This window comes from Microchirus variegatus (assembly GCF_963457635.1).
Source record: "Microchirus variegatus genome assembly, chromosome: 23".
Classification (NCBI taxonomy): Eukaryota; Metazoa; Chordata; class Actinopteri; order Pleuronectiformes; family Soleidae; genus Microchirus; species Microchirus variegatus.
In genome coordinates this window covers 17501760-17573848 of record NC_139824.1, presented here as the reverse complement: position 1 = coordinate 17573848, position 72089 = coordinate 17501760, and the positions used below count along the sequence as shown (strand labels likewise).

At 40.2% G+C, this 72089-nt stretch overlaps 1 protein-coding gene across 1 annotated transcript; it reads left to right on the top strand.

Moving 5' to 3' along the window:
* Positions 1–42818: 42818 nt before the first annotated feature.
* On the top strand, positions 42819–52494 carry rab11fip4b (RAB11 family interacting protein 4 (class II) b; the record flags this gene model as incomplete). Its single annotated transcript, XM_083909278.1, has 12 exons — positions 42819–43021; positions 43181–43366; positions 44767–44901; positions 46368–46403; positions 47124–47223; positions 47369–47472; positions 47559–47699; positions 48487–48568; positions 49013–49150; positions 49266–49427; positions 51340–51483; positions 52378–52494. The coding sequence occupies 12 exons, from the start codon at positions 42819–42821 to the stop codon at positions 52492–52494; spliced, it is 1548 nt and encodes a 515-aa protein (XP_083765404.1).
* Between the last annotated feature and the right edge of the window lie 19595 nt (positions 52495–72089).

The window sequence follows — 72089 nt, the reverse complement described above, 5'->3', positions numbered from 1 at the left end:
TCAAAAAAAAAATTTGGACGACATAGTATATAGTATGACTTTAATGTCAAATTTTGGACCAAACATTTTTTCTTTTAATTTTTTTTTAATTTTGGTCGATATAGTGTAGTATGAGGTTTTTGTCAAATTTTGGAGCAAACATTTTGGTCAAATTTTTTTTTTCAAATTCTGGTCGACATAGTATAGTATGATGTTTTTGTCAATTTTGGACCAAATTTTTTTTCAAATTTTCTTTTCAATTTTGGTCGACATAGTATAGTATGACTTAAATGTCAAATTTTGGACCCAATTTTTTTTTTTATTTTGGTCGATATAGTATAGTATGATGTGTTTGTCAAATTTTGGACAAAAATTTTTTTTTTAATTTTTTTTTTCAAAATTTGGTCGACATAGTATAGTATGATGTTTTTGTCAAATTTTGGACCAAATTTTTTTTCAATTTTTTTTTTCAAATTTTGGTCGACATAGTATAGTATGATGTTTTTGTCAAAAAAAAAATTCAATTTTTTTTTTCAAATTTTCTTTTCAATTTTGGTCGACATAGTATAGTATGACTTAAATGTCAAATTTTGGACCAACATTTTTTTTTTATTTTGGTCGATATAGTATAGTATGATGTTTTTGTCCAATTTTGGACAAAAAAAATTTTTTTAATTTTTTTTTTCAAATTTTGGTCGACATAGTATAGTATGATGTTTTTGTCAAATTTTGGACCAAATTTTTTTTCAATTTTTTTTTTCAAATTTTGGTCGACATAGTATAGTATGATGTTTTTGTCCAATTTTGGACAAAAAAAATTTTTTTAATTTTTTTTTTCAAATTTTGGTCGACATAGTATAGTATGATGTTTTTGTCAAATTTTGGACCAAATTTTTTTTCAATTTTTTTTTTCAAATTTTGGTCGACATAGTATAGTATGATGTTTTTGTCAAAAAAAAAAATTTTGGAGCAAAAATTTTGGTCACATTTTTTTTTTCAAATTTTCTTTTCAATTTTGGTCGACATAGTATAGTATGACTTAAATGTCAAATTTTGGACCAAAATTTTTTTTTTATTTTGGTCGATATAGTATAGTATGATGTTTTTGTCAAATTTTGGAGCAAAAATTTGTTTTTTAATTTTTTTTTGCAAATGTTGGTCGACATAGTATAGTATGATGTTTTTGTCAAATTTTGGACCAAATTTCTTTTCAATTTTTTTTTTTAAATTTTCTTTTCAATTTTGTGTGGTCACATTTTTTTTTCAAATTTTGGCCGACATAGTATAGTATGATGTTTTTGTCAAATTTTGGACAAAAATTTGTTTTTTAATTTTTTTTTGCAAATGTTGGTCGACATAGTATAGTATGATGTTTTTGTCAAATTTTGGACCAAATTTTTTTTGGTCCAATTTTTTTTTTTAATTTTGGTCGACAGTATAGTATGACATTTTTGTCAAGTTTTGGACCAAAAATTACAACAACAACAAAAAAAAAATAGAAAAAGTTTTCCAGGCCTTTTTGCTCTGGGGCTCCACCTGCAGATATTTTATGGTACTGAAACCAGTAGTTCTTTGTAGATGTCATTCATGAAGTAGATATTTGTAATTGTGTTGATTTATAAAGTGGAAATTCGGGTCCTCAGTATGCGGAAAGTACAAGAATGTGTGTGTGTGTGTGTGTGTATGTGAGGGGGTGCGATCCCGCTTTAGTGACCTTCCAATCTCCTGTGAATAATTCATCAGCTCGTTCTGAGTGGACTCAGCAGCACAGTGCTGTTGTTGTTATTATTATGGAGGAGCTGCAGCCGCGTAATTGTTCAAAAATAATTATTAATAAATTGACAACAAGGCCTTGGCAGTTAAAGCGATGCATCACATTATACGGAAATGAGAAATGAGAACTCCCTGCAAGAGTCTGAGAATACGAACGATAAAGCACTTTTTAAACTCACACAGTTTAGGATTAGGATTAGTGCAGATTCAGAGTCTTGACTGTTTAACTCTGGGTTGCAGGTGTGCATGTTTGATTGATGCTGATTGGTCCTGCACAGAAGGTCTGATCATCTCCAGCTGCTGCAGTGCACTTCCTCGAACCTCTCACGGCTTTAGCAGACGTTTAAAATGTTGCTTGTTTTTTAAATAAACCTTTTTAAAATGGTTTGTTTAGTTTGTTCCTCTGGAGTTGGGAAGAGTCTCAACACAGGCCTGCACGGTCGCGACAGGTCGCACCAAAGAAAAGGTACAGTTTAAGTTACTTTTTTACTCCCCATTTACTCTTATTATCAGCCTGATTTATGCCACAGGTTTCACACGAGGACACTGACCCACAGAGGTGAACCATTAATTGTCAAATCACCTGAGGCTAGTGTGTCTTAAATTATGTGAAATATTATCAACAGTGGGGATAATCGCTTGAAATCCATTACTCGTCCTAAATCTTTAGGTTAAAGATGACACCTGCTCACTACTTTTTAAGCTTTTTCTTTCAAACGTATTCCATTATTCATGATTTTCTTCCCCCTTTAACCTCTGTGCACTACTGGCAGCTGGTTGTAGCCCGTTCTGCTATGTTTTATTTTGTCTGTGAGGTGGGAAAAACAAATGGATATCTGAGTTAAATAGAGTTAAATTTGTTCCACTGATATTTGTATGTGTGCAAATTGTGATCCACGCGTATTTCTTGATTTGTACGCGTGTTTTGAGATCCACAAATAAAAAAAAATCCAGTTTGTAACTTGTATATTGATTTTTTTTTACAAATAAGGATGTAATTTGTAAATAACGTGACTTTGTAAAAATGAAATTTGCATTTGTGAATTGTGATTTCGCATTTGTGGATTTGAGGAACGCGCGTTCTGGCGATCCGCAAATGCGAAATCACAATTCACAAAAGCGAGGAGCGCGCGTTCTGGCGATCCGCAAATGCGAAATCACAATTCACAAAAGCGAGGAATGCGTGTTCTGGCGATCCACAAATGCGAAATCACAATTCACAAAAGCGAGAAAATGCGAAATCACAATGCGAAATCACAATTCACAAACGCGAGGAATTCTGGCGATCCACAAATGCGAAATCACAATTCACAAAAGCGAGAAAATGCGAAATCACAATGCGAAATCACAATTCACAAACGTGAGGAATTCTGGCGATCCACAAATGCAAAATCACAATTCACAAAAGCGAGTAAATGCGAAATCACAATGCGAAATCACAATTCACAAACGTGAGGAATTCTGGCGATCCACAAATGCGAAATCACAATTCACAAAAGCGAGAAAATGCGAAATCACAATGCGAAATCACAATTCACAAACGCGTGGAATTCTGGCGATCCACAAATGCGAAATCACAATTCACAAAAGCGAGAAAATGCGAAATCACAATGCGAAATCATAATTCACAAACGTGAGGAATTCTGGCGATCCACAAATGCGAAATCACAATTCACAAAAGCGAGTAAATGCGAAATCACAATTCACAAAAGCGAGGAATGCGCGTTCTGGCGATCCGCAAATGCGAAAATCACAATTCACAAATGCAAATTTCATTTTTACGAAGTCACGTTATTTACAACATCTTTATTTGTAAAACATCAATATACAAGTTACAAATTGGATTTTTTTATTTGTATTTCAAGAAATACGCGTGGATCACAGTTTGCGCACGTACAAATATCAGTGGAACAAATTTAACTCCATACTTTTGCTCTAATCTGGACTAATCTAAATTTTAAAAAAGTTCCTTTTCATATCAAACGACCAGAAACCCTCAGGTAATGGAGTCACAGCAGGGAGGTGCACGGCGTTCAAAGGGCAATAATCGGGCGTGGGCGGCGTCATTTATGATGAACATGACTCATAATTCGGTGCATTCAGACTCACAGAAACACATGGCTCTGCCTTTGTGCTGAGAGGACAAACTGTGGTGCCTCCTCCATTCATCAGCGAGGCGTCTGCATCACTGTGAACGCATCTGACTGATGCTATTATCTGACCTGAATATCTCCACGTCCACGTCCACGTGAGATCACATGGGAAGAGCAAACTGTGACTCATGCGGTTATGGCTGAATCGTCCTGTGTGCGACACTGAAACTCATCCTAAAGACTTTTCTCTCCACGAACAAGGAAGTAAAACCATCCCCTGTGCAAGTGTGTGTGTGTGTGTGTGTGTGTGTGTGTGTGTGCTGCTGTAGTATCGAGGCCATTAAAAACGTAATAAAAACCCTGTGCTGATACAGACAGTTATCTGCTGCACGACCTGCCTCTGCTGCATTATTGTCCATCATAAAAAATAAATAAAATACACACGGTGTGTGTATCACACATGTGAGACCACTCACTTTAATTTTGAAATGAAATTAAAAACTGGCGATGAAATAAAATGAATAAATACTATATAGTAATATAATAATTATTTGTAGCTGCTGTTACTTTTGCTCGCGCTCAGCAGTAACTTTTGTTCCACTGAACAAACTGCACTGTCATTAAAAAGTAGGCGATCTTTGTCCTTTGACGCTCGGATTAAATAAAGATTTGCCCTCGTGATAATATTTAGGAGAACTTTCCTGTTGCCTTGGCTGCAAATTATTTGTCCAAATAGTACTATTACTAACAAGAGAAGCAGTATATAATAATATTTTTGTTATTTTTTTTAAATGTTCCTTTTTTAATGTCAGGGATTGGCTCCATGTGCAGGATAAAGTCAAATTTAAATGTGTACAAGCGATTTTTGTACAATTTATAATTCTAAAGAACATATAATAAGTTATGTGCATGTTTTTAATGCATGTTGTTGTTTGTAAGTGCAGTGTAAAGAACTGTGTCATCACTGCAAAAGTTATATAAATAAACTTTAATAAAGAACAATTGAACAGAAATAATTCACTTTTCAAAGTTAATGTTACTCCACCTGCTGGTGAAGATGGTGTATTGCAGGCTTTTATTCAGCCTGAAGTGAGAAATGCATCAGCACGGACCAATTATTAATAACACTGTTGTCACTATTGCTGTTGCTGCTATTATTATTATTATTATTATTATTATAATATTAATCTGGATTTATTTATTTTTCCACTCGCTTATTTACAAGACACATCAGACACATATGATGTCCTGTCACATTTGAAACAGGAACTTGGGAAATAGCACTTCCTGTCCTGCTGTGTCACTCCTGCAGTGGTGTCGCAGTCACCTGATGAGCTACGATTAAAACAATCACACACACACACACACACACACACACATCAGAGAAAGAGATGTGAGGAAAGAAAGAGAGAGAGAACAAACATAACAAACATCTTCAGTAGCCTGGTGTTGTGAAGGAGGAGTGTGTGGAGGTCATCTCTGTTCCCCCTCTGGGCCAATCCTGCAGATAAATAAACACACACACACACACGACCTATATTTAACAATGTCAGCGTGGCATTTTTCCTGTAACACAGTAGCCTCTCTGATTCAATCCTATCCAACTTTATTTGTTAAGCACGTTAAAACAAAACCACAGTGGACCAAAGATGCTAATTAAGGTTCCTGAGTGACCTTTGACCCATTTTGACTGACACAACTATGTGTTTACATATTTCATATTTGATTCTGTCAGCGCTTTAATTTGTAAAGGTTTGCATTTTAATTAAAAACAGTTAATGTATGATAAATAATATATTATTATTATTATTATTTAATACAAAAGTAACCAAGTAACTTTGTACTTTTGTTAAGCAAAACCACAGTGGACCAAAGATGCTAATTAAGTCCCTGAGTGACCTTTGACCCATTAGACATAGACGTAGTATGTGTTTATATTTTACTTTGTCAGCACTTCAATTTGTAAAGATTTGCCTGTAATAAAAACAGTTAATGTATAATAAATAATATATTAAATATATATAAATATATATACAAGTAACTAAGTAACTTTTAAACAAGCTACTTTGTTACTTTTGTTAAGCACTTTAAGACAAACCACAGTGGACCAAATATGCTAATTAAGTCCATGAGTGACCTTTGACCCATTAGACTTAGACGTAGTATGCGTTTATATTTTACTTTGTCAGCACTTCAATTTGTAAAGATTTGCCTGTAATAAAAAACAGTTAATGTATAATAAATAATATATGAAATATATATGAAAGTAACTAAGTAACTAACTAACTTTTAAACAAGCCACTTTGTTACTTTTCTTAAGCACAACAAAACCACAGTGGACCAAAGATGCTAATTAAGGTTCCTGAGTGACCTTTGACCCATTTTGACTGACTCAACTGTGTTTACATATTTTATATTTTATATTTTATTTTGTCAGCACTTTAATTTGAAATAATAAATAAATAATGTAATAATAATAAATTATAAATTATGTAGTAATGTATTTAACAAGCTACTTTTTTTTCTCACTTAGTATGTGTTCATAGTTTATATTTTTATATTTTTGTCAGCACTTTTAATTTGTAAAAGTTTGCCTTTTGAATTAAAAACAGTTAATGTATAATAAATAATATATTATTATTATTTTTATTATTATTATTATTATTTTAAACAAACTACTTTTTTTACTTTACCTTGAGTACATTTTCAGACCAGTACTTAAATTTTATAATTTATCATTATATTATTTAGTTATTAGCCTGTCGTGATTAAAGCACCCCTCTGTAAATGCTGTGGATTCACATTTGAACCCGGTCAGTTTACAGTGCAGAGAGAGTTCAAACTCACAAAAACAATCACCACAAATGCAACAACTGCACTAATGAGGGAGCATGTGTGAGTTTGAGTTGTGCATGAATGAATGCATGTGTGTGTGTGTGTGTGTGTGTTTACAGCAGAGGCATCAAGAGAGTTCGCAGTTGTTTTGTCACAAAGAATCCAAAGGAAAAAGATTGAGATGGCAAAAAAATACCAAAAATACAAGAAAGGAAAGAGAATGTCAGAGAGCTGCAGGCGGGAAAAAATCAAACAACGATACAGCTAATAATTTATCAAAGAACTGCAGCGTGGAGGTCCAGGCTTTGATGAATATTTACCTGAGAGCTGAAGCTTGAACGACGGAGTGTGAGGTCTGTAACGAGAAGAAGAAGAAGAAGAAAAAGAAAAAGACAGCAACAGTCAGCCGGGGTGTTTCCGTCTTTCATTACATGGGAAAACAAAAAAGTTTGCAGACATTTTTTTTCCCAGAAGAAAGAAGAGAAATGTGAACTAAAAGGAACCGAAATTTGGTTGAATTTAAGAGGAAGGAGGAGAAAGCGAGACTCTGAGAATTAAAAACCTCACCGACAACATGATCCTTAGCGTGGACCTGAGTCCAGAACTGTGCGTCCTGTCTGAAAAACATCACGTCGTCATGTCAAACAAGCAGAAATCAAGAACTTAAAGGTGCATTATGTAATAAATCATAAAATCCTCCTAATATGTCACAGAGACTCAGGAATAATGTTCATATAACAAACTGAACTCACCAACAACAACAGTACAGACAAAATATTTGCATTAAAAGTCAGCTCACTGTCAAAGTGCATCAGGGCAAATGGATCATTTCCTGGATTTCAAAAATTCATAAAAAATATTCCTTTAGAGGTTTGCAAAAAATTTCAACGGATCCTTGTTCAGGGCAATGGAGTCAATTATGATGGTAAATTTCAAGTCATTCCAAGATACTTTTTTTTTTTTTGAGACTAAAGTCAGCTCACTTTCAAAGTACATCAGGGAAAATGGATAATTTCCTGAATTTCAAAAACTCATTAAAATTATTCCTTAAGACATTTGCAAATATTTTCAACAGATCCTTGTTCAGGGCGATGCCGACTATTATGATGGTGAATTTCAAGTCATTCCGAGATACTTTTTGTTTTTGAGAAGAATCTCAGCTCACTGTCAAAGTGCATCAGAGCAAATGGATCATTTCATGAATTTCACTCATATTATGATGGTAAATTTCAAGCCATCTACCGCCGTCTACCAATCATTGCAGTCAGTAGAGTCTCAGCTGCCGAGCAACCACGGGTTGCCAGTTACGTCAGAAAACCTAAAAGACCTCTGTATTTTGAATTTGAGTGTAGTAACTGTTTTTGGCCACATTCTTACATATGGCACCTTTAAGAAATAAGGTAAATGCATCATGTTAAACTATATTATTAGTATAATATTAGCAGTGGAATTAATGGAAATATACAAACGTTCTCTCTCTAAACTGACTGTAAAGGTCTCTAACATATCATAATTACACAGTGCCATCTAATTAAATTAAATATATATTCTGTATAGAACAAATATAGTAATAATGTAATGACTCATTATGACAGAATACCTGTTCTTCTTTTGTTCAGCTGCTGCTTTTACTGCACACAGATTGAGGGAAAAGACAGAAGAGAGAGTGGAAATGATGAGTTTCACACAGGAAGACATCGGTGACGCTGTGAAATGTACCAGAGAAAAAGCAAAAGATTCAATTTGATTTAGATTTTTTTCGAAATACCTTTCCTGTGTGTCACCACAACCGCCAGAGCCACAGAGCAGAGGAATAAAACCACAGCGGAGAAGCAGCCGAGCACCAGAGGCCAGTCCACGCCTGGCAAACCTGCACACACACCAAACACCACAGTATTATCACAGGTTTGGTCTTATTCTCGTACACACTGTCCATTTTATTTGGCTTTTACTTAACTTTATTTATAATTAACAATTAAGGGTCAAATGTTAACCCTTGGTAAATTGCTGTGGGAATAATACACAACTCAACCCAAAGTAAAAGTACCAGTACTTTGATGAAATATTACTCGAGTAGAAGTAAAAAGTAGTTCATTTGAAATGTACTTTAAGTCAAAGTTACTTGGTTACTTTGCGTAGGGGTGTGAGGGTATAGTAGAAATATGACGAGGGGTCAGAAATCCAAAACTATTTTGGAAATCCTGATTTTAAATTGTACTTTAAAAAAAATAAAAATAAATACACAAGAAAGTATTAAATACAGTAACTTGAGTAAATGTATTTCGTTACTTTCCACCTCTGACAACTCCTTATATGGACATCCAGAGTGCGTGTATGTGCGGTTACAGGTCACATATTCAGGCTTTAAAAAAACATGTTTTTCCCCGTATTTTTGTGTGTTGTTGAGTCAAAGTTATGATTAATTTTATCTTGCATTTTTAGTAGTGACATAAGTAGCAATAATTGTGCAGAAATCACAAAATAGACAGGTTTTTCTTTTGTTTTTGTTCATAAAAATGAGCCAAGTGAACTTTGAACTGTGACTTCAACAATTTAAGTACTTTTTTGCTCAGGTGTGTAAATTGCTGTGGGAATAATACACAACTCCTTATATGGACATCCAGGGTGTTTGTGTTTATAGGTCACATATTCAGGCTTTAAAAAAACATGTTTTTTGTGTGTTGTTGAGTCAAAGTTATGATTCATTTTATATTGCATTTTTAGTGATATAAAGTAGCAATAATTGTGCAGAAATCACAAAATAGACGCGTTTTTCTTTTGTTTTTGTTCATAAAAAACGAACCATGTGAACTGTGACTTAAACAATTTAAGTACTTTTTTGCTCAGGTGCGTTTATGTAGTTGGTGAAAATGAAAGAAAAATGACGTATTGCTTAGATTATGCTGGTAAAGAAAGCATATAAGACACTCTATATTGCACATTATTATAACTTCTTTGTATACGTTTAAACATAGTAATGTAAAAAGTGTTCTAAGAGTCAAATATTGATGACCAGTGAAACAAAACGATGCTGTTCATGTACCTGATGCTGGAGGAGGAGGAGGAGGAGAACCTTCTGAAATAAAAGTAAGGAAGAAACCAGTCACATGTTTGCATCATATTGCACTGAAAAACGTCTTCTTACACACACACACACACACACACGTCTGTACCTCTGGTGACGGCGAGAGGTCGGCTGTGCTCTGATCTGCTCCATGTCTTCTCCAGAAACACACTGTACCGACACTGGTACAGAACCACGGCGGCGTCCTGCACCGGCACGGGGAACGTGGCCTGATGCTGGGTGATCTTGGCGCGCACCGTGTCGATGGGGAGCTCGGTGTCGGCCAGGCAGAGGGAGAAGACGGCGCCCGGGTACGCTGCAGAACCCACGCAGAGCAGATGCCAAACGTCCGTCTGCTGGTAGAGAACCAGAGTGGGCCGTGGAGGCGTGTCTGAGAACCAGAGAACAAAAGTACTTTTTTAATATTGATTTGTTTCTGTAAAGAGGGAGGAATAAGTAGCTGAAAAGAATTGTGTAATTAATTGATAAGGAACAGAAGAGCTGTTCTGCAAAAAGTCACAATTTTCACAGTTTTCATTTGTGAACGAGCAGATTCAGAGATGATGAAAGTATGAAATTGTGGCCTGAGGAGCAGAACTGACACAATGCACTTGAAGAACTGACATCAAATGTTTCTTGACATATAATACCCACATATGCATATGGTAATTAATCCATCATGTTATTATATAATTCCAAATCGGTGTAGCTTGTGCAAACTGTGCATGATATTATAATGAAAATCAATCAACAATCTGCTCAGTTTTAATTTGCTTTGCAGGAAAAAACAACCCAAAAAAACGTCTTAGGTCAATATTAGTTTAGATAATGTAAAGATTCATTTGATCAATTAAGATTACGATAATAGACAAATACTTGAAGTAAATGTATAAAGAGAGAGAAATCCTCAGCAACTGCAAATGTAGTTTTCAATATGGTAAAAAAAAGGGAAATCTTAATATCAAACACTCTCACCTTTGACTGGAGGTGGGAAAAGGGGTGGAGACTGAGTGGGGACAGCTGCTGGGGAGAAAATGACAAAGTTTTCTTTTTAAAACTTTTGTTTCCATCCATCTTCTACAGCTTTATCCTCCACATCTTAATTATTAGGTTTTTATCACTCCACTTCCTGTTTTTAAATTGTTATACTGCTTTAGGATCACTACTTTTACTATGGATATAGATATAGATATAATATGTATCTATATCTATATATCTTTACTGTTATTATCTTTCATTTTGTTATTGTCTACATGTTATAGTGTATGTTTTTATTTAGTAATGTAAAGCACTTTGATGGAAAGTGCAATACCAATAAATGTATTATTATAATAATCAGTCCTTGAATTATTTTGTATTAATTTACATATACATTTTGGTAGGTGAAAATATATTCTCTTATTTGGATTTTTACTATTATTGTTTTTTATTAGTATTAATACTATTATTGCTGTCATTATTATTGATATGGATATAATTTTTTACTTTTATTCATCTTATTATAATAAAAACAATAATAATAACTTTATTTATAAAGCACTTTTCATACATTAAAAATGTAGCACAAAGTGTTTTACATATTTAAAAACAGCCCACCCCAACGCGCACACACACATACATACACACACACATATCTTATCTCTCTTTACTACCAATAAAGAGGAAAATAAACGTTTGGCTAATGTTAGCACGCCGATATAGAACGTAAGTCTTGTCGTTCTTATATATTTCTTTATGCAGAAATGTCACATATCGTATCTTTAATGACGTTCTCATAATTTTACTGAATGTAATAAAAAAAAAAGGGGGAAACAAAGGTTTACCACTGTAACTGTCAGTAAACGCTGTGTTTGATGTGTGAGTGTGTGTGTGTGGTTTCTATATGAAGCGCAGGATGTAACGACTGCCACACACACACACACACACACACCTACACACACACACAGGGCTGAGGACAATAAGCGACCACAGAGAGCACCTGTGTGCAGCAGCAGTCGTCTCTGGGGGTTAGTCAGAGGCGGATGGGAGTTGTTTATTATTCTAAACCACATGTTGAACCGTCAGCGAGCGCAGATTTTTAGATTTTTGAGTTTAAAACGTGCAATTCACCTTTTGGTCGCGTCGTCTCTTTGTCCTGTTTGTTTTTCCTCTTTGTTATGAAATTATGAAAATAATATTTCACCACGGCGGCAGCAGCATGAGTCAGTGAGAGTGAGTCAACGTATACTATCACTATGGAGGGAAAATAACAGCAAAACACACAAACCTTTTTGGTGTTCCAGAGGCAAATATGGACTAAATGCACTGAAGAGGCCTTCGCTGTCCTTGTAGAGGCAGCAGTACAGTTCTTTTAAATTACTTTCTTTCACCTCCACCGTGAAGTGAACTTCCTCAGCGCCGGACTGCACCTCCCGAGAGTTGACCTGAATCAAAAAAATCGAATAAAATCACACGATCCCCAGTGATAACCCAACACATACTCAAATAAATACATTAATAGGTACATAAATACCTTATCTGTGAACCTGTACAACATGAACAGAACCCCATTGTAGCCCCGTGGGACCTGACAAGTCAAGACCACCGAGGCCCCTGACCTCGAGGAGATGCCCAGAGAAGGTGCTGGGAGAGTGGGAGAGGAAGTGGAAGAAGAAGAAGAAGAAGAAGAAGAAGAAGAAGAAAGTCTTCCTGGACAGAAGACAAAAAAAAAAAAGTTACACTGAATAAAGCTGACAACATAATATACAAACGCTGTCGCTCATTCTTCATTCGCTTACCCCAGAGCTGTAGAAAGGTGAGCAGGAGAAAGTAAATCCAGAGCGACGTTCGTCGTCTTACAACCTGCATCTTTGACAAAAGGAGAAGAAGTGGCTGAAGTATGAAAACTCCACCAGAGCATGCACTGCTCGCTCTCTCTCTCTCTCTCTCTCTCTTCCTCTCTCTCTGTTTTCTTAATATGACATCCTCTTAAAGACAGAACGATGGAGGAAGTCAAACCTGTAAACACATTTCCTTTTTTGGGGGCCACTTGGCTGGATGTAGGCTAAAGTATGATGAGGATAAATAGCAGCGTGGCTGCGGCGTCGCTCTAAACCGTGTATACACAAATATTTAAATCAGGACAGAGAATGTGAGCGGGAATCACGTTTTATTGCCTTTAAAAAATTCACGTTATGAATGATTATAGAGAGAGAGGCTGTGCATGGACTGACAGACACTGGTGATGGTGTGAGAGGTGATGATTATGTTGACTTGACCTTTGCACTGGAGACTTGGGATGAAAGTGGAAAATGGAAAAAAAAAAAAACGTCTTAAATTTGCAATGATTTGATTGGAATCATTGTGCATGGAAACAGAAACGTTGTCCTGTCACATTAGTGCAATTCTAGGACTTTGTTTACAACAATGCAATAAAAACAGCGAGGTTTTCACACTTTTAAAAAGTTCACACTTGAAAACTGAGTGAAAAACAAAGTTTAGATTGAATGGAACTTGGGTCACTGTACATTATAAGTGTAATCTATCTATCTATCTATCTATCTATCTATCTATCTATCTATCTATCTATCTATCTATCTATCTATCTATCTATCTATCTATCTATCTATCTATCTATCTATCTATCTATCTATCTATCTATCTATCTATCTATCTATCTATCTATCTATCTATCTATCTATCTATCTATCTATCTATCTAATCTGGGCTCAACGTCTTTACCGTAAACAAACGCGCACTGACAATACAGGAGCTAGCTAGCTAGTTCACGATCACGCAAACGCCGGACCCGGGCTCCACCGTCGGTTCGGGACACAAAACCCACCCACAAAAACAGATTTAAAACTAATTCTAAATCGTTAAGGACATGGACGAAGGCTGGAGACTCGAGTCGGAGGTGTTTGACGTTCGTTACCCGGACTCGGATGGTTTTATCCGCCCCGAACATCGGATGCAGCCCGGGGAAGAGGAACAGGTGAGAGGGCGTGTTAGCTTAGTAACGGCTAATGTTAGCTAATTTACGGCTAATGTTAGCTTATTAACGGCCAATGATTGCTTATTAACGGCTCGGTTTCTAACAATTAGACTTCTTTTTAAATAACGTCTCAGTTTTAATGAGTAAATGTGCAGATTGCTGTCGAATGACAGCGTGAAACTCGACTTTACCACCGTCTTTTAGCACTGTGTGCTAATGTTTGTCAGTGTGGGAGGGAGACTACATTTAGCATTTAGCTGGTGGGATATTAGTGAGTGGTTTTCATATAGCATGTGTCAATAGCAGTGAATTGAGTGGGATTGGGATTAAATCAGTGGAATATTGGAAGCTATTTATTGTTTTGGTGTACATAGACGTTGCAGTATGACCCAAATTAAAGTTTTTCAGTGTTTAGCATAAAGCAAAAACACACTTTTGTTACCTAGCAACACATCCAAGTCCCCACCCCCTGACCTGTGTAGTTAATTTAAGTGCAGCAGAACTGTGAGCTATATATACACATATATTATATTTTAATTGCAGGTGTTTTTGTGGTGATATGACATTTGATCTCAAGCCGGTTACAAACAATTACCCAAAAGATTTAACAAACAGAATCCAGTGTAAGGGGATGACAGCTGACATAAAGTGACATTAAACACATGAGCAGAGAGCTGTAAATCAACATAAACAGGATTAGAAGAACTAGATTGATAAATCGTCTCGTGTCATCGCTGACAAATCATCAGCTGCTATATTGGCTTATTGTCAAAAAACATTAGAAAGACGATAAATGGTGATTAATAAGTCATAAAACCACCAAAACTTTGTCCCTGATGTATCAAATAATGATAGATGTTGCATATCAGATATAGCATAAGAGACTGTCCCTAATATTTTGCATTTGGAGGGCAGGAGTTTGACATCTGTGACACTGTAGTGATGCAGCTGCAGCCTCCTGCATCCCATAAATGGGACAGAGAGAGTGTATTTCAGAATAATATAAGGGCATCAACAAGAGTTTGAACACATTTCCTCATTTGAAAAATAATGTATATATTGAATAAAATGAAGGCCATTCAAATGTGTAATTGGCAAAATGTGGCTGGAGCAAGCCAAGATTAAGTTGCACCGAATATCGCAAAACTTGGTGGGAACTTGTGATAGCCCAAGATGAAGAAAAAAGTAAATTGGTACCATGGCCTCAACGCAACAGGAAGTCAGCCATTTTTAATTTGGTGTCCATCTTGGCGATTTGTTATTATTATTATTATTATTAGGGCCATTGCAAAGTATATTTTTGTATGTTAGATGTCTTTGTTCACGTGTCACATAGGACGTCCCTGTGTCCTCCGTGTCCCGCCGCATGTCGGCGCGTAGATGAGCACTGTCGCTGATTGGCTCCCCTGTGTTACGCTGCTCACCAGCAGAAACACTGATTGGCTCCTGAGGGACGCATTTTTTTTTTTTTTTGACTGACCTTGGAAATCGATCCAGCGCAATTTGTAACTGAACTGCCAAACATTTCGCCACGCGCTGTCACTGGATTTGTTCTTTTGTTATCACGAAATTAATCTATCTATGTTAGATAAACAACCTTGTTTCCAAAAGGGTTTGCAGTTGTTTTGTCGATGAATGACGTGAAGCAGTTTCTGCTGCATGTGTCACCCTCTAATGTCTTTGTCTCGTGAACAAATTCCTACTGGCTGTTCGGTGTCAACCTGACCTACTAACGAACACTCGCTGCTGACACATTCCCACTTGTACAGTCACATGCACGGCGCACACACTCCCATAATCCTTCAGTTTTCTCATCCCGACCTCTTTTTCCCTGCCCTTCATTTCTTCTTTAAAAAATATCCAGGACAATACATCTAGTCTGTCTATGGTATTAAACCGGCCGAACGAGCTCAGCTATACACATTTTGCCAAATAAAAACCTTGAACAAAGACCTTTGGTGACCTAATTTAAACTACACGTGACCCAAGTGAAGTGTTGTTTTCACCTGTAAAAATCCATCCTTTGGTTGTTTCTATCACCAGCTTTTGCTGAAAATGAGTGTTATTAAAATTTAAATGGCTGTGCATAGCTTGCAAAGAGAATAATGCATTATTCAGCCATCGTTCTCAGTGGCTGCAGCCCACTGCAGTGATGATGTGATAGTGAGTGAGGGTGTTCATGTACTTTGCTGCTTTTATTCTACACGTGTGATGTGTTACACTGACTTTACTATAGTTGGACGATGCCGTGTTTACATGCAGTGTAAATGCAATGTTTAGTCCAGTAAGTAAAGTCCAGGTATTTCTGCAAAGGATAGTCGAAGGATATATATTTGGTGACCTCCTGCATGTCGTTAAAGTTTATTTTAATATATTACAAATGTTATTTGCACCTTGCATTAACAAAGCATGTATGTTGTGTGCTCTGCTCGTCTTCATGTTTACGTCTTACTTTCCCGCAGGTGAAGAGTTCGGCCAAATGTTTGGAACCCGACGCTCATCGACGAATCAACTTCAATGACTTCTGCTGTGGAGTCCTCACCACGAAAGGTTAGACCGAGCACAACAATCTGTGCTTTCTATTTCTCTACTGTGTTGAGTAGTAGTTGAGCTTTACCTGGCTTTAAAAATAAATAAATAACGAGGAAGAAACAAAAAGGTAATCGTTCAGAAGAGAACGTAACAAACAGAATCTTAGACAGATGAAGATGAGTCATCTCGATGTATTGATTTCTTTCTTTCTTTGCAGGTTATGTTGGGATGCCTAAAAAGAATAGTGAGGCACAGATTATTATTAAATGGCTGCATGAAATGTCAAAGAGTTGCCACCAGGTGAGTGTGTTTACCCTCTTTTTTATAAACTATTATTATAAATATTATAAATAAATTATGCCTTAATAACTAATAAGTTATAGTTTAACAGTTTACTGCATAATAACATAAACGTAATAAAATAGGATATACACACCACATGTACTTCAGTGTTCTGTCCACTTGGTGGCAGTATTTAGCTGCAGATGGTTGCTAAGTGTGATTCACCTGCAGAAACATACAGTTTAATTCTCTGTTTAGATCCATATAAACAGTTGGATTTGTGTTTCTCAGTATTTTATTTGATCTTTTAAAAACAGTTAAATAAAATAATCATTAAAACATAATTTGTTGTTTATGTGACATCCAGGTTCATTGAGATAATTTGTTCTATTATTATTATAATAAAACTTTTAAAGAAAATTCAAAAGAAGGAGATTGTTTGAGTCCTGTGTCTCAGTGTGACCCAGATTTGATTCGTTCTTGACACGACACTGTCACTCCCTCCACGTTTAATATGACTGGTATCTGCACAGCAAGAGAAACAATAATTAAATAATTATTGCAGAGCTTTGTGTGTGGAACAGTAAAAGACTCTCTCCTTTGTCTTTAACTTCTGATGTTGTTTATTTGTCGTCTCATGACCCTCATGTTGTTTGTTACCTTGATGGCACGGGTGTAGCAAAACTACGACTGTGTCGGCCCAGGGTAACATTTCATTGTCGCGAACGGAGAAGTGCTTTTAAATATTCACACTGTGTGAAATGCAATACTTTGCTGCGTAGTGACAGACAACATAGAACGACAAGTCTTCTCCTTTTTTATTTTAAAATGCTGTTTCATTCGTGACGGTGTGATTAGAGTCTGACCTGTTGTATCATCCAAGAAGAGGTTTTTATCCATAAGATTTATTCTTGACTGTGTATTATTTTCCACACAGTGAAGTGTCAGGTAAGGTTTGATTTGCAGTTGTCTGGTATGGCTTTGGTTTTGTGGTTTTTGAATAGAAACTTATTTCATCCATGTGGTTTCTTTTTGACCTTGGGAAAGTTTTGGAATGAAATCAGTAAATAGACGGGATGGAAACGAGTGCGCACATCACCTATTCTGTGATTTTATATATAGTTCTTTGAAAACCAAGCCCACTTTATTGCAATATTCTGCATTAATGTAGAAGTATTTCCTCTCAGAATAGATAAAGAATCCTTATATACCCCTTAAACTGAAGCTGCTGCCCGTGAGAATAACGTCTAAAACGTCTTTTTGAAGGTACGACTACAAAGATTAGGTAGGTGTACATCTTTTATGCAGAACACATAGACGTATACGTCAGTTGCTCCGTTTGCCGCTCAGACATGAGAACGAGTTGCTCTGCCTTTATACATAATTGATTTGTTGTAGGCTGTGGCTGAGTCATTTCTGCTGATCTCTTGGTTTTGTTGAATGTGGGTTAAAAACTCTTCTTCAGCTCTTCACCGTCGCTGCCGTTTCCTGCAGCGTATCTCGCGGTGGTGTTTCTGCCTCCTCTTGTGTTGGTGGCGATTAAGTGAAAATAATAACAGCTAATTTAACCTTCACCCACTGATGGCAACGTGTCTTTATCCCATTTTCGCTTTAGCGGCGGCGTCTCTGTGTTTCTGCTGTTGGCTGCAGAATGTGAGCGATGCATTTTTAATGTAATATAAAATAAAATATAGGAATTTATTTATGATCCATAGATGCCCGGTTATTTCTGGGCCGTGGTGTGTGTGTGTGCAGTTGTGGGAAAGAAGTTAAAGAAGTTGTGTTGCCATAGCACTGAGAGAGGGAGGGAGGATTCCCAGAGCTCCCCAGGGAAGGTGTGTGAGAGAGAGTGTGTCTGTGTGTGTGGGACACAGAGAGAGAGAGTGTGTGTGTGTGTGTGTGTGTGTGTGTGTGTGTGTGTGTGTGTAAGTGTGTGTGGGACAGAGAGAGAGGGAGTTTGAGAAATGCCTCATTATTCCAAGAGATGTGGTCGAGGATTTATTAGCTTCCTTTCTCCTGCTGCTTGGGTTTACACACACACACGCACACACACACACACACACACACACACACACACACACACACACACACACACACACACACACACACACACACACACACACACACACACACACACGGGGAAAGACTCGGCACAGGTGCTGAAATGGGTTTTGGCATGTAGGAAAAAATAGATTAAGCACATGCACTAAGCACCTGGAATATTTGTGTGTGTGTGTGTGTGTGTGTGTGTGTGTGTGTGTGCGTGTGCGTGTGCGTGTGTGTTGTACATGCATGTGTTCATTTATTTTTGGTGAGAATACCTAACCTGATAATAACAACGAACACACTTTATTAATATAATGTATTCATTTATTTCATTCAGACACTGTTAACACGTCCACTCCCTCAGACAAAGATTATATGGTTTTATTTGTCGCATTAGATTCAATTTTGCAGTTATACATGCACTGTTCACTGGTCTTTTACCACCGTTTCATATCTCCTCTCATTCCCTGAGTGCTTACAGCGAACAACACACCACGTAAACCTCAACAGAGTCTGACCCTGAAAATAATATGTGGAAACTGCGCTGACCCAGATTTGCCTCACCACTGCAGCGCCGACGTACTGTTCAATCAATAATTTACACCTCCTCGTTTGTCTTCTCGTGGAATAGACGACGGCGTCGTCGTTCTCCTCCTGAGGATTTCCAGCAGGTCAGAGGACTCTCGGGAGTTCTCGGCCTCTTCCAAACTTTGTCTGCACTTTCGCCTCCGCGTGTGTTTTCTTCATCTTCTGCTTGTTTTTGTTTGATCTCTGTGATCTCGCATGCACTCAGACTTGAAACGACTTCATCGTCTGTGTTTTATTTTTGTTCATTTCATATGCTCTTTAAACTACGAGAGGCCACATTCACCGTCTTGCTGCTTGTCTGTGTTTTACCTCTCACTTTATTCCATTTTTGCTTCTCTTGATTCCCTCTTTTGTCGTACGTCTCCTCCCACGTTAGCTCTTCAGATAAACACAGTGAGGAGGTGATGTCTCTGCTGGTCTCCGCAGTCATCTCATGGTCTCATTAGAGGCAGAGACATGGAGGGGAAACTGCAGCAGCATCAGTGAAAAATAGAATGACGATGTTTACTGTTTCTCTTTGTTTGTGCACAGTTAGCAGGTCAGTGTAGTTTCAGTACAGACAGAAACATGAGCACTTCCCCTTAATCACTACATACAAGCCTTCCTCAGAGATCTGTGTCGGTTCTAAGTGAAGTTTGTTTAAAGGTCAGCCTCCGTTTGTCTGTATTGGGATTATATATTGTTCATGCATCATGCATCGAGTCTGTGTTGTCCTTCATAATTACCATAATGAGGTCTCGTCTCATGCAGAAGTTAAGTAACCCACACCCAAAGACGCTCTGAATAAGTCATAATCTGTGGCCATGCAGGGTTTTTCATTATCAACGCTCTCCTGTGGAGAATAACGACACACGTAAATGTTTTTACGGTTTTCTCTGTGAAGGAAAAGCAAAAATCATGCATTTGAATCGCCTGTAAAACGATGTTTGGCAGTATAGTGTGCACATTATCTCTATACTGTATATCTCTATATTATTACCTCTATACATTATACATTATCATGTGTCTTACTAACAGTAACTGGGACACGAGGAATGGAAATGTTCGTGTGTGTCCTCCTGGCACTCAATGAAAAATCATCTCTCTGCATTAAGCCCACCCTCCACTAGGAAAACTCCCATTCCACTTATTTATTTGTTGTCGCAAATTCCGGCAAAAGCTGCTTTTATCATTCAGTTAAGGTGGATATGTTTCCGATCCTTTCTTTTTCCTGATCTGAAAGCCACACGGTGACCTCTCCGGCCGCACAGTCGACTGACGGCCTCGCTGACGGCTGTGGAAACACTGTTGATGAGATGCGACGGCATCATTTTTTTAATAAGCTGTCTTTTTAGATTTCACAATTGTCGCGCGATTAGACGACAGTGTAGTGTTTTGCGACGCGTGCCGTATCTTCGTGACGTCTGCTCGCGAAGATTGCGATGGTTAAAAATAAACCCAGTAGTTCATGAATGTGGACTTTCCAAAATGTGGATCCACTAAAATATGGAACAAAGTAACCAGGAAATATTCACATTTAAGAAGCTAAAACATTCAGACATTTTGTTTTAATTCTTTAAAAAAAACAGTCCGACCGATCATATATCAAAAGCAATTAATTGAGTAATTGTTTCAGCCCTAATATTGTAGAGTTTTACTTAAGATAAACATCAATATAATGCCTTGTTAATAATGATATCCTAGTAAATGGTCACCCCTGTATTGTGCTGTGTTTCCTACCTAGATTCCTGTCATGTATAGTCTTTACTGCACATCTTTCAAAGAGTTTCTGTAGATCAAGGGAACTCTTTTCTTCTGTCAGAATTACAGATCAGTGCGTATTGATCTATGCAGAGCTGCAGTGGAGGAGAAGTTTTTTATTTTAACATGTGCATTCACTTGTGAAATCATTGAGTTTGTCGTCTAATTGCAGTCAAATGAGTTTGATTTGGCTGCTGAGTTTTGGACAGATTGCTGCTTCGACTGCCAAACTACAGTGTCGTAGAAAGAGGATCCTTACGGTTAATATTGGTCATTTATTTATGCAAGCACATGGGAACGCTGTCGTAAATCTGCCAGTAATATAAGACGGATGCCGTGGATGGAAGTCAAGTCGTACATAAAATATGACGAGGACAGAATACGCCATTAGGGAAAACGATGATGCAAGGAAAACAAAGTAAATAAAGGAGGGAGAAGAAGAAGAAGAAGAAGAGGCAGTTGGAGCGATGTGTGATGGATTGAATGGATGTGAGGGAATGAGAGGCTGGAAAGCATGAAGAGCAGCAGATGGTGCGCAGACAGAAGAGATGAAAGGGAAACGAGAAGAGTAAAAAATGCCAAAATAAAACGGTACAAAGAGAGTAGGTTGAACAGCAAAGTCAGATAAACTTAAGTTGCTCCTTTTATCTCCTTTGAGACGTCCGTGGAAACGGGAGGGAATGATAGTCAGTGGAATCCTAAAAATACAAGGCTTCAATGCAGTTCATTTGAGATTATATTATATTAGAAAGTCCTTATTTTCCGCTTGATGTTTTTCCCAATACAAATGTTGTTGTTTGGTTGTTTTCATGGTGTTTTCAAAGCATGTGCAGGTGCAGCCTGATTGTTCCATTGCTCAGTAAATGTGCTGGTACGTACCTCACCTTAAGCAGCTCCCAGGTTCAGAACTATGAACACATTGATGGTGGCTGTGCTGTCTGCAAACAATACTCCGTCTGTACTTTCTAGAGTGTGAAAAGAAAACTTATCGTCAATGCAGCTTTGTGTTGTGAAAGAAGTGCGGTCATTTTCAGTCATCGATCAACAAAGCTCTCAGACGTCTTGGGAAACACCCCGGAGGAAATCAGTCACGTACTGTGGAGAGACTGAACTCTATTCAGTCGATCGTATCGATAGGAAAATACAGCAGAAGTGTCTGCTTTAAATGGGTCAACAACGCTTGTTGTTGCATTGTTTTCTCTCTATATATCTGCCCTAGTTCTTTCACTGAAGGCTTAAAAATACTGAGAGCAGACTGAGGGACTTTATTGTGGTCACTTTTGTCTTGGATACGTCAGATTTTCTCTCAAACAAGAGGGAAATTGTACTGGAAATGGCTGGTGTTGATCTGGAAGAGGATAAGCATTTCTGCCTCACCATTTTTGGCAGTGTGTGTTCTTGTGTGGCTTAGTGGGTTAAGTTCAGTTTTCAAAGACTGTCATACTTCAGCGTTATTATCCCTAACTATTCACCCGTAACCAGTTCATGCCTAACCTTCTCTAAACTTCTGCACACGGTCAAAGTCAAAGAGGAAAAAAACGCTCAGACTGGAATAGAGACGAGAACCCAGCAGAGACGTAGTCAAAGACAGTCAAGGACGCGCCGCCACCAAGCCAACATGATTATCCTGTAACTATCCCGCTATAGGGGAGGACTGCTAATGAAAATCACTCATCCATGCCAAGATTTCCCCTCTCTGCTTTTTTCTCTCTATCTTTCCCTCATGCACACACCATTTTCTCTCATAATCTGAGTGTGCAGCAGTGGCTGTAACTCACAATATGCTCGTTTATTCGGCTCTCGGTAACGACTTATTCTTGAGACACGTCGTGTTTTTACGTTCAATATCCTTATATCTCTATTGTGCTTCTTTCTTTTCTTTGGCTCCGTTTCTCAGATTCTCTTACTGCACTTTGTAAAGCGTTAGCACATTAGCACGTGGTACCAATTCTCTTTGCACTCTCTGAGAAATGATGCTGCTCAATGGCATTTGATTAGTTCAGCCAATCCAATGATTACCTTTTTTTGTCTTCTGTGTTATGCAGAGAAGGAATGCAGTGTTTTAGAGAGGAAAATAGAATAGAATTTTGCATTATGTCACATTTCAGAGAGGAAGCACGCGTTGCGGTTTCTGGAAGTTAGCGTGACCTTTGTGTCTCTATTTTTTTTTTAGATACGTAGGAGTTTCAGAGTGTGAGGACAGAGGTCACCTCCTGCCAGGAGTGCATCTGTGTGCAGAGCATTAAAATGAGCGTATATATACGTATATACCTGCACTGATTTCATTTTGCATCATGGAGGCTGATGTACACTGTGTAATGTGAAGACCTGGGTCTCCATTTTCACTTTGATTTGCAGAAGTCGTTTTTTTTCACCTTTTTATCTCATCTCTGTGCAGAAACACCGTTTTTTTTCGTTTTTTGGAAGCACCTGTACTTTCCACACAGCTCTTCTCTGTGCACTCTTATCATGTTTTGCCAGGTGCGTGCGAGGAGACGAGAGGACGGACAGCTCTCAAAAACATCACAAGAGAATTCAACCCTTTTAAGCTTAGTGTGCGTTAGCTGCGTTTTTTTTTTTGCAATCCACGTATAATTATGTGCTGAAAGTAACATTTAAACTTTGCACTGAGAAAATCAATGTGCTGCCATGTTTTTTAAAAATATTTTTGAAGCCTTGGAGCAGGTGGATAGAGTAGTCGAGGGTGTAGAGTGTGGCCAAAAACGTGATTTTGGAACAGTGGTCGTCTTCTGCAGCTTTCCGCTCTTGAGCGCTGCCAGCTGTTTGATCGGGCCAAGCTGAAGGCAGCACTTCAGAGGATTGAATGTTCATGTTTTTTGCTTCAGTGTGTGCTACTGAACTGAACTCTATCTGTCTCTTTAGTTGTGGATGCACAGGAACTTTCTTTAGCTCTCATAGGGTTAACGTGTGTATATTTGTGCTTGTGCAGCCGCTCTTGTCTTCTCTTGTAATGATGACACACTTTACTTCTCATTCTGTCAGGGCACTTGTGTCCTTGACCTCGCTGAAAAACAGAACTAAGTGCAAAACAAACCACGCGTATAGTTGTCCCCTCCTCCACAGTCAGTGTTCAGCATAATACAGATAAGTACTAAGTATTACAGCAAATGATTTTCAAACATATTTCCTCAAATATACATTAATTAAATTGTATTGTCCACGAAGTGAAAATGTGTCTTTGGTTCCCCCACGGCAAACATACAGACAAAAACAGTAAAAAACCAGACATTAAAACACAATACACATAAATGACGGAAGGGATTTCATATGGCCTACAAAGCAATGAGTACGATATTATAAATTAGATGCATAAAATAAATAAAAGTGAGTACAGCTGTCGCAAATAACCTGCATACTGAAATTCATGATCTACGTCTTGTCTGTTTTCTTTCATTTAAAAGTGTCACAGCATTTGGGACAAAGGATTTCTTAAAAATGTTTTTACTTGTACAAATGTAAAACATGGATTTTCAGTCATATTTCCTCAAATATACATTGATTAAATAGCAAACCGCACACCTTGGTATTAATGCCCTGTTGGGTTTCTTTAGAACTGAAAGAACTAGATTTTTGGCCAATTAATTATTTGATCTAATCAAATAATTGCAGTGTCTCTCAATTTGGATATTGCACTTGGATGTAATTTGATAATTCTGCAATTAATTGTGCAGCCATCACATCCACCGTCTACCACTTTATCCTCCACGAGTGTCACGGGGCCCTACTTTGAATTCATCAGGGTCAGGAGCAGGGAAAACGGTCTTTAATGTGTCCTCATTGCACTCGCACGCGTAAAAGAATGTCGCGACATGCATTCACTGACCACCAAAAAAAACCTTTTCTTATTTCTAAGCCTTAATTTGCCGTCTCTCTCCTCTCCGTCGCTGTCCGCCGTTATCTCCCCTCACCACACCACTCCGTCTTGATTTCCACAGACGTTATCTTCTGCTTTTCAAACGGATGAATTGCTTGCAGCAGCACTTACTGCCCCGATAATGTCCTTCTCTGTGCAGCCCCCAAAATCTGAGCCAGCGTTTCCATGCAGCGTTGTTGCTCAAGACTCTTCACCGTCCTTGTTACTGTTCCTCCGCTGCTGTCTTTCTCATCTGCAGTCAGTGGTTTATTTAGGCGGTGGCTGTTTGAATCATTGATTTTTCTCCTCTCATTCCCACTCTCTCTCATTGCAGCTTTTTGTTTGTCTGAGGCCCAGTTTTTCTTCTTCTCCTCTTTGTCCCGACACTCAATCGGTTCATCCCTCCATTTCTTCCCTCTTTCTACCCCACCCCCCCACCCTCCCTCCTGTTTGTTTAATTAGGTCGCTGATTGTCCTGTGATGTGTGTGGCCTGCATATAAAAGCTGTCACAGGAGCTCAGTTCTGGTTCACTGCCCTCCTCCTTTGCACCCTTTCTCTAGCTCTTGTGCCGCCGAAGAGCCGGTGACGTCGTGGGACGTTTAAAAACGTGATCGTGTAAATGAACGCAATGCTTTGCAACTCCAGTGTTTGTGTATCAGTGAATACATAACTAACACAACACAGAAATGTTACTGTCCTACACCACTATAAAAAAAGAGAGTTTTAACTTTTCTGAAGTTTCCAGATTGTTGCATAGGGTCACACATACACTACTGGTCAAAAGTTTTAGAAAAGTTTTAGAACACCCCAGTCGTTTTAGAACGACTCGACGGCGTGCAAAACTCCTGCGCGATGAACCGAAGATTTCACACTTTGATTCCTCGGTCCATAACTCCTTTTCCAGACTTCAGTAGTCCATTGGCGGTGTTTCGTGGCCCAGGCGAGCCTCTTCTTCTTATTCTGACGTCTTAGCAATGGCGTTCTTTTCTGCAACTCGACCGTTCAAACCTGCAACTCTAAGTCTTCTCTTCACAGTTGAAACTGAACTTGCTTACTACGACCAGCTGCTTGAAGCTCTTGTCCTCTGAGCCGCCTATCACGACAGCTGTTGACTCTCAGAACCTTGTCTTGTGATTCTTTGGGTCTAGAGCTGAAACGATTAATCGATGAATCGATTATTAATCGATGAATCGATTATTAATCGATTACTAAATTAATCGCCAACTATTTTGATAAACGATAATCGGTTTGAAGCTTTTTTCATGATTAAAAACAAGATTTCTGATTGTTTTTGCTTCTTAAATGTGAATATTTTCTTGGTTTCTTTGCTTCATATAACAAAGAAATCATTAAAACTGAATAATTTTGGTTTGTGGACAAAACAAGACTTTCGAGAACATCGTCATTATCAGCTTTGACAAACACTGATCAACGTTTTTTAACATTTTCTGACATTTTATGACCAAACGATTCATCGATTAATCGAGAAAATAATCGACAGATTAATCGATTACGAAAATAATCGTTAGTTGCAGCTCTATTTGGGTCTGCCAGACCTCTTCCTGTCAGACTTTCTCCCAGTTTCTGAGTGCCTTTTGATGGTGAAGGAAACTGTTCTCACTGACACCTTGACTTTCTTCTTTTTGCTTTTTTTTTTAACCTCTAGCAGTTCACTACTTACCTTTGTACCATTTCAAACTATTCATTGGACTTGAATGGCTTCAATTTCAATAAAACTAGAAAAAATTGGGGGGTTCTTAAACTCTTGACCGGTTGTGTACGTTGCTTCAGAGTTGCTTCAGTGAGTGATCTAGAGAGGAAGGCTTTGTTTCAACAGGTGTTTCAGTAAAATAGTGTCACAACACCATGACACAAAGAAGCGCACACAACACAGTAAACCGCAGTTTGCTCGTAAACGAGAACTGCGAGTAAAGGAGTCGTTTTTCTTCCAAACGTTACCAAAGCTGTGTGTTGTTTTCTTTAAACCATTAACAAGTTAACAAAGAGTACTGACAGAGAAAAGAAAAGCTATTATTGTGTCAGGATCACTGTTTGAATAGAGCACTTATGTTCTATGCTCCTGGTCACTACCTCTTTTCATGGTCGACTGTTTTCTCACCTGTCTGTGAGGATAATTAGTCGTCCGCTGTAACCTTTCAATAGAGGAAGATAAACATTGTGATTTAAATGTTGAACATCCTCTGCTGAAGCTGTGTGTTGGGTTTAACTTTCCGTCACACCTCCTTCCTCTTCCAATCGACAGACACACTTGTCTTTATTCTCCTCTTCCTCACCCCTCCATTGATCCCTCTGTCCTCTGCTGTCCCGACGGTCTGGTGTAGTGATTTGATCGATGGGCGTTCCTTTGACGCGTCAATCGATAGGCTTTGATCTGCTGTCAGTCAGATGTTAGCCAGGCTAACTGCTCAGCTGACGACGACAATGTTCAGTGCTGCTTCAGTGTCTCTGTTTTTTGTTTTTTTTAATGAAGACCTTTTTTTAGAAGGGGAAGTTGGTCTGCGTTAGCTGGAACAAAATAAACACTAGCTTTCACACACAGTACTGCATTGAGTGACACATAATGGTGATAATACCTGTTTGGATAAGCTGCTTTTGTACTTTTGACACCATCGTGTTCCTTTATAGACATGTTTTATTTTAATATGGATGGCAACATACGCCCAAATTTAACATTTCACTATTCTGACCTTTCCATTAAAATGACTATTAGTGTGACCAATGTCCTTTCACATTCTCTTAAAGTGATAGTTCGGAATTTTGGACATAAGACCTATTTTCCAACTCAGCCGGTGTGATGGAGACGTCTGGAGACGTTTTCAAGAAATTTCATTCAGTTCTTATAGTTGCCGAGTTCGCTGGTGCTATGGCTAGCGCAAGTCAATGATACAAGTTAGCATGGCATTAAAAACACTCATACCGACTCCACAGTGCACCCGAGGCAAATCGATTGTAACGGCAGACTATCGATGTACATATCTGTGTTGATAGAATGTTTGAAATAAAACCAACCTTGCAATTTGAAGGATTTATGTCTCAGCAGCAGCAGCAGCGCGTCATACTTCCGGCAGCGGCGGACTGATTCCGCTGCCGGAAGTATAGTGCTGAGAAAGTAGTCCCTCAAAAATCCATGCGATGCGACGTTAGTTTTGTTTCAAATATTATTCTATCAACACAGATATGTACATTGATAGTCTGCCGTTACAATCGATTTGCCTCGGGTGCACTGTGGAGTCGCTATGAGTGTTTTTAATGCCATGCTAACTTGTATCATTGACTTGCGCTAGCCATAGCATCAGCGAACTCGGCAACTAGAAGAACTGAATGAAATTTTTTGAAAACGTCTCCAGACGTCTCAATCACACCGGCCGAGTTGGAAAATAGATCCTTATGTTCAAAATTCCGAACTATCCCTATAAGGTTTAATTTGCCCCAGATATTTATTATTATTATTGCCACTTGTACTTTAGAGCGTCCTCTCTCCACACGTGACACTGTCCTGACATTCTTATCCATTGTGTTCTCCCGTACACCGATGCAATCTAACCATGGGAGCAGTAATCGAAACCTATACAGCTCTCCCCCTGCAGGCTCGACTAACCCACTGACCTGTTTTCACTCAATATCGCTGCCACACTGGCACAGAACAGATAGATTTGTCACACTTCCTGAACTTGTGTGCCGTGAAGAACTTCCTACCTAAAATAGTCTTTGGTTACTTGGTATGTTGCTACTTTATATTTACTGTAAACATCATGGACGATGTCTGTTGTCGTGATGATATTTTCCAGGTGTGTGAATCGTTCTGTTACCGTGCTCTCTGATGTGTCTGGCTGTCTGCATCGAGTGGTTCACAATTGTTCGCGTGGATTAAGCACAATAATACGCGAGAGGAAGTTCATGCAGCGCTATTGTTTGTGCTTTTTGTTTGGCAAAAAGGAAGAACTTTGGCAGAATGTGAACTATTGTAGCACGACAGGTGTAGCACTGTACTCGATCTATGAGTATACTCTTAGAAATAAGGGTTCCAAAGGGTCCTTCTACAAGGGCTGAGGTTCTACCTGGAACCATTTGCTTCTGAAAAACCCTTTCTCCAAGGGTTCTTGGTAACACTAATGGTTCCAGTAAGAACCATTTTGATCCAGAGAACCCTTTAAAACCCCTTTCCTGAATAGAGGGTTTTAAAAGGGTTCTTGGTTGAACCCTCCAAAAGGGTTCCAGGTGGAATCTTTCTACCTGGTTCCACCTGCAAGCTGGTTCTACCTGGAGCCAAAAGGGGTTCTCCTATGAGGACAAGCCGAAGAACCTTATATGGTTCTACTTAGCACTTTTATTTCTAAGAGTGTAGGAGAACTATTTTTGGCTCCAGGTAGAAAAGGGTTTATCTGCAGCAAATGGTTCCAGGTAGAACCTAAGCCCTTGTAGAAGGACCCTTTTGGAACCCTTATTTCTAAGAGTGTATAAGGACAAGCCGAAGAACCTTGTATGGTTCTACTTGGCACTTTTATTTCTAGAGTGTATCTAGAAACACCAGGGTTTTTGCCATTTACCTTGCTCTGTCCACACAGGCTTCCCTCTGCTCTCCTTCTTCCTCTCTCCATCTCCACCCCCACCCTCCTGCTCTCCTTTCTATCATTTGCTGTGCTGCAGTGCGAACTCCAGCAGCTGCTCGAGATTCCCCCACAGAGCTACTTCAGCTCAACTGTGTAAGACTTGTGTGTTTTTTTTTTTGTTTTTTTTTAATACAGTGTGGAGTGAATAATAGTGCATGTGCGCGAAGGTGTGTATGCATTTGCCTCGAGCTGCGGTGCAGAACGTTGAAATATAAAGGTTCACACAATTAGTTCACACAATGCTGATTAAGCCTAGCTGCTCCACATGACTTTTTTGTCTTTTTTATATCTGCTGACTATATTATAACAGCAGACGGCACAAGTGAGGCAACTTCATACTGCAGTATTACGGCTGAAAACGCCATAAAAAATAGAAGAAGGGCATTCCACCGCTAACAATACACCTGGATGTTCAATAGGATTTAGAAAATGAACGAAAATGTGTTCTTTGGAAACACACTTTGCTTTGTCTTTCTTTGCCAATCACAGCTGCTGCTGTTTCCTTCACCATGCAGCTCCAATTAAGTTTCCTGGATGCAGTAGCGATTAAGTTAAAAGACAGATATACACATAGTAGTACAGTAGCTCTTTCTCACTGTGTGTGTGTGTGCATGCGTGTGTGTGTGTGCGTGCAGGAGCAGGGGAGACTAAAGTAGGTCATGGACTGCAGGGTCTTAGACACAACACAGTGTTTTGGTAATTACTCAAAACTCCACAGGGGGTCGTAGAGGCTCCACACTGAAGCCTCAAGTGTCCATTTATTTGTGTGACGGTGATTTTTCCATCATCTCTCTTTCGTCAACACCGCACCTACCTCCTATTTATGCGTCACTGTAGTGTCATCATCCCTCCACTAAGAATAGCACCAATTTAACGGCGTTGACACCGTGTGAAAGGCCGTAACTCTGTCTTTCCTGCCGTCCGAACGGAGGCAGGTAGACATGAATAGAATTGTAAATGGCTTGTGTGAAAAGGAGGCAGAGGGGCCAGCCCTCCAACAAATTGCACATAAACAAATAGCCACAGGCCATTGGCTGAGCCACTGACAACGTCTCTGAGAAATGACGGAGAAAGAAAGCGAGAAGGATCGAGGGGGAAAGTGCATTCCATTCCGCATAATTAGGTTTTATTTTGCTTCCTGATCTTGGATCACATCTCTCGCCTCCTCTTCATCACTTACACCTCCTCTTCACTTCATCGTGATAAGATTCCGTACAGCATTAGTTTTAGTTTTATATATACTAGTATTATTATAACATAGAATTTGTATTATATTGTAATGTATTATGTTTTGAAACATGTATTAATGTATTTGTCCATAGCATGGGGAATGGGTCCATCAAATGTAGGCTAGAAAATAGTATGATAATTAAAATAAAATTGCTCAATCAGGCAAAATAATACTTCCTTCCTGATTATTTTAATATATTAAATAATATCTATAACATTATGCTTTGTCAATATATAGTCGTCATTTCAGTTATTGAGTCGTGTAACGACATCAGAGTTGATACTCGAGGCTCGTTCTGTCATTGTGAGACAATTGGATTTAAAGGCGCCATATGTCAGAATGTGTCCAAAAACGGTTACTACATTCAAATTCAAAATACTGAGGTCTTTTAGGTTTCGTTTTCTGACGTAACTGGCAACCCGTGGTTGCTCGGCAGCTGAGACTCTACTGACTGCAATGATTGGTAGACGGCGGTAGGTGGCGCCACATGACGTCAAAACGTGATTTCAAAACATAAACATGATTTGCAGTCTGCAAAATATATTTTTTAACGCAAATATTTTGTCTGTACTGTTGTTGTTGGTGAGTTCAGTTTGTTATATGAACATTATTCCTGAGTCTCTGTGACATATTAGGAGGATTTTTACGGCCAGTTGCTTTAGATTTATTACATAATGCACCTTTAATGCACAATTGAGGACCGTAGAGACTGAATTGGTGTTGTGATTAAAGTGGTAATCTCTCTTTTTTTTTCTTTTTTTTTATCTAAAATAAAGCAAACTAACTTTTAATCTCTTGACAGTTTCATCATTACATAATTGCCACCTCCCGTAGTCTCTGCTCTCTGCCCTGTGTGTTGTCTTTTTTGACCATTTCTTGGGGAATCTGCTGCATCACTGAAGACAAAACTGTTTCAGTTTCAGGGACAACAGTCACCTCCCTCCCTCCCTCCACACAGCACACACTGGCCTCTTCTCCGGCAGACAGAGGCGGGGCGGAGCGTCACATGCAAATATAGCCTGAGTAGGCGGCAGCTGAGGGCAGAGTGTGCAGCAATGTGAGGACTCTTGCTAAAAGCCACACCCACAGAAGCCAGTTGCTAGGCGACCGCAGAAAGGCAGAGGGAGGGGAGTGGAGGGGAGTGGAGGGGGGGGGGGGAGGCGGTGCCATGAATTCAACAACTGTTGCCCTGATCTGGTTCTCTGTCACTGTGTGAATACGGAGTCAGCCGGCACAACCAGAGAGCAGTCGGAGACGGAGAGTGTGAGGTGCAGAGGTCTGTGTGTGTGTGTGTGAGAGTGTGTGTGTGACACAGAAAAGAGAGAGAGGCAGTGTAGGTGGAGGCAGGCAGCTGGTGCAGTGTTGTTGAAGTGGTGCTCCACTGCTCACAGAGCCTCTCTTTGGACTATACAGCCAACACAGACTCAGCCTTTGGACTGTCCGGACGCTTCCTCCTCCTCCACCACAACACCTGTGTGTGTGTGTGTGTGAGGACTTTGGTGAGGTTTGGGCCGGTGGAAGAAGGAGGTGAGGAGGGGGAGCCGCTGCTGCTGCTGCTGACCATGGACTCCCCTCTCTAGTTAACGGGGTAAGTAGTCACCGGACTGCAGCCAGTCTGCTGTAATGGGACGGGGGGGTCGTGAAAGAGAACAAAACGGCGTGTTTTGGCTATTTAACGGGAATGGTAAAGGGGGTGGGGGGGGTGAGTCCACTGAGCTTATTTGAATGTGCGGTTGCATCCAGTTGACCCTGCCCTCACTCGCTTCCGATCGATCATGGTCCTCGTTACTTTCTTTCATCTCTCGTTTTTATCACTTTTTCTTTGCTCTTTTTTAGCGTAATCAGATTAATTGTAAAGCAGCGGGTCACTGCAGGAGAGAGAGGGAGAATGGGGAGTGTAATCAAAACAAGAGTGCAGGCAATAGGGAAGTCGTTCATTGACCATAAAGGTACTGATTACGTGAGACGACAGGACACGGGGGGGGGGGGGGGGGGTATGGCTTTGGTGTCTGCAAGTTACTTCTCTATTCTGGCTGTATTTCTGCATTTGTAGTGTTGTTGTAGTGTTGCATGTAACTCATACAGTGCACATAGATCAAATTATACATTTATTTAGTGGCTATTTTTGTGTAAAACAAGACCAAAAAAAACGTGTTTTATATCAAGTGAGAAATCTTATATTAAGCATTCGTTTCTCCAAAACTCAATTATCCAGCCTACGTTCTATTTGTATTGTGGGATGTGACGTCAGACTCTCTGGTGGTTTTGAATACTCCAGGTCTGTCACTGGTCAGTTACATAATGAGATTTTGCTCTTCGTCTGCCGAGTGTCAGTTCTCTGCCGAACCCTAAAGGTCTCTGGAAGACATTTGTTTTCCTCTTTTGTTCTTATTAAGATTTTGTTTTTGATTCAACTTTATTGCCATTGCACAGATCACAGAGGGCAAGAAGGTTAACTGAGACATCAAATGTTTTTGTTTCACATTTTAACAACATCAACTTGATCCATTTGAAGTCGATTTTATTTGTCTAACCACAAGCTGGCACTCAGTCAAAGTATCTTAAACAGGGTACAGGTTGTACGCCAAGACTAGAATAACTAGATTAACGTGCGGTGCTGTGCCGTGCCGTACTGGATGAATGAGGGATAATCTGCAGCAGTTTCTCACAGTGACACACAGAGACATATAAATACATATAAAACACTGGGATTTTTATCTACAGCTGCTCTTTTACATCTTATTTTCATTTTTAGGGTCAGTTTTTGTGAGGAAAAAAGAACAAAAGGGGTCGTGAGAGGTGGTGTAGGACCTCCCACTGAGGTGTCTGACAGCCAACCATCAACATAAAGACACAGTTTGTTGTCACAGTAGAAACAGACACAATAGTCTTTGGCCGTGTGACAACAAACTTTAAGGCTAAATAAACGGCCAAGTGTTGTCGCCCGTGGCCGTAGATCTGTTTGACGTCGTCTGTGGTCGGGCGAAAACACGACTTTGGATTGACTCGCGTGTTTTCGTGCCAACGTTGTCTTACCTTTTGATAAGAAGCGGCGCTGTGTGTGTGTGTGTGTTTCAAACACGTTAAGTGTTCAGAACGGGTGGTTAACGGCGGCTCCGGGGCAAATGGACTCAAAACAATCACTCACGCGCCTATGTTTGTGTGTGTGTGTGTGACAGCGTCTCTCAACAATAACTTCAATGACGTGATGACAGAAAGATGATTTAACTGTGGTGCCGACGGTTATATCAGTAAACCAGATTGAGCAGCGGTGGAAAAGACTGTGAATGAGGAACAGGGAGAATTCGGATCGAGGACATTGAAGATATAAGATGGCACAAAACCGTTCAGTGGCTGAAATTTCACTCAAAGCATCTTACAATCAACGTAAATGTGTTTAAGTTTATGAGACAAACTTATGGCCTAGTTTGGGGTCTTTGTTTATGTTTATTGGGTAAATGATCGTCTCATTAGAGTACAATTAACTACTGTATAAGTCAATGCTTGAACACTGTAATTAACAGATCGTACCATAGTTCAGATTCCTGGGTAAAGATGTATGTGGACGTGCAGGAGAGAAACTGGCTCACTCTTAACTGACTCTGTTTTGTGCTGTTAACCTCCGTTTTTAAAACTCTGACTAAAATAATACATTAATATAGAGCGGAAATGATTATCAATTATTTTGATCATCGATGAATCGGTTTGAGGCTTTTTTCATGATTTAAAATCAGATTTCTGATTGTTTTAGCTTCTTAAATGTGAATATTTTCTTTGTTTCTTTACTCCACATAACAAAGAAATTAAAACTGAATAATTTTGGTTAGTGGACAAAACAAAGACATTGGAGAACATCGTCATTTCCAGGTTTAATAATAATCGACAGATAAATCGATTATGAAAATAAACGTTAGTTGCAGCTCTACATTAAAAAGCTTATTAAAACAGGAGTTCACAAACCAATGGCTGACTTACAGTGAGATAAGTCAAGAGAGACGAGTGGAGGAGAAACGTGGTAATCTAATCTGCAGGCGAGCAAGGGATTAACAACACACTTACTTAAGACGGTTCAAATGGCCACTATATATGAAGCCGTTCAGCCAATCAGCTTCATGAATGCTGCAAATGGATACGAGCAATGTGGCTAAATGTTTTCAAATTGAAATCATATCGTTATTATTATGAAACGACAGTAGATAGGAACGTTTTTCTCACATTTCTTTCCACACCTGTGTTTTTTAGTTTTACTCCTGTGATCCGTGTGAAGAGCTTTAGCTCTAACCTAGTTGAAATTAATGTATAGTACTGATGCAAGAAAAGTTAGAACACAATTAACACAAGTAACTACTCTGTATTAACATTCATATTTAATATATGAGCATGTTTAGGGTGTTGATGAGTCAGCTGGTTATGATGCACTTTTGTAATCTGCAGTTAACTGAGCCGACTTGTGCTATCATGTTCCCGTGTATTGTTTTTTAAACCACCAGTTGTTGCAATTAAAGGAATAGTTTGTTCATTACCTCGATTGACACACACACACACACACACTGTGACACACACACACACACACCAAGGTTAAACGACATTGCATCACTCGTCATTTATAATGAAGGGAAGTTTTTCAAGTTCACGTCTACTGTACATGCACACACACACACATTTTCATTCACACATACTTTGTTATTGGGACTCATTCCGTGGATTCAGAGATTCAGTAATAACACACACACACACACACACACACACACAGGCTCTGTTTTCGGGGTCTGGAGTGTCTCTAAAAGCCTCTTCCAGTGAAAATGTCTCCACACAGTGTCTCAGTTGTTGCTCCAGTCCCTCCCTACTTTGTCCTTTGTCCAGTGGCACATTCCTGTAATCCAAGCAGCAGCTACCTGTTTCCCTTGAGACTCAGGTGGAAACAAACGTGTGTGTGTGTGTTTGTGTTTGTGTGTTTATGAGTGAACACTGTGTAGATGATTTTCTTTATACATGTGTGGTTTCTCTGTGCTGGAGGATGTATTTAAGGGTCTCAGGTGAACTATTTTCAGGTGCCTGTGCGCCTCATTTGTCGAAACCCAAATTTCTCACAGTGTTGACGTAAATAAATGAGTCATGACTTCCCTTTGTGTGATGTGTGGGGACAGTGGTGCTCGTCATGGGAGGACATGACATGCAGAGACGTGCACGGACTGTTTTTGTTGATCCTCTCCGCGTCATTGTATTTTTGCATTTCGTTAGCTCAGTTATTGATCAACAAACGGTTGTCAAGTACATTGACAACGATGTCCTTCGTGTCATATATTTCGATTTTAATTGTGCTCCGTGCTCGACGAGCGACGTGGAGCATATAGCGTTCGCACCGTTCCGTCCGTCCGTCATTCCGTCCGTCCGTCCGGACTAAAATTCACATTTTGCAGGATTGTTTAGTGGGTGAATATCTTTAGTTTTTTTTTTTTTCGTTTTGTCCCAAAAACATTTTTTTTGAATTTTTCGTGAATTTTTCCGCGTTTTTTTTTTCGGGGAAATGTGAGAAATGTGTAAACGGCACTTTACGAGCTTGTCAACACGATAACTTGACAAATATTCGACACATTGATGTCAAACTGGCACTGTCCATGCCTCTTACAAGTATCTTGTACAAGTTCGAAGATGGGTGACCTTGACCTACTTTTCAAGGTCACAGCTCCACTTGAAACTTGAAAAATAGCCAAAAACCGGCACTTTTCAACCTCGTCAACGCGATAACTTGACAAATATTTATTGTATTGCTGCCAAACTGGCACTGTGGATGCCTCTTACAAGTATCTTAAACAAGTTCGAAGATCGGTGACCTCAACCTCAATTTCCAAGGTCACCGCTGCACACCACATGTCCAAAGTGGCCTTCATTGCCTATGCAAATTTTGCTTTTAAATTGCCATAAAAATGTGGGCGCATGGTAGTTGTCGACTATCACCCCTCTAGTTCTCATATTATTGGTTCAAGATATTACTGTTTATTTTATAAGCAATGATTCTTTTTGTCCTTTGAAATAATGGAAATTGAAAATGCCGAGAACAAGGTTGCAGTTTTTGTTCAATAATTAATAATAATAATCGTTTCATATTTAATTCATTATGTGGAAAAAAGTTGGAATTGGCATTTATTTGCTTGGGAAATTGCAGAGATGATTGAACTGAGGCTTCTCCGTTGTCACGTGCAGCATCATTCGCTCTTCCAGAGCTCTTTAAAAGCTTCTCGTGGCCTCCTGTCACCTGCCAGGGTGAGATCTGAGACTTTCAGCATGTGTCAAAATGCTGAATATCAAGCAGAGGCTTTAAAAAGGATTCTCTTTTAAAGGGAAAACACTGTAATGTCAGGCAGCACTAGGGAAGCTCAGAGCTTGGAGGAATCCAAAGGATGAAATGAAGGAGAAGAGATGCAGAGAAACGCCCGTTCAGTCTGATAAACACAAGCAGAGAGAGAGACTGCTGTTGTTGTTGTTGTTTTTCCTCTTCCTCCTTTATTCAATTTTTTCTTTCCTCATACGTAATCTGTCCTTTTACTTCTTCCAGTTCATTTACCGTTGACTCACTCTCATGTCAAAGCTTCGTCAGTGCCGATGACGGCTCGTGTTGCGTCAATTCTTTAGCAACACGGACTGTGACCGTCTGACTCGTTATACGACTAGAAACTACCGTTTAAATCCTTTAATTCACTCTCAAATGACACTCCTCCGACAGGACACTCCTTAAAAACGATTTACAGTCTCTCGCAGACAGACACCTGTGACCCTGGAGACAAAACTTCACACGAAGAACATGGCATTTGTCTAAAATATGTCTTTTACTAATACGTGTTCTGCAGATTTATCATCAAATTAAACGAAATTTGACACATGGAAATCCCATCATACTGATTTCTGTCAGCAAACGAGAGATATTCGTATCACAGCACTCTTGCACAGTCGCAGTCTGGCAAGTTCAAAGCCATCTCCTCCCCTCTGTCTTGCATGCAGATCAATAATCAACATAATTTCCCACTGTTCCAGAAAACGGAGATTAATGGTTGGATCTGAAATATGATTTTCTCTCAGCACAGACCAAAGCGTGAGAGGAGATGTTGTTGTTGTTGTTGTTGTTGTTTAAAATGGTGTATGGGTCACTTCTTACTGGGGTTAATAACCACGTTAATTTATACAGTGTCTCTAACCTAAAGTTTAGCGATAACAGAACACAAAAGCATCTCACTCAATAAACACAGAACAACTTCATTTTTCATTTTGATTCTGCACAGCGTTGACGTTGTGTTTGCATCTCATTTTAAATTCTCTCGCTGCTCACGGCTCAAAATAACCCGAGGTGATGCTGAGGTGATAATTGGAAAAATGTGACGTGTGTGTGTGTGTGTGTGTGTGATGTAAACGTCCACGAGGAATCCCGATCATTATAGAGAGACCAGAGGAAAGAACGCGGTTTGCTCTTCTTGCTTTTCCCTCTTTGAGACCACGAACTGCAGCACATAGACGTGATTTGCATAATATAAAACCGTTTTTGTGGAAAATACAGTAAATCCTCAAAATTATTGATGGTGTTTGTGCAGGTTGTGCAGGTTTTTCTGTCTCTTTAAATCTTCTCATCGAGTGTCCTCTGCTGTCTCTTCATCTTCTTTTCTATTGAAGCTGCACTAGAGAATAAAATAAAAACTTTAAAAAGCCGAGCACAGTTCAGTCCATTTGTCCTGAAAGGCTAAATATAATAATAACTGTTCTGTTCCTTAGAAAATCGAGACAATACTGTACAGTATGTCTGACTGGTACTTTACCAGGGAAAGTGGACTGGGTAAACTTGTTTATTCAGTCGCACATGACATGTAATACAATATGTGACGTGATAATTGAGCACACGCAGAAGCTAATTTTTAACAAACCAGTACGCTCACTCACTCACACATACACAGTATAGTATATACACATTGTTTTGCATACAGACTGTAATATACACGCTCACATTGAGCACAAAGACACAACTTGTGAAGTGTCGGAGAGTGAGACGTTCTTCACCGTCTCTTGCATCTTTTCTTTCTCTGGTTTCACATTCTCTGGATGGGAAGTATCTGCGTTTTTAACTGGGACACAAAGCCTTTGACGAAAGAGAGATCGGATTCTTCTTTTATTTCCCTTTTAGTTCAATTTCATGCCGTGCAGACGAACTATAATTTGCTTTTACGTCTTTAAATTCTTTGAAACCTTGGCTTAAACGCAACATTTACGATCATGAGACACTGGAAAATAGCATGGGTCGCAATTGTAAAATTAGTTCTCCAACGCGATGAAACAAACCGAGTGGGTTTGTTTACTCGTGATAAGAAGACTCTTCCTTTGCCCTGAAGAGGATGTGAGGACCCATCAGGCTTCAGCAGCCTGCACTGCTGCAGTTTTAAAGCACAGTACATCTTTGGCATCCTCCTCGCTTCAAAGCCACAGGCTGCCTCGGACGATGTTTGGCAGCCTTTGCCGTTTGTGCTCTCGCGTATCGAGGAACTCGAAACACTTTGTAGCCTCATGTTTTGGCAGTTACCCGCCCCGAGGCTTTTTTTTTGTAGCGGGGCGGGTATAGTGAAAGATAAACTATAAACGCACTATACTAATAAACAAACAAACACACATACTTGGACGTGGTTAAGCTTAATGCTGATATTGACCTCGAGTCCAAACCCTAAACCTGAAACCCAAGTCTCAAGCCTTTGAAGGTGCGATGAGAAATGAAAACCGGTTGTATAAATTCCACGCTCACTGTTTGGTGAAGTGCTCGTCAAGCAAAGCTTTAATTGGCACCTTCAGTGATGGCACATGTGCCTCTGTTCTCCTCTAACAAGTTCTTTTCTGCTCAGTGTTTTCATCCAAGAGCGCTTGAGCAGCAAATCAAAGGTCACAGAAAGTGCGCGACATACTTTGAAAAGCGGTTTGAAGTCAATTAGACGACACAATTCCCTGCAGTGATTTGCATAAACATTAATGCAGTTATTGAAAACAAAGCGATGAATTTTCACGTGTTCAGGTCAGGTTGGGTGTTTGCTCATTAGGTTAACAGTCTAACATGAGGTAATATTTGCATGTTCAATTCTTAAAGGGACACTGTGTAGTATTTATGGGTTTATATGACCCAAAATCCACTTTTTTATACATATTATGTGCTCCTGCATTGTCTAGTCGTTGTATAATAGTTTATGTTTCATTTTCGTAGTGTTTCAAAAAGTCATGTAAAATAACATGGTCGCGGGCCGCGGTTGCATAGCCACTGTTAGCAGCGAGACGCCATGTTTCTACCGGAGCCTGTAAGGACAAACGCGAGAGAACAAATCAAGCGTCTCTTTACTTGTAGCAGGAAGTCCCGCCTCCACTCTCTCCGCTTCGTCTGCTACGGCCGCGGTAGCTCCGCCCTCTCCCTCGCCTCACGAACCTCATCTGCTGACACGGAGAAAGACGACGAGGACGACGTTTGACCGGCTGAGGACACCGTAGCGCTCAGGGAAGGGAGGGGGTGAGCAAAGGAGCAGTTCTTTGTTGTAAATTTCAGCCTCTCCTCTAGATGGCACTATAAACTACTTACTTCACCTTTAATTACAGCCTTGGCTCTGTATTTGGAATAAACTCTGACATTTTATTGGTATCATTTATGAGCGATAGGTCTCTATAGGGGAAAACATGCTCCGCTCACTTCCTCAGAACGAGTGCATCATCATTTGTCAAACTCGCAGTGTTAGCTGCTGTTTTTGGAGACTCTAAACTGTAGTGCATTTGCTTACCACTCACTAAAAGCGTCTTTCCTCTGCTGCAGGGAATAAAGAGTCTGGTCTAAAACGAGCTAAAGGGACCTTAATCATTTTTCCCCTGCGTGAGTCAAGCTCAGACCTCATGTTGGCTGTTTATAAAAGTGCAGGCTAGTGCTGGATTCTTAATGTTTAGTCTTATAGCGACTTTATAAAAAGCAGTGTTCTTGAGTAATGTGAGTTTAAAAAAAAAAATTTTTCCTTTCAAAATACCTGTCTTACATCGTTTTTCATCTAATTTGATTTTAATGAGATGATTTTGGAGCGCAAGTTATTATTAACAGATAAGTACTTAATAAATAAAGACTATTGAGGCAGAACTTATAAGATAAACAAGGATTTAATCATCTAAGTTCTGAAAACGTGGTTTATGTCTGTCAAAGTGCATCAGGACAAGGGATCATTTCCTGATTTTCAAAAAATAGTTAAAATTATTATTTAAGAGCTTTGCAAATATTTTCAACGGACACTTGTTCAGAGCGATGCCGACTAATATGATGGTAAATTTCAAGTCATTCCGAGATACTTTTCGTTTTTGAGAAGAAAGTCAGCTCACTGTCAAAGTGCATAAGAGCAAATGATCATTTCCTGAATTTTCAAAAATTCATGAAAAATATTCCTTAAGAGTTTTTCAAATATTTTCAACGGATCCTTGATCAGGGCGATGCCGACTATTATGATGGTAAATTTCAAGTCATTCCGAGATACTTTTCTTTTTTGAGAAGAAAGTCAGCTCACTGTCAAAGTGTATCAGGGAAAATGGATCATTTCCTGATTTTCAAAAAATCGTTAAAATTATTCCTTAAGAGCTTTGCAAATATTTTCAACGGATCCTTGTTCAGGGTGATGCCGACTATTATGATGGTAAATTTCAAGTCATTCCGAGATACTTTTCGTTTTTGAGAAGAAAGTCAGCTCACTGTCAAAGTGCATCAGGGCAAATGGATCATTTCCTGATTTTCAAAAAATCGTTAAAATTATTCCTTAAGAGCTTTGCAAATATTTTCAACGGATCCTTGTTCAGGGTGATGCCGACTATTAAGATGGTAAATTTCAAGTCATTCCGAGATACTTTTCATTTTTGAGAAGAAACTCAGCTCACTGTCAAAGTGCATCAGAGCAAATTATCATTTCCTGAATTTTCAAAAATTCATGAAAAATATTCCTTAAGAGCTTTGCAAATATTTTTGACAGATCCTTGTTCATGGCGATGCCGACTATTATGATGGTAAATTTCAAGTCATTCCGAGATACTTTTGTTTGCTTCCAGGCTTAATCCAGGATAATGAGACCAAATCTCTGTCACTAAAATCTTTGATTTCTTTCCTTCTTTCTTCTTCTTCACGTCTCTCATATCCACACAGTTTTTACTTCTTACTCTGTTTCACTCTCTCCTGGCGTTATTCCTCATGTTCACTGCAGTTGTGTAGTTTAAACCGTACCTTGTTTTGTTCCTTCTCCACTTTTTGCTGCTCACACAGACCATAATATCACTCCCTGTCCTCTAACTCTCTCTTTACTCTCATCTTCACCTCCCCCCTTCTTCCCCGTGTGATTTGTGTCTCACTCGTTTGTCACGCCGAGATAAGTCGTTGTTCTCCGTTGCGTTAGTCGACGTTTGAGCTGCTAAAGAGTGAAACTAGACTGAACAAGGCCCGTGACCTTTGACCCGTTGCCCTTTCACTCCTGCAGACCCCCACTGTGAACTTAAGACCATTCCCACAATGAGAGGATTTAGTAAATTGGAAGTCCACACAAGAAACATTCCACAGGTTTCAGTCGTGTCTTGTTTTCATTCTTTTTATGGAGTAAAAGATTTAAAAATATGTTGGGATTATTGGTTGGTATGTGTGTGGAGGTGGATTAGGGTTATTTGCTAGATTTTATTTAAAGGTTCTGCAACAGAAAATGCACATTTAAGCAAATGTCGGGAGTTAGTTTGCAGAGATATAGTGCTTTGTTGACGCTGATGATCTGTTATTGTAGTGATATTTGCTTCTACTAAGAAGAGTGAACTTTTATGCGATATTTCAAGGGTATTTCAGATTTTATGTGTTTCCATTCTGGTTTTAATAATGTATAATTTGGAAATGTGCATAAAAACCCATCTAATGACACATTTATTACTATGAATTTGACTATACTAATGAGAAAAGATCTAACAATTACCACTGTCATGCATGAGCTGAGGCAATAAATGGATTGAATTTTTGGTCAGAAGGATTAAAACACAGAAAGACCATCACAAAATCACTTTGAATAACAAAGGTCGTTGTTTTCTAGTCGCTCATCTCCGTGTCGTTCTCGTCGTCGTTTGTCGTGGTTCTTCAGGGTGTTGAGAAGGAGCGGGATTGTCCGGTCATCATGTGCACGCGAGCCTATCCTGACCTCGTCCCCGAGTACCAGCTGTTCCCGGGAGAGGACGAGGCGGCAGACGAGGCCAGGGAGAGGGAGTCGGACAGAGACAGCGCTGTGGAGAGCACCCAAGGCTCAGACTCCTCCGACGGTCTGAGCAGACCAGGGGACAAAGACGACGCTCTGGGGGATCTCTTTCTCCCGGGGGAGAAGTAAGCACCGCTTAATCCTGTATTATTTTTTTAACTGATGTCTACTTCACTGTCTGCCTCCACGTCTGACTCCAGTCTCCTTTTAGATGATGCTCTGTTTCACAGCCTTTAAAACATGTCCGCAGATGCTGCAACGTCACCCTCTTTTTTCCCCTCCAGGTGCGGTCAGACGACCATCTCGGTCACCTCCGACCTGTCGACGCGTTCCTCGGCGTCTCTGAACGAGGAGCAGTTTGAGGACTACGGCGAGGGAGACGAACCGGACTACGCTCTCAGCAGCCCGTGTCCGGACGACGAGACTCGAACCAACGGCTACTCTGACCTCGGTTCATCGGTTCCCTCCAGGTAAGAGGAAGAGACACTTTTGGTATCACTGAGTGTGTTTTACATGCACACTAAAAAAACCAATTACTATAATTACAATAATCGCGTAACTGGAATAAACCGTTGTACAAGGTGTATACATGTCATGTTTACATATACATGTCTCTAAGAAATCAGATTATTGATAGAAACCTAGGTGTGTTAACGGCAATAAACTGATAATGATATCGGTTTATTCCGTTTACATGAGCACTTGAATAACTACGAAAATCCGATAATAATAGATTTTTTTTTTGTGCATGTAAACGCATACAATGCTTGACATTTACATGGTTGAGACGGTTTAGTGTATTTAGTTAGTAAGGCAAGGCAAGTGTATGTGTATAACACCTTTCAACAACAAAGAAATTCAACGTGCTTTACATAAAACATTAAAAAGCATCGAAAAAGGACCTTTATACGATAAAAAAACTAAAAACAGGCAGGTAAAATATGTATGAAAAACATTAAGTAATAGAAGATTAATAAAAATAAAAGTATTAGAGGAATAGAGGTTACAGTGCAGTATAGTATTATGAGTTAGTTTGCTGCAATAAACATTGTAAACAGTGCATATGACAATGAGTAGCTTGGCGAATAATAATTATGTACTAAAGTCCTGATTATGTTATTTGATTAAGACAAATAAGACAAGATAATTAACACACAAATCATCTTCATTGGCCCAAAAATTGATTGTGTCGATGCTTCTGTGCGTTAAGTCCGATCCAATTTATTCCTAAAGCACATTTAAAAGCGACATTGCTGAGCACAGTGCTGTACAGAAATAATAAAGCAAACTAAGTAAAGCTGAAGTAGGTCAGTGAGTAAAGGTGGAGCAGCTCCATTAAGACACTTGTCCAGAAACAATAATAACTTTAATACATTTTTAATTGAATCCTGTGGTGAACCGGGAGCCAGTGGAGCGGAGTCATGATAAAGCAAAATGTAAAACATACTGGAACTTCACAATATCGCTCCAGAGTCATTACCTGTTTAATATTACTATTACGAGTCTTAATAAATGTGTAGCTGTAGCTTTAGGGGAGTTCTTCCCCTTGATGAATATTTATTATCAAAGGCCTGTGGTTAATGGAATTAAAGTTCTCGGCTGGTGGAGCGGCAACGCCTGCTTCCATCATCCAAGGAGACAAATATCTCTCAGTGGAGTGAGCGTGGAGATTTACATTTTAATATAGAATATGACCTGGATTTTGATCATAAAATGTATTTGTTACTGAAAATACTTTCATAGACGATCAGAACTCCTCCCCTCTCTTAGTTATTGTTAATTATCATTTCGACGATGGTTTTATATACGTACACACAGTCGTATCGTGTCTCTGAGCGCTCACAGTATTGTCACGGTCTGTTGTTTACAGTGCGGGTCAGACTCCTCGTAAGGTGCGGCAACATTACACCGGTGAAATGATGGATGTCTATTGCTCTCAGTGCAGCAAGAAGGTCAACCTCCTCAATGACCTGGAGGCTCGCCTCAAGAACCTCAAGACCAACAGGTAAGATATACACACACATAATATACACACATATAAACACATAACACAGTTACAGGACATCAACCGAAAACACCTGTGACTGTTATCAAATATATTATTATTATTGTCTTCAAAGGGACATGATTCCTGGAGCTTTAGGAACAATTATGTGTGAATTAACATTGAGCAAAAGGACACATGATTGACAAAATATGAATAAAGATAATTAAAAGGATAATAAATATTGCACCTGCCCTAAAAACACATACAAAAGAAGCCAAGACTAATCAAATCTGTTTTGTACAGATTAAACCTGATATTATGATAATATTATTACATATTATTATAATAAAAACCTGATTAATAGAAGCTTCTAATTGAGAAAACACAGACAGATACGTTTGTCTGAATACATAATGTTAATAATTATTATCATGGCAGGTCATTTTAACAGTGATATATGAAAATCCACTGTAGTACACTGTTGTGCAGGATACTCACAGAGCGTCTGGTTCCGTGCTCCTGTTTGGTCATCGTTCACATGGATGCAGATGGAAAGACTAATTAATTGTTATACAAGTCTGTCACTGTGTGTGCTGACCTCATCGGCTGCTGTAATGGGAAACCTATTATTGGAAACCAAATCCATGGTGATCATTAATAGTGTACAGTCTGCGTCTGTGCACAAACACACACACATACACACAAACTTGTTTTAATTCTAACTCCTAACTCCTAAAACCAACGTCTTAACCCTGAAAAGAAAACCCTCAAAGTTGTGAGTCCTAGACAAAAATGCCCACACATACACACAGACGGTTTAGGTCGGATAATGTTTTCTTGCCCTGAGGAGGATTGTCCCGTCTTCTCTCTGTTGACTCATCACGATTCCCCCTGTAGAGCAGAAATGAATCTATAATCCAGCATGTTTCTCCTAATGAGGCCGATGCTTTCCCCTCATGAATAATGAAGCAGAGATAGGAATGAAAGAACGAGCGGTCGAGGAGATATAAATTATACAAATGACAACGTATCGATCGATCATAGGATTTTACTTTGTGAGGAAGTGAATACAGAGATGAAAACATCTCTAAGATAACAAGAATGCACAGAAGAAGGAGCACGGCGTGTGTTCTGATAACTTTATACCATTTATTTAAATGTTTTCATCCTCACTGAAGACCTGGAGACATTCAATGAATTTGCTTTAGGACACAAGGTAAATCTTTCATGTTCTTTCAGTTCAGTGGGAGCCATACTGTTTCTTTACATTTAACTTGGTAACAGAGACTTTTAAATGATTCTTCTTCTAAATCCAAAACGTTAGGGGACGTAAATTGAAATTTAAAGTTTGTTTTTATGTATAAAGAGCACTGTTTCACTCTCTGTCACATTGAAAAGCCTAAATCTTATTTATCAGTGTATTGTTGAGCTGGTTCATTGTAAAATAAATGTAATAACTGTCCTTTTTGTTTCTGCTTTTCCAGCCCAAACAGGAAAATGTCCAGCACTGCTTTTGGAAGGTATGTTCCTCAACTCTGTGTTTACTCCACATTCACTTTATATGTACATTTGCTTTATACTGCACGCGTGGGCTCTAATATTCATTTCATTTGGCTTCCATGACTTCAGAGGATATTGACATTGACTTACATTCATTTCCTGGAGACTTTTACTCTAATCTTACCCATAATTGCAACTGACCCTGACTTTAACCTACGTTTAAAACACGTCTTCACCTTAAAACGTAGTCGTTTACATCGTAAGGACTTGATTTTTGTCCCCATAATGAAGACGAGACTCGCGGCCTGTTGGTCTGTACTTACTGAAATGTTTTGTATCGAGGCTTTTGTGCCTATTTCCACCCTCAGTAACTTCATTATGGCGACGGAGCCGAAAATGGCCTGTCAGACCTGATCTATGTATTTAATATAAGGCTTGGCGCTCTGTCTCTGTTCCCACTACTGTCCTCTCTGTCTGCTCCGATCACGTCTTCCTCTCTAATGCCTCTAACGAGTCGGCTGCAGTTGCATCTTGACAATTTCACGTGTGTCTTTAGGACTAATATCGGGTTTGGTTTGCACCAGCTTCTTCTTCTTCTTCTTCCGTCCTCTTTTTCCTCGAATGTTTATCTCACAGTCTCACACACACACACACACAGACCAGATGGTCCTCACCTGGCTCTGTTTCTTCAGCTGTTTCCTTCCTCTCAGTAACGTGTGAATCATTGTGCGTTTGTGCAGGCAGCTGCTTCACAACAGCAACCTCAGCAGCAGCAACGGCAGCACGGAGGACCTTTTCAGAGACAGCATCGACTCGTGCGACGTCGACATCAACGAGAAGGTATACCAACGTTTGTGAATAAACGGTGTTAATTTCACCTTCGGCTCGAGAACGCAAATGTACTTTGACGTTTTATAGTTGAACACATTCACAATCAGTGTAAACTTGGAGGTTAGTGACTCAGCTCTCTCTCCGTTTCTCTCAGGTGACTTTTCTGGAGAAGAAGGTGTTAGAGCTGGAGAATGAGATCCTGATGAATGGCGACATCAAGTCCAAGCTGAAGCAGGAGAACACGCAGCTTGTGCACAGGTACAGAAATACATATCGTTTGTTATGTAACCTGTAACACAAGGCAGAGTAAGGCAGTATTGGACGCAATGTGTCGATCGCTGCAGGGTTAATGAGCTGGAGGAGCAGCTGAAAGACCAGGAGACGCGAGCGGAGCAGAACATTTTGGAGAAGCTGAGGCGACATCGAGAGAGCTACGGCAAGATGGAGAGAGACATGACCACGCAGACGGAGCTGCTCAACAACCGGTGAGACGCATGCAGTACACACACGCGCTATAAATGCTATAAAGTGCTTTAAATCCCAAATTCAGAATCTAAAACTATGGCTTTGCTTTACACGACAACGATCTGAACACAAACCGCAAAAGTGGTCGTTGCGTTCCCACTTTTTATTCCGTGTTTAGACGAGCGTTTTTAGGTGGAAATCTGCACGCACACGGTGACGCAAAAGTGTGTGAAATTTGATGTAGTATGCATGCCAGGTGGCTAGGTGGCACTGTGAAGCACTGTCATACAACAACAGCAGGAGCGCAGGAGCATTGAAACTTCTTTCTACTTCTCTCTAGTAGCGCGAAGTAGCAGCTAGGGCGACTTGAATGTCTGACTGATGGATATAATTCGACATGTTTGTTGTTGTTTGGCTGTACTGCACATGGATCTGACGTCAACGCGTACGGGAGGATATCCAGCGTGAGCAGCTCAGAGCTCACTTTTGCGTTTTAAACCCTTTAGACGGGAACACGACGGAGGGTGGCTTCATTTTTTTGCGTTTTTTAAGCCCCAAAAACGCCATCGCCGTCTAAAAGAAAGGCACATCTGATAATATATTTTGTCGGTTTCACCCGGGAGCGTTGTCGTGTAAAGGCACCCTAAATATGTATGTGTATATATATATTTATTTTCACAGAATCGTTGTATCGTCATATTAATGGTATTGTGGACCATGTATCGCGTATTGTGAGATACCATGTGATTCGCATCCCTAATATACTGTACATATATAAAAATAGTGGTAAACATATGTGTTTCTCAGAGTGAAGCAGTTGGAGGAGGAGAACAGTGAAATGTCTCTGAACATGTGTCGACTCAAGTCACAGACGGAGAAACTGGACGAAGTAAGTTACTTATTTACTTTTCTCTTTGTTTATTTGCTTTGTTTCATCAATCTGTCTTCACTGAAGTAATTAATACATCCAGCAGTTAATTACTGACATAGATACCGGTAAGAGGAATAATCACCTGTGTCAACACCCCTTTAACATTTTAGTGAGTTGTTTTTAACCAAGTGTGTGAATATACAAGAACTATCAGGATGTTTCACAGTGAACCACACCTTTTAGTTTGAGACGGTACACACTGTGCAGTATGTAAATATCACCAAACCCTGTGGTGTTCAGCTCCACACGTGTGTTATGGAGCATTGGAATTGGATTTAAATGAGATGAAACACAACTTACTTCTGAGTTTACTGTACAGAAGGACACACAATAGATGTGACTATAAAAAAAAAAACACTACTACTAAATCAATAAAAGAAAACTGTGTGTGTCCATTAACAGGAGAAACAAAGAATGACAGACAAGCTGGAGGACACGAGTCTGCGCCTCAGGGATGAGATGGATCTCTACAGGAAAATGATGGACAAACTGAGACAGAACAGACTGCAGTTCCACAAAGAGAAGGAAGCCATGCAGGAGGTGGGAGGGGCTGCTGTGTGCACTCAGACACACCCTTAACAAATAGATCCTTTTCTCACTCGTCTTATGACGCGGGTTCCGTCTCTCTGTGTGTGTGTGTGTGTCTTTCCCGCAGCTGATCGAGGACCTGCGTCGAGAGCTGGAGCATTTGCAGATGTTCAAGCTGGAGACGGAACGGCCCGGCCGCGGCAGAACGTCCTCCTCGACCAGCATGGCCGACTTCAACAGCAGGACCAGGGAGATGGAGCTGGAACACGAGGTCAAGAGACTCAAGCAGGTAACAAACAAACGCTTTATTCTACCAGTTCTTGAGCGAGTGATTTCACAGACGTGTTGAAGATGCTGCGATCATCATAAAACAACTTAGATTTTGGTTCCTGAATCCAGGATTATGACGAAATGTATGATGTTTTTATTTATTCTATTTATCTAAAGTGTCTCCAGTTGCTATTTATTAGCCATTTTCTCATCTTTAAATCTTATTGTAGTTTATTATACTACGTAGAGTAGTCTGTATGTTTGTTTGACAGCCCCGACATGACTGGGAATTATTTTCCCATCATCATTTAGCACAATTCTGAGGCTTTTCCATGCACAAAAACTCATCATACACCACATGTGGCGAGGACCTGTGCAAGTTTTATGGCGATCAAATGAATTTTGCAGGAATTGTATTTTTAAAAAAAAACACATTTTGTGTTCCCACTAGCCACACAGTACATGGTGGTGGCCAAAAGTATGTTTGAAGGAATAGCACGCAACACTGCATTATGTCCACAAAGAAAACCTGCAAAGCCAGTCATTGCGCCACCTACTGGTAACAGGAAGTGCAACCTTCAGTGACAAATACTGTTTCATTCAGGGCAAGGTCTTAATTTGCTGTACTCTGATATGCATAACAAGTTATTTGTAGCCTTTCTCCAGTGCCACGCAGGCTCATTCAGTGCTGACATTGAAATGATTCACACTTAATAACCATAACAGAGTCTTGGTTTATGGATGTGGGTCTTGATTCATATTGAAGTTATAGTTTATAAAGTTTATTTATCCTAAAAGTGGGTACGTTGCGTTACAGAATCACAGTTTCAGGCCCACGTTACAACTTTTAAATATAAGAGTATCTGCGGGCTTCAAGTCAGAGACTCAAATATTATGCTACAGTTTCGCGTCTCTGCAAAGTGCACAGACCTGGTGCAAAGCAAACACCGGAGATAAGGAAGTAGGTGAGAGTGTTTTCCCTGGCTGATAATCCCACTTAAAGTACACACGAGCGACTCTTAAAACTCGTTCGTACGCTGGGACATGGGACGACGGGGCAATGTGAAAGTAAACATTCACCAAAAAAGGTAAATGATACTCAACCAGCCGGAGAGAAATTGCTGATTCATACGGCGTCTGCATTTTATCAGTGACTGAGCATTTATCACAGACTGAAAAAGGAAGATAAGGCACCTCCTGCAGCCTTGAACCACACTTATCACACTTAAGTACAGACATAGAAGAAGTGTAATGATATGAATGGTGTGATCGCAGCTTCAGTCTGCAGGTATTTCTCTTTAATGATGTCATTTAATATCACTTTCAGTCCGTTTTAGGTGAAGTCTGTGGTTGCACAAATTATGGAGCTGTGTGTCAATGATGGATTTAATTTGACAGGTTATGGTCGCTCTTTTATTGCCTGTGCACTATGACTGTATGTATATGTGTGTGTGTGTGTGCAGCGATTTGCATCCCAGGCCTTTCTTCCCTCTGAATTCCAGCACCTGACGTTGTCTCGGGCTTGGCTTCAACCCGGCCTGATGGTAAAATTGCGTCTCTGACTGCTGAACATGTCGATTAACCACTAATAACGACGGAGTAGAGTGGATTTTTTTTGCGATCTCTCTTCTAAAAAAAAAAGAACAGTGGTGAAAGCAAACTCACCGTAACTCATTCATGGAAACTCACGTAACACTGAAGGAGCCGTTTGTTCAGTAACACACACATAACCCACGTTGTGTCCCGTAGGTGATCTGCTGTGATTTGCTGTGTTTGCTGCTGGATGAGGCACAAAATGCGGCGTTTGAGGCTTTATTATGGGCTGCGTGAGGCTTTGAGTAGTGGTCATAAAAAAAAATAACAACAACATTCTCAGCCCTGATGTGAACCCCTCCTCTTCTCCGACTCATCGTGAACCTGTGTTTTTACAGGAGAACCAGAAACTGAGGGAGCAAAACGACGAGCTCAACGGTCAGATCCTCAGTCTCAGCTTGTACGAAGCCAAGAACCTGTTTGCCACGCAGACCAAGGCCCAGTCGCTGGCCGCGGAGATAGAAAACGCCTCTAGAGACCAGGTAAGCGTGGAATAATACACATTATGTATTTTAAAAATGCAGTATTTTCTATTTTGTGCAGCACTGATGACCGGCACCATGGAAATCCACATTATCTGTGCATAAAAACACATACAAAGAGATATGTTTGTTTCTATTAAAGCGGACCTATAGTGGTCCTGTTGCACATACTACTTAATACTTACATACATTAACTTGTTTTTATGGTCAAAAACCTCCGAGTTGCGGTAAACGAGCCGATAGAAATCCTCTTTTCTGACGCTGTTCCCCAGCTGCGAGATTTGAGACTCAACTCTCAGTCTTGTGATTGACCAATACTATTCAGCACATCCGCTCTCAGAAGCACAGCTCCCCCCTCTGGAAAGGTGGATGCACTGCTCCTCATTGTCAAAACATTGATTCAACAGTGTTTAAAAATAGCTTCTTCACGACTCCCCGCCGCAGTCCCTTTGACGACCTTTGACCCGGAGTCAGACCCAGAGTCAGAAGACACTGTGAAACAGGACCTCGTGAAACACCTCCACAACGGACGTTATTCTTCTTCTACGGTTCAATGTACGCAACCGGACGTGCCCGGACTAGTGCCCGGAGCAGGAGGATCTGCTGTTCCGGAGAACCGCTGTTTACGTAACCGGACCGGGTTTTTTCAGAGATCTCGCTGAGCCCCGAGATTACAATAAAACACAGCGTTCTCAGCAGTGGCTGAACTGTTTGTTTAGAACCTTCAGGGCTTCTTAAACAAGGTAATGACGCAGATACACACTAAAAAAAACAGCGTTAATTGGAACTGCCGGTCTAGGTCCGCTTTAATCAATTTAGTACATTTAATAAAGGAACTGTTGCGTAAACCGTAGAATGAATTAATCTGAAAAGTGCATTTTTCTCTCTCTGTAGATCATGGAAGCCCTGAAGGAGCAGGAGGAGATCAACCTGCGCCTGCGTCAGTACATGGACAAAATCATCCTCTCCATCCTGGACCACAACCCTTCCATCCTGGAGATAAAGAAGTAGCAATGACCCAACTGGAACGTTGAATCGCTCTCCGTCTCCCCGGGGGACGACGATCGCTCCAGTTGTGTGGAAACATTTACAGACAAGAGAGATGTCTCTGACACCGGGGATACATGTGTAGCCATCCATCGCCCCCTGCTGTTTGTGGGAGGAAAATAACTTGATTTAAGAGCCGGTGACACTTCTGGGACTCTTTAGCGTCTTTGTCTCTCTGAACTGTGACCTCTGCCGCAGCTTTGATCTCACAGGACAAAACTGGATTATCTTTCAGCATCGACTCGGTGGTTCAATGTAGTAACACTGGATATATAATCTAACTGGAATAATTTAAACCGAGCCGATTCTACCGTTCTCTGGTGTAATAATATTAGACGGACCACTCGGTACGATGTGGAGAGACGCATGCAGTGAGACGACGATGTGATGTTCTTGGACAAGCAGGTGTTTAAGGAAGACTGAGGATGGAGTCGGAGAGTGGTTTGAGAAAGAAATGAAGAATAAATCGATTATAAGTGAAGTAAAAAAGAACCAAAAAGATGTGGGAAGTCGGACGATGCTTGTAAAGGAAGTTTAGCGAGGGTTAAATGAAGGATGAGTTTACTGTTTTTTTGTTCCTTTTCTTTAAAACGGCGTCTTCCTGGAACTTTGAAATAGCACTTGCAGAGTCAATCAGAACCAATAGAGAACATTTATTTTCACCGAGAAGTGGCCCTTAGGTCTTTAAAACTGTACTTCCACGGCTGATGTTCGCCAGCAATGTATGAGATGGGAAGGATTCTCAACGATGTTGCACAGAAATGTAATGAAGTGAATGTACAGGTCTCTCAGTGTCTGGTAGCCGTGGCAACGCGGATTACAGGTGGTAGATTGTAGCACTGAATGCCCAAAATGTCTCTCTGAAACGGTCCTTTTACTGTAAATATCATGAATGTACAATTTGGATGTGTCACTGTTTGAATTTAAAAGTCAAATCTGGGTGTGTGACACATCACGTGCGCAGTATTCCGTACTGTAATGAAGAGGTCATTATTTTTTGGGGAGGGCACAGAATTTCAGTCCGCTGTGTTATTATGTGAGATCATTTGAAACTTGAGTTTTGCTTCCTTGCACAAAAACAAACAAACAAACAAACAAACGTGTGTTTTCCTTTTTGCATGGTTCTGCCTGTGCCTTCTTTGAGGACGGTGTTGCTGTAGATTTACACGGTTTTCGACGATGTCAATGTCGGACTTAACTATTTTTCTTGAATTGTAAATGTTATTGTAATTACATAGTGATAATTTGTATTCACGTGCCACTCGCCACTCTTTTTCAGATTGATACGATGAGATTTTATATACCGTTTTATCAAGTTGTGAGCAGCTTGCGATCGCTTGTAAGGTGTCCTGGTGGGAAAGCGGCGTCGCTCAGCGCCAGGATAGCATTTTGGGAATATTTTGTCAATGTAATATTTTTTTATTTCACAAATTTCACACTTTGTCAGTCACGGTGAGTCCATTTCTTTTCAATTTGCTTCAAATTTGGGGTCGTTGCGTGATTGTAAATTGTCTTCCTAACCTGAACTAAAACGGTGAGTAATATGAGCAATATTAACTTATTTTCCAGCTTTAGTACCTGCTCGTTTGTGTTTTGATTTGTTCCACGAATCTTTTCACTCGATAGCTGCTTGTGCCAACCTAGATTTGAAATTTCCTGTTTGGGCTATCCAATGCAATGTAGTCACTATATAAATGGCAATAAAATGGTTTTGGCAGTGACGGAGTCTCATGAAATTGAAAATGTTTTTGTCCTCGTGGCCATTTATATAATAAACTTAAATTTGTAAAACATCAAACCACTTTATGTGTTTTTTTACTGTTGAAAACTGTTTTATAATCGTATGTAATCTAACAAACAAACACAGAAAGCGTTTACCAATAACAACAACACCAAAAATCAACAGGAACAGGAAACTTGAACCATTTGTTTCGCACTCCAGCGCCCTCTACCGGCGCCTCATCTTCCTCCGCCCTCAAACAACCCCGCAGTCAATCAGTGTGGGTCACTGCTACCTGGGGGAGGAGGTGTGTGTTTGTGCTCCAGGATCCAGACCGGTTCAGGTAAGATGTCACCGGACTAAATTGAAAAGAATCACGGTTTTTATTATCGAGTTATTTTTTATTCTTCACGTGATAACATCGTTATTTTGTCCTGGTAAGAAATAACTGTCAATCACGACGTCAGCCACCGAGCGGTGTTAGCAGGTGGCTAACGGCTAGCTAGCTAACAGTTTCTAGCTAATAGTTAAATTAAGCTGCTATTTTCACCTAATTTTACGATATTTCTGTATCGTTAAACTTGCGCTTAGACTTCCACCAGCATATGAATAAAAAGTAAAATTAAAAATGATATATTATATACATAGTTTGATGAAAAGTGTGATAAAAGTACACGTAATTAACATGTTTATACAGCTAGTTAACTCGTTAACTGTGCGTGCACTTTACATAACGCAGACTCTTCTTATTTATTATATAAAATGATGAATATTTTATTGTTTTTACAGATAACACGGCTCACTATCTAGCTCAAACAAATACAGAAGAGTGTTACCTAAGTCATTATTAGGTCCCACCGTTACTTTGTCTTGGTAAACATTTACATTTACACACAAACACAACTGTCAATCACGACGTTAGCCACTGAGCGGTGTTAGCAGGTGCCTAGCAGCTAGCTAGCTAGCTAACAGTTTCTCAAAGTTAAGCTGCTATTTTCACCTTATTTTTCTAGACACACCTATAGCAATACTTGGCGTTTAGAGTTCCACCACAGTATAAATAAAAAGTAAAATTAAAAATGATATATAATACACATAGTTTGATGAAAAGTGTGGAAAAAGTACACGTAATTAACTGGTGTATAGGCGGCTTGTTAACTCGTTAACTGTTAACACGTGTGCACTTTTCCTCTTATTGATAAAGCAGTAAAGTGATATAAAATGATGAATATTTTATTGTTTTTACAGATAACATGGCTCACTAACTAGCTTCAATGATAAAGCTGGTTATTGTCAACTACACCAGCCCTTGTTAGTTCAGAGTTTCACTGTTTTTACGACTGCAGACATACATCTTTAAAATGAATTGTAAATACTGGGCCTTGTTTTTTGTTTTTATTTCAAAACAGGACCTTGCATATATTTTATTTATTACAGTATTTTTACAGTATTGCCAATGCTGCTTTTTATTTACTTCTGATACACTCTGTGCTAAGTATTTACACAATATTTATGGATTTTTTGGTTGTATTGTATTTCTAATTTTTCCCTAGGATATAGGTCCAATGTTTTTGACCAATATCAGATCAGTACTGAATATGAATTAGATTTACAGATTATCGACCACTGTAAATTCAAGATTCAAGATTCAAAGCTTCAAAGTGTTTATTGTCATATGCACAGTAAAGAAACACGTTTCCCTGTACAATGAAATTCTTACTTTGCTGTCCACTCAAAAATACCAGCATAAAGTAGAAAGAAATGTTTTAAAAAGTATAATATACATAAGAAAAAATAGTAAATAAATATTATCAAAAAACTAAAATAATATATATGCATGAAATAAGTATAAACATGTGCGTGAGTAAGAAGAACTGTACATAAAGTGCACACGTGTTGTGCAACAGATTTAAAGTGATATGTGTCAGGTTTAAAGTGACAATTGTAGTCCTGCTCAGCTGTTCAGGATTCTGATGGCAGTGGGGTAGAACGAGTTCTTTAGACGGATTGTCCTGCATTTGGCACTCCTGTACCTCCGTCCTGAGGGCAGGAGTGTAAACAGTCCATGTTGTGGAATGTAATCCAAGTCACATCTTGAGTCATGCCGCTCACTCTTCCGCTGCTAATCTTCTTCTGTACATCGCAGGTGACGCGATGCCTCACAATGGTTTGAACTTCATCGGTAGAAGAAGAGGAACGCATCACGACACCTTTAAATCGAACGATCAGGTCAGTTGTCGGGTCCCAGGCACAGGTTTGGCTAACGGAGTCGCTTCACACGATGGCTGCCCACCTACTGCCGCTAGAGTCGGTAAGAGCGTGCCATCTGGCGTCCCGAATGGTGCTTCCAAACCGCGGCACACGGTTAATGGTCATATTAACCACGGGTACAGAGGTAATGGTACACAGGCAGCTCCTCCAAGGACATTCAGGAAACAAGGAGGTATGATTTCAGCTGTGACCGGTGCCTCAGCAGCTGGCAGGGTCGGCAATGGAGACGTTTCACGCGGCGTCTCGGTCAACGGGGCCACCGGTTCGCATTCTGTCGCTCTGACCGGTAATTGTGACCAAAGTGCTCCAGAGCCTTGTCCGTCAGCAACAGCAATGAAGAGGAGGCCAAGAAGGAAGACATTTAGACGGAAGATCAGGTGAGCTTACCATATCTAACATTTTGAACATTTTATTAATCGCATCATAATTTAAAGTTTAAAGTCTATCTATCTTACAGGGTTCGTACGGTCATGAAAAGCCTGGAAAAGTTTTGGAAATTGAAAATGCATTTTCTAGGTCCTTGAAAAGTTAATGATAAACAAGATTTCCTGTAAAGTTTTGGAAAAGTCATGGACATATTACATGGATAATATTTTGGATGCGTTAAAACATAAATAAAATGATGTAATGCGCGATTAAAATTTAAATTGACGCGGAAGTGTCAAGCAGAAACGAGCAGATCACTGGTGCCCTGCTTAGCGACCCTCCAGTCCTCACATGGATTTTGAGATGCTCTATTCAACGACAAAATGCCAGGAAAGTGTAGTTTCAACGAGTGTGATGTGATTTAACTGCGTCTATGTAAATAAGACGTACGGAGACGATCGTTCAGTCCTGGCATGTGGGTTTTGCCGGCTAACACACGAAAGCTAACGGAGAAGCTAAAAACACAAGGCAACACACTTCCGGGGGTGTTCTTACTCGGAGGTAAAAAAAAAAAAATGAGACGACAATTCACATGCAGACGATGCCACACAGTGGCTGCAAGTGTGTACTGCAGGCGTGAACCAAAACGTGAACAGTAAAAAAGCTTTGGCTACTGAAAGACGCAGACCACGTACGTGCAAAATGCTGATAATGATAGACGTGTCGCAACAAACTGCATATGTTTTTTTTATTTGACGAAAGGTTTGCAGTCAAAACAAACGGACATTCATGTAAGACTGTGGGATGGCACCGATTTTCGGTCTTGGAAAGGTTATGGAAAACTATTGCTAAAAAAGTGTACGAACCCTGATCTTATCTTTATATTTACCTTATCATAGAACAATCCACTTGCAAGTGTTATTAAATTTGTGTCAACTTTTTTTTTAGCGAGGCTGACGTCATGGTGCCACTGCAAGAGGAGGATTGGGAGAGTGAGATCCAAGAGGTCATGGTCACTGGCTGGGAAAAGATGTGTTTTGGTGACACGCCTTATGGTAAACACACTTAAAGGTGCCATATGTAAGAATGTGGCCAAAAACAGTTACTACATTCAAATTCAAAATACTGAGGTCTTTTAGGTTTTGTTTTCTGACGTAACTGGCAACCCGTGGTTGCTCGGCAGCCGAGACTCTACTGACTGCAATGATTGGTAGACGGCTGTAGGTGGCGCCACATTAGCAGTCTGCAAAATATTTTTTTTAATGCGAATATTTTGTCTGTACTGTTGTTGTTGGTGAGTTCAGTTTGTTATATCAATCAATCAATCAATCTTTATTTATATAGCCCACAGTTTACAAAACATAGTTTGTCTCACGGGACTTCACAGGGTTGGTAACATCCTCTGTCCTTAGACCTTCGACCCTATATGAACATTATTCCTGAGTCTCTGTGACATATTAGGAGGATTTTATGGCCAGTTGCTTTAGATTCATTACATAATGCACCTTTAATCGAAAGTCAAAAAATTATGTACGTGGAATATTCAGGATTCACATCAAGTCCACATGTGTTACGGTTTTTTTTGTGCTTTCTTCAGGTCCAGAAGACTTGCTTCATTTTTCTGTGCGGAACACGACGATAAAGCAGTTGGACACAGTCGGCCTGCCGGTGACGGCCAACTACAGCCCGGCCGCACACCATCGACGCCCCGTCAAATGGTCCTGCTTCAATGTCCCCACTGAGCCAGAGCAGTTCGCTGATGCTGACGAGTAAGTCAGACGGACACGTCATATGTTACTGTTAGAGGAATGGCTGGAAATAATGTAACCACTGGCCCTTGAGTTAGCCCATAATCACACCATGCAGATCATCTTATCATTTGACTTCTCTGAGGATCCTAGAATATTTGCTGAAGCAGCAGCCTCCTTTTCACCCCTAATTTCCTAAAAATGTAAGTTAATTCAGAACTTACTTTAGGTCAGTATTTATTTATGCAAAACCTTAACTCTGTCATAGGCCAAAGGTCGTATGGCAGAGTCTCGGTTGAAATCATGTTGTTTCTTTTAATCATTGGTTAAATTTTATATTCAGATTTTATATTTATTTTAGCTATATGTTAGGCTTTTGTGATCTTATGGAATGGTTTTGTAGGTCACGTCATTGTCCTGTTGTTTACCGACGACGCTCATGCATTCGTTGTTTGGCTTTTCGTGGCTCCATCATTTTGCCAGTCTTTCACGAGTTTAAATAATAGTTTTTATCTTGTTTGTTTTAAGACCCTTTAAATAGGAGCACTGTTTATAAATTTGCAACTTGCACGTTTGCGTACACGAAGAGGCTATTTTGAGTTGGGACAGCTGAAGCAAACTTGTAATTATAGTTTGATTATGTCACAACAACAACAACAATTCGTTACCTGTCTGTTCAGATATTAATTTTTCAAGCAATAAATCAAATTTTCTTCTCATTTGTGCTCAAACCTTTCCATCTTTATCACCATGTAACCACGTTCGTTTACACGTTTACTTGAAGTATCTGGTTTGAACCCTATTATTTAAAGGGGTAGTTGGGAATTTTGGACATAAGACCTATTTTCCAACTCAGCCGGTGTGATGGAGACGTCAATGGTACACACTATCATGGCATTAAAAACACTCATACCGACTCCACAGTGCACCCGAGGCAAATCAATTGTAACGGCAGACTATCGATGTACATATCTGTTGATAGAATAATATTTGAAACAAAACTAACCTCGCATCGCATGAATTTTTGAGGGACTACTTTCTCAGCACTATACTTCCGCCGCTACCGCAAGTATGACGCGCTCCTGCTGCTGCTGAGACATAAATCCTTCAAATTGCAAGGTTGGTTTTATTTCAAACATTCTATCAACACAGATATGTACATCAATAGTCTGCCGTTACAATCGATTTGCCTCGGGTGCACTGTGGAGTCAGTATGAGTGTTTCTAATGCCATGCTAGCTTGTACCATTGACTTGTGCTAGCCATAGCATCAGCGAACTCGGCAACTAGAAGAACTGAATGAAATTTCTTGAAAACGTCTCCAGACGTCTCCATCACACCGGCTGAGTTGGAAAGTAGGTCTTATGTCCAAAATTTCGAACTATCCCTTTAAGGAAGCATTTAAATGTAATGACTGTTTCTGGCCACTAGATGGTGGCGTCGGCCTGAGGTTGTTTCTCTGACTGAAATCCACACACACACCTTTGTGAGTTCACGGGGTTCATGCACAAGGACTTGGGAGACACAAGCACTTACTTGCATGCTGCTCACTTCTCATTTCTCTCAGGAGTTTTATTCAGAATGCAACAAAAGCCCGAGGTTCGCAGGCAACACTTTCCGCGCCGATTAGTGTCGTCTTGTAGCGGCTAAATCGTTCTCGTTCACAGACTCCGTGTCAATAATAGATGGAGGTCATAATCTCTGGTGAAATGCACATCTCTATACTCTGACAAGGCCTTGTAGTCGAATTTTCAGTTTTTTTCTATCAAGCAACAGATCCTGGTTAAGTCTCTCTTCTCCTCAGTTTCGTTGCTGATGAAGGGCAAATGTGGCTGGAGATGTAGTGATATCGGGGGGGGAAAGAAAATGCTGTTTTGCAGACACGACATGAGAAATGAAAGATTACGGAGATTACCGAGCGCTGAACTGAGCATAAATCTGGATCTTTTTTTTGTTTTTGCCCGCACGGTTCGTATTTGACCCCGTGATAGATGTGCCCAGTGCATGCCAAGAGAGGCTTGAGGTTACTAGGGCCCTGGACGGAATAAGTTAAAGTGGATTGGATTAATTTTCGTCTGCATTTGTCTTTGTACCTGTTTGAAGTGTTAGTTTTCCAGGAAGCTGACCCATACCAAATGTCGTTATTAATTTAGTCCTCCGAGGATCATTCTCTGCAAACTTGGCTTCCCTTAAAGTGAAACATCTACTCCAAAGCAGAATTCCCATATGCTATTTGTTTGATCTTAGACAGTTTAATAAATATTTGTGAGCATGAATAACTTTCCCCGAGTCCAGAAACCAGAAAACCCCCGAACCAAACATGTCATGTCTTCGCGAGATTAAGTCTCATAGCTGCGTCTCTGACAGGAACTTAAACACTGTCGCTCTCTTCACGTCCAAATGTACTAAAACATGCCAGAATTTTCGCCGTCATCCTCGACACCACGGGCCGCTTCAGGAAGCCCATCTGTTATTGATTGTCACTGGATTGGCTCACATACAGTATACTGGTGCATTCTCACTCTCAGCTGCGGGAGAGGCTGCTTCACGTTCACAAATCTTAAAGGTCCAATATTATACCCTATTAACCCAAGTTAAACTAGTTCCTGATGCCCTAATGAACATGTCTGTGTCATGCTTTAGTCAAAATATCATAAGGATGAAGCACAATAGCAGTTCAATAACTCTGCCAAAATAGCCTTTTTCAAAACGCTCGGTTTTGTGCCTGGTCATTTACATGTGAATGAGACCCAGGTAAACACACACCCACTGCTTCCAGGGGAGTGTCGATCTAACTTAAGCCCAATTTATACTCCTGCGTAAAGTGCTCTGCGTAGGTTACGCAGAGTCCTCTGCGTCGACGCAGAACCTGTTGTAGAGTCTCTGCGTCGTCTCCGGCTGCACGGAATATTTTTTAAGTGTCCGTCACTCCGTCAAGGGACAACGGAGACGGCAAGAGCTGCGATTGGTCCTCAGGACAGGCCGAGCTAAGCTGCTCTGTGCCGGCTCACAGTGAGCACCGAGCGTCCACAGAGGGCGGAGCTGATCACCGCCGACAACGTCGCTGCCAAACTATAAATACGTCATATCTTAACACACACAGCACATGTTTAGACTCTAAATGGCCAATTTCTCGCCTCAAATTATCTTAAAACTGCGTTCCGGGACACAGAAAAGGTGACAAACGGCCACTGTTTCAACAACAACAGTCTTTCTCTCTCTTTCTTTCTCGGACGCCATTGCTCACTGTAGCCTGAAGCACAACAACCTTGCGCAGCGACCCCTACTGATCGGGCGGGAAATTGCAGCGCATATTCGTCACCACGACGCAGAAGTATAAAGGCTCGAGGCGTCTCCGTGGTGATGCAGACGGATAACGCATACGCAGTCGGAGAAGTATAATGTGGCCTTTATATCCGTTTACCCGTTGTTACTGCGTTTCACCGTAATGCATAGAGTGACCACGATTTTGGCTTCTCGCGATCATAAAAACCTTAAAATCGAAGAAAAATGATTAATGTGCCGCGCGGCGTGGCGCGCCGTGTATGTAAATTCCCATGCTAGAAAAAGAGCCTGAACGCACCAGTGTAACTGCCGCTGAAAGTGACGCGTGTGGATCAACAACACGAGGAGAGAGCGTGGAAACACGACATAAAGGCAGCCTTTGGTTGAGAAGAAATGTTGGACATCTACATCTTTCTGCAGGGCTTTCAAACGCGTGCTCCTCATATCACCGATCCACACGCGCCACTCGCTAACCACAGGCACGTTACTGGTGCGTTCAAGGTGTACCCTCCAGCATAGGAATTTACACACACGATCAACAACAAAGGGCTTGTGAAGCTTGTGAACATTTTTTTCATAAATAAAATATATCCACTGGACACACAAGTCCTCTGAGGCTAGAAATGTGTGTAAAACACTGTGCTCCGCTGTGCAGCCACTCTTCCTCCCTCGCCTGCACTCTCGTATTTCACAGGGACAAGGGGGAGCTACGGTGGAGCTGTGAAGTACTCTGTGAAGTACTCTGTGAAGTACTCTGTGAAGTACTCTGTGAAGTACTCTGTGAAGTACTCTGTGAAGTACTCTGCCTGGCAGGATGCCAACATTCACGGTGAAATGTCCGCACTGTCGTCACTTGGTCGGGAGGTGTAAACGTCGCGTGTTTTATCGCCTATACTTACACAAAGAGGAACCACTAAAACATGACTGAGTTTTTTTCACATTTTGGGGACTGGTATGGCCCACTGAGTCCCAAATATAAGTACTAAAAGATTAAAAAGTTGATTTTGCACAATAGGGGACCTTTAACTAACGCAGCCCTCGGAATCATAAAAAACAAGTTGTTTGCTTTAGCAGTCGAGGGATTTCCCTGTAACGCTTCAGCAGCTGTGATAGTCCTGCTATTTGAAGGGATCATATCAAAGTCACATTGTTGAGGAATATGATTTTTTGTGGAATTCAGGTGATTGATTTTGGCCAAAATCTATTCTGTGTTTGAATATAATCAAATGTCACGAAGGCCTAAGCTGACCAGTCCTATCTAGTAAATATAATGACACCTGCGTTATGTATATTGTATCGTCCACCTATGGAATATCATTAAAAGGTCGTATTCGGCCCTCGTGCTGCGATGCCTTTTCTGAAATCAGGCTCCAGGCCTGTCGCAGCGCATTTCTCCGACGTGAATCACCGCGTTATTACATCTGGCTCCAGTGTGACCAGTCATTTGCCATTCTGCCTCTTTATTGATCTGACAACATAATGGTTTGTTAACCTGGCACAAGAAGAAGAAGAAACCCAGGGGGGAGATGGATGGAGGAGAGAGGGAAGTGTGTGTGTGTGTGTGGGGGGGGGGGGGGTTGGATACAGGAAGAAGTACTGTGGTCAGCTCAACCTCCTGCAGCTAACCACAGCTAGCACACACCGCGACCGTGGATAGACATTTGTCAAGAAAACGGACGTTACACTGAGTGAGCCTTTCATGTTGACCGTGCAGCTGAATGTCTGGTTTAAATGTTCGCTTCTGAATCAGAAATTCATCTTAAATGTAAAGAAAACCCAAGTCATGTCTTGTCAGGTCCTGAATCTGCTCTTTTAAGTTACATATAGAACATTTTCTATAAATGATCACGCTGTTTTAGGAACCAACTGTGCCACTGTGTCACACAGGATCTTTTAATTTCCCCACAATAACAATAAACACACTATATGAAGAATATTAGTAAGTATTTGCTATATAAGCTGTCGCTTTCACATGTTAAATACAAGTACTAATACTAGTGTCACATATAGGAAAGAAGGTTTATTTGCAGAAATTTGAATATACTACTGGAGCTGTTAAAAAACGCTGATCAGTTTGTCAAACCTGGAACTAACGATGTTCTCGAATGTCTTTGTTTTTGTCCACAAACCAAAATGATTCAGTTTTGAATGATTTCTTTGTTTATGTGGAGCAAACAAACGAAGAAAATATTCACGTTTAAGAAGCTAAAACGATCAGAAATCTGGTTTTAATTATGGAAAAAGCTTCAAACCGGTTAATCGATGATCAAAATAGTTGACTATTAATTTAGTCATTGATTAATTGTTTCAGCTCTATATATTAACCATACGTATTTTTGTTTAAGTGTAATATATGTGGTATATGTGTCAGAAAAAGCCTTTGTCATGTACTTAACTCAAGGCTCTTTCTTATTGGAGGCAGCCATCTTGCACCAATAGGATTCTACAGCTGCCTGAACGGATATACATGTTTGCTTTTTGAAGGGGAAGCTAACTGCAATCTGCAGTCTTACCATTAGATGTCAGTAATTCTCACACACTGAACCTGGATACTCATACTCGTAATGCGTTATCCAACTGCATAACCACGGAGACCCCTCGAGCCTTCATAGTTCTCCGTCGTGGTGCCGGATACACGCACACTGCAATTTCCCGCCCGATCAGTAGGGGTCGCTACGCAGGATTGTTGTGCTTGTAAGCACAGTGTAAGGTTGCTTATAGTAGATGTTGGGCCAATTCCAATTCATATCTTAACCCTCAATCTTAACTGGCCTCAAAACCAAGTGTTGAGGTTTATTTTGTCACTTAGAAATGGGACACCCCTTAAATGCAGATACGTCTTCAGACTGTAGGGGGCAGAATAACGCCAAAGCTGCGTCCAGTCTGTCAACTCCAAAAAAGAAGAAGAAGAACACATTTACATCAGGATTATTTATTTATTATTTTATTTCAGTCAAGTTATTAGGTTGTCAGTTAGTTATAAGATGATACTCATACAAATATTCAGCTGACAGTTACCACACACCACGACTTATTGAAAAGTAAACCATAGCAAACCATCCGGCTATTGACAAAAGATTGTAAAATAAAAATAAAAGTTACGCAACAATGACGTCAGTAATCCATAATATGGGCCTAAACTAAGATAATACAATGGTTTTCATCATTTTTATATCTCTATTAACAAAGAAAATACTTCATTTGTAGCGCACTCGCTTCGCTGCTTTCGACGCCATCTTTCTTATGTGAAAACACGCAATGCATTCTGGGTAGCCGTTGCTCCCCAAGGGTGGTCTCGGAAAATCTCAACATTGAGGGCGATACAGCCCTTAAACTTGGCCTCAACTTAAGTTTTTCTGAGAATCAGGACAGAACTTGGACTAGAGGAAGCGCACATTTTTGGGATTGAGGGTTAAGCAAGGAATTGGAATTCACCCTTTGTGAATAACCGTCACATGAACGGTTTTGTTCCACAAAAACAGTATAAAATCAGTACGTGTGGATCCTGTCGATGACTGAATGATAAACTGTCCACTCCCGTTTCTCCTCCTGTGACTCACCTCCACTCTCGTCTTTCTCCTCCTTCCGTTCGGTCACTCTGCGCCGGATTGATTTTCTCCGGAGCAGCCGGTTTTGTTGGCTCAAGAGCAAGGAGAAGGAGATGCCTGTGGGCGTCTAACCGCTGCCAGAGTTAACCAGGACAAAACCATAAAGACGTTGGCTGCTCTTGGGGGGGGGGAGTCAGGATTCCAGTAAGTCAAAAAAACAGTTTAGTCCACTAGTGAAAATTGGTGAAAGATGGAAACAAAAAAAGGAACTTTGGAAAAAATTGCCTCAGTCAGACTCGAGCCATGCCACTGTTATTTAATTTGGGGGATTTTTTTTTTGGCAACGTTAAATTTAATGACTCCTTGGCATTTTTAAATTCTCTCAACTTCCTGGAAATGGTGAACACTGGTATTTAACGGCTACGAGGATGTGACACACACACACACACAGTGATTCCACTGAGGTTCTTCTTCACTGAGAGCAAAAGAAGAAGAAGGTTCATGGTTTCCTGTCATTGTGACTTGACCCAGTAGGAAGACGGCCAGAGTGTCGAGATGTAGGTGACAGTGGAAACACTCGGCCTCTGTAAAGGTTACAGTAGCCACAGTTTCTTCACTTTAATGAAAGGTTAACATATTGGCAACAATAAAAAACACCAACTCTGTGCCTTAATACTGAGCCAGATTGTTGGTTTTTTTATATTTTAAAACTCCAAGCTCTGTAATTAACTTTCAGCTTATTATTATTATTATTATATATATATGTTTTGAGGGGGGGGGCAGATTGTTCTGGAAGGAAACCTTCGCCACATCTGGTGAACAGAGGAAGGGCAACACATTGTGCTGAGTCAGAGTGATTGGAATTAGGAGGCGTTTTTTTTTTTTTCCTGGAGTGAAAAATCTTCACCATATGGTGAAACCGGAGCAGTCGCACGGCCGATACCACCGCGGCTCTGGTAAATCTGCTTCCTGTGTGTCACTGCGATGCTATTCTAGGACATTCCTCTTTGTAACACAATGGTTTCATTAGCACAGTTAAGGATACAGTATGTTTTAATAGAAAAGCCCCTGCTGATTCGAATCAATGCAACATATTTCGGCTCGTTTTTAAAGCGACTGTCTCCAATTTTAGCGAATGAAATACGAAAGATTCTTCCATTTGTGAGTGTTTGATGTTGCATTAGAGCATTTTTCCCAAACCATGTCACTACCAGGATATGTATTTCCTGTGTTACTGGTACACAGTTAATGCTAAAACAATAACATTTGTGTGGATAGTCTCTCTAATCTCCCTCTAGTGCAAGTTCTGTCCCGATTCTCAGACAAATTAAGTTGAGGGTCAAGTTTAAGGGCTGCATCGCCCTCAATATTGAGATTTTCCGACACCACCCTTGGGAGCAAGGGCTACCCAGAATGCATTGCGTGTTCTCACGTAACAAAGATGGCGCCGAAAGCAGCGAAACGTGCACGCTACAAATGAAGTATTCTCTTTGTTAATAGAGATATAAAAATTATGAAAACCATTGAATTATCTTAGTTTAGGCCCATATTATGGATTACTGACGTCATTGTTGCGTAACATTTGTTTTTATTTTACCATCTTTTGTCAATAAGTCGTGGTGTGTGGTAACTGTCAGCTGAATATTTGTATGAGTATCATCTTATAACTAACTGACAACCTAATAACTTGACCGACAAACGTAATCGTAATAAATAATCCTGACGTAAATGTGTTCTTCTTCTTCTTTTTTGGAGTTGACAGACTGGACGCAGCTTTGGCGTTATACTGCCCCCTACAGTCTGAAGACGTATCTGCATTTAAGGGGTGTCCCATTTCTAAGTGACAAAATAACCCTCAACACTTGGGTTTGAGGGCCAGTTAAGATTAAGGGTTGAGATTTAAGGTTAAGGTCAGGACTTGCTCACTTTGACTTGCGTCAGATTCTCAGATGAGATTTTGCACGTGAGCCGAACGCCCAGTAATTAGAAAAAAAATAAGCTTATTTCATATTGTCACTTATTGCAGAACACCCATTCACTGGCTGCAGTGCAGCACCAGGCCCAGACAGAGGCGGCGTCTGTCAGCCGTGCAGCGACTGACCCTCTGGACCTGTTGAGATGCTGGACTCGTAGCTCGTCTGGCTGCTCTGCTCACCTGTCTGCCTTCTGCTCGTGAAACCTTTTCCTTTTCCGCGAGGCTCTGCTATTTAACGCGGAGCTTCTCCGTCGTCTTGTCGGACCACTCGCCTGGCTACTTCCCTTTACGCGTCTTCCGTACGGTTTTCTTCTTGCCTGTCAGTCTTGCAGCAGCAGTAGTAGTAGTAGTAGTAAGCTAGCTGGCTGTCACTCTGTTGTCTGTCTACCTGCTTCCCTGGATGTCTGCGTACACGGGGCGGTGGATAACGAGCACCGTGGAGAGTGAGAAGAAAGAGGTGCAGGGGTGGTGGGTGTTGTGACGGATGAAAGCTGAGATAAATGGAGCACGAGAGGCAGATAAGGTGGAAAAGGGAGGGAGCTCTTAGAGAAGGAGAAGGTACGGAGAGAGTGAGGTGTAAACGAGAGAAGATGGATGGGTGGGAGAGCAGAGCGGAGTGATTGAACGTAGAGAGACGAGAGATGCCTTATGAAGAGGCTGACACTCTCCCCGCTGCGTCTTTATTATATTAACATCCAGCCGTCGTTCACGTCGTCTCAGGAACACGGTGCTGTTCTGTTCCCTCAGGCTCACAGTCGCTGTGATGAGACCCGTGTCGTGTAAAGTGCTGCAGCCGGAGTTAGAATTCTACGACAACACACCTGTTTAATGCAAGACTTTTGACTCTGGTTCATCTCAGCAGGCAGACACTGGAGTATTTCTACGTCTCTATTTGAAGTATCTTTGATCTAATTACTTGGTAGAAATTAAATCAATTTACAGTCATGGATCAAGTCTTTAATGCTGTGTAAAACATTTTTTTACATTTTTGTAATTTTTAAAGGAACTAGTGCAGTGCCTGTAGGAAGTATGTATTCCTGTAGTGGGAGCTGAAGAAGATTTTTATTGTTGTTATGGTCATGCATGATAAGGAACGTAAAGGCTAACATAATAACAAACACTGTGCAACCTCATTAGGCACAACGCAAATGTGCCTAATGAGGTTGAGTAGCTAGCTGTTGTAGATAAATCGACGAAAATTAAAGTTCCTCCTAAAAATGTGAAAATCAAGGATGCACAGCATCGGGCCATGCTCAACCCATATCCAAAGTCTTAGGGCGATATGCACCTAGAGTTTAAAACGGGTACTGCAATCCAACTGAAACTGAAAGATGGAACTACGAGGAGCTACAGAATTTGGCTATTAATTAAAAAATGGTCTTTAAAAATGTCGTTTAGTGAAGCCAGTATTTAATTTTAACATGCTTCCTTGATCTCTGATGACATATCAGGGACATTTTATGACAATATTATTGACCTCCGCTAAGGAGGTGTATGTTATCACCGGAGTTTGTTTGTTTGTTTGTTTGTTGGCAACATAACTCGAAAGTTCGCGGACAGATTTGGATTACATTTTCAGGAAGTGTCCGCAATGGGACCAGGAACAAGTGATTAAATTTTGGGCGTGATCCGTAGGGGGGGCTGAGCTGCCTTGGCGGAGGTCTGCGCTCTCCGAGTGCTTTTCTAGTTTCTTATGTAAAGCTCCTCCGAGTAAATTTGCAGCTCCTATTGTATTGTAAATTAAATAAACTTTTCAAACTACTACTACTACTACTACCTCCTATAGATAATATAGATATACATATACTTAGATGTGGTAAAAATGATTCTTCCTCTCCATAAGGTGGCTAACTTCATTGAAACGTCAGTCTCATGCACGTCGTTAATCTCTTGCCGTCTTCTATTTATTGTGAAATGATTGCTCATAGCATTAGCCTACATGCTATTTGCTGAGCTTGTAATTCCATGTTTGCCTGTGTGTTTATGACAGAGAGAAGGAGAAGGGAAAGTGTGTGGGGTGTGTGTGTGTGTTGTATCAGCCTCTGTCTGCGTATATCTTTGATCAGCCGTGCAGAACCCAGAATCCTCATTCTCCACATTGCTCTGCGCGGCGATAAGAGCGATTGTATCTGGCTCCGGCTCACGCCTCCCCACCGCCCGTTTGTACGATTCACAAAAAAAAGACACCTACACACGAGCGTGGAGCACCACACATCGGTGTGGAATCTGCCCTTTGCACAGATGAATTACAGTCACTTCCCTGGTCTCTGTGTCTGCCTCTCCCTTATCCTCACTCCCTCCCTCCTCTGTCACGCCGCACATGTTGTAGCTGTGGTCAGTGGAGCCATGTTTGCAGCTGTATCCACAGCCATGGAGAGAACTTTCCAAAGGGAAAGGCCCGTCCGACAGCACATAACAAAGGAATGTGACCCGACTGTCACAGCTGATAGAGATATCTGCAGCCTCGTGGCTTCGTTTGCACCTCAGCAGCAGCTCGGCTGTTGACTTCAGCTGTTTTCCTCTTCCCGTCATTTCCTCGTCTTTAGTTGTTTGTGTACAGTACGATACAGGAGAGTACAGTGTGATTTAGATTAGAAATATTACAGTATTAAGTGTTTTTATAGACAATGGAGAGCTGTGAGTACTGAAAAACCCACATCACAGTTTGTCTCTGGCGCTGTGCTCAGTGTGCTGTTGTTGGTATGTTGACAGTCGTGGTGACACTTTCTCTGAAAGCAAAGCTGTCATGTGATTCACACAGAATAATATCACTGACTGTGTGTGTGCGTGTGTGTTTGTGTGTGTGTGTGTGTGTGTGTGTGTGTGTGTGTGTGTGTGTGTTCCATCCACTACCATTTGAGTTGGTACATTTATTTATGCAAAAACATACATTTTCTGGCTTAATTTTTTTTAAATATAGATTTTTCATAATTACCTGATCATGTGTGAACATAAAAGTTTTGTATTTAGCTAATTTATAGGCAAATATTGCTTCTTTTTTCAGGAAATTATTATTATATTTATTTTTTTCAAAGCAAACAAAAAACACAATCATTGAGAAATTTCTTCCATGACAATAACTTGTTAGTTACAGCCATTGAAACGACAAATAATCAATTACTCGGAACTAGAATCGATTAATCTGTTGATTATATTGTCCATTAATCCATGACTAGTTTGGTCCATAAAATGTCAGAAAATGTTAAAATATGTTGTCCACAAACCAAAATGATTCAGTTTTAATGATTTCTTTATGTGGAGCAAAGAAACAAAGAAAATATTCACATTTAAGAAGCTAAAACAATCAGAAATCTGGTTTTAATCATGAAAAAAGCTTCAAACCGATTCATCGATTGTCAAAATAGTTGACAATTAATTTAGTAATGGATTAATTGTTTCAGCTCTAAATGTGTTATTTATTAAATAACAGTATTTTATATTTACAGCTCTAATTCTAATGAATGCTTGTATATTGTGTATTATGGTCACAGCAGTTTGCTGTTGTTGCTTTGGTTTTATTCTTATGAGTGATTTTGTTTAACATCTAGAGCTGCAACTAACGATTACTTTCGTAATCGATTAATATGTCGATTATTTTCTCAATTAATCGATGAATCGTTTGGTCCATAAAATGAAATGTCGATGTTCTACCAATGTCTGTTTTTGTTCACAAACCAAAATGATTCAGTTTTACTGATTTCTTTGTTTATGTGGAGCAAAGAAACCAAGAAAATATTCACGTTTAAGAAGCTAAAACAATCAGAAATCTGGTTTTAATCGTGAAAAAAGCTTAAAACCGATTAATCGATTATCAAAATAGTTGATGATTAATTTAGTAATCCATTAATAATCGATTCAGCTCTATTAACATCCATGTTAAACTGTCTCATTCACTACCTTGTTTTTACCAAAGCCGCCTCACATCACACAGTGATTGATTTACTCAGCGTTTCTGGATAAAGCGCTAACACAGTAACACATGCCGCTCGTTTTCAATTAACCCCGGTCGTCGTCGTCTTCGTCTTTCATCCCTGTCAGAGCCTCTCTTAGCTTAGCGCGACGCGTTGCCGTGAACCGGTAGCTGTCGACCCCATAGAGCCTTGTGTTGTTTGTGGGCAGAGGAGACGTGGGGAGGCGTGTGGTTCAGTGGCACCTCTGCGGCCGCGGTGGTGGTGAAACCTGGCACAAGCTGCTGCTGTAGGCAGACAAACGCTTTAGGAGAGAGGACACTTTATCCAGGATGAACAAGGTCGCCGGTCCGGCCGGCCGGGCAGGTTGATTGAGTGCTCGTAGGTGTGGGTGACCTCCTTCTCTCTGAGAGCTTGTATCGCTGCCGTCTGCCCCACTTTCTCTCTCATCTCTGTGTGTCTTTCATTCTCCACTGTATTTAGATTCACACTCAGACATTTACATCCAATATGTTTCTTTATTACATTCCTTCACGCCACAAATAAACACCTTGGACCTTGGACCGTGTCCATTACTGTTTTAATTCGTCAAATAAAGACCTTTCAATATTATAGAGACCCAACATACACTGCTGTTCAAAAGTGTTGGGCTCACCTATACAATTTTGTTGTGTTTTCCGTTAAAAGTCAGACTTTTATTCATCAAAAGAGTTGCAAAATGAATAGAAAATATAGTCAA